At 42.5% G+C, this 72,089-nt stretch overlaps 1 protein-coding gene across 1 annotated transcript; it reads right to left on the bottom strand.

Moving 5' to 3' along the window:
• Window positions 1-22,833: 22,833 nt before the first annotated feature.
• LOC146858040 (ferroportin-like) lies at window positions 22,834-44,497 on the bottom strand. The gene is made up of 8 exons (XM_085648820.1): window positions 44,063-44,497; window positions 41,530-41,597; window positions 37,674-37,833; window positions 37,163-37,278; window positions 36,564-36,690; window positions 32,353-32,598; window positions 30,864-31,514; window positions 22,834-25,984 (listed from the first exon to the last, which is right to left on the bottom strand). Exons 1-8 carry the CDS (start codon window positions 44,088-44,090, stop codon window positions 25,665-25,667), a joined length of 1,716 nt encoding a protein of 571 aa, XP_085504946.1. The 5' UTR covers window positions 44,091-44,497; the 3' UTR covers window positions 22,834-25,664.
• Window positions 44,498-72,089: the final 27,592 nt, after the last annotated feature.

Raw genomic sequence — 72,089 nt, 5'->3', positions numbered from 1 at the left:
GGAGTGCAGTTTTATAATTTTCTTTGTCTGCAAGAGAATAGTTAGATCTCCAAATACGCTCCAGTCTTTTGCAGCGGGACTTTTCCATTTTTAATTGTTCGTTGAACCAGGGGGCAGGGGGGTGCAAAATATTTTGCTTACATTTGCGTGCTGGAAGGCAGAGGTCGAGCGCAGAAGTAAGCCAGGTGCTGATTGTCACAACATCATCCGTGGGGATGTTAAGAAGTTGAGGCATGGTCTTTAAAAGGGAATTATTAAGGTGCTCCAAATTGAGTTTTTGCCAATTCCTACGGATTCTAGGGGGGTGAGTATTGTCGGAAAGGCAAGTAGCACCCGCTATTTTAATACAGAACTCTACGATAAAGTGGTCTGACCAAATAATAGGCCTAGAGGGTAAACAAGTTACAGTGTCCAAATTAGTGAAAATTGGATCAAGAAGATTACCGCCTTTATGAGTTGGGCCAGAATTAAGCAGACTTAAATTAATAGCAGCAAGATCCTGTATAAGGTGTGCGCTAATGGAACATAGGGTATCATTAAAATGGATATTGAGGTCACCTAACAACATAAAATTGGTAGTTTCCAACAGAAAGGGAGCAATGAGCTCAGGAAAGGAGGCTGCCCATGCGGCAGCCGCACCAGGTGGACGATACAAAAGGACGCCGGACAGAGTAAAATTAGGGGATAATAACAATTTAAAACTGCCAGCTTCACAATTGGGGATGTCCAGGTCTTCCCATTTACAGGAATAACACCTCTTGTAAATGATAGCGATGCCACCACCTACCCCAGACGTTCGATTGCGTCCCACAAAAGTGTATTCATCGGGGAGAGCAGTAGCAATATCAGGGCCGGAGCTATCATTAAGCCAGGTCTCAGTTAAAAACAGGGCTGACGGACTAGATAATGTAAGGAGATCAAATATGTCCCTTTTGTGTTTGGGCAAGGATCTACAATTTAGGTTAATAAAACTAAGATCGGGAGCAAGGTCGGAGGGGTATGCTGTCACTGAAGAGGGAGTAGCTTTCCAAAAGGAGGCAGAGGCGATACACAACTCCGAGGGGAGGGAAGTAAGAGCTAGGGCACATGAGGGGCAGACCAAAGGGACATCGTTACAGCATAATCGAGAGCATTGAGGCCCTAAAGGCACTTGGAGGCTATACAGAACAGAACGTGAATACGTGAGTTTAGGGATCAGAGAACCAGAAGAAAGAGGGGTGGCCCTGGATCCCGTCAGGGCGCGGACGGGCGCAGACGGGCTTGCCTTTGGCGCGCCCGCTGCGCGCGTCCGCTGCGCGTTCGCACCATGCCCCACTTTAGTAGCGTCAGGGAAGCAGACACTAGACTGCTCCCTGCGCTACCCCCAAGATGGCGGTCGGGTAGATGGAAAAGGTACCAGGGAGCGGGAACGGGGGAAGAACCTTCCACAGAATGAAATGCGAGCAAGCTCAAAGTAATGTAGCCGCTTGGTGAGTAATTAAAGTAGTTTTTCAAAAGTACAATGAAATCAGACAACACGATTTAAAAATGATTAAAAGCACGTAAACAGTACAGTACAACCACTCTGCACCCCCTCCAATGCTCAAAGATATTCAGCTAGCGCAAAGCGACAGACTCCCAGCTCAAGCCTCAGGAGTTACGCCGCTGCGCGTTCGCACCATGCCCCACTTTAGTAGCGTCAGGGAAGCAGACACTAGACTGCTCCCTGCGCTACCCCCAAGATGGCGGTCGGGTAGATGGAAAAGGTACCGGGGAGCGGGAACGGGGGAAGAACCTTCCACAGAATGAAATGTGAGCAAGCTCAAAGTAATGTAGCCGCTTGGTGAGTAATTAAAGTAGTTTTTCAAAAGTACAATGAAATCAGACAACACGATTTAAAAATGATTAAAAGCACGTAAACAGTACAGTACAACCACTCTGCACCCCCTCCAATGCTCAAAGATATTCAGCTAGCGCAAAGCGACAGACTCCCAGCTCAAGCCTCAGGAGTTACGCCGCTGCGCGTTCGCACCATGCCCCACTTTAGTAGCGTCAGGGAAGCAGACACTAGACTGCTCCCTGCGCTACCCCCAAGATGGCGGTCGGGTAGATGGAAAAGGTACCGGGGAGCGGGAACGGGGGAAGAACCTTCCACAGAATGAAATGTGAGCAAGCTCAAAGTAATGTAGCCGCTTGGTGAGTAATTAAAGTAGTTTTTCAAAAGTACAATGAAATCAGACAACACGATTTTAAAATGATTAAAAGCACGTAAACAGTACAGTACAACCACTCTGCACCCCCTCCAATGCTCAAAGATATTCAGCTAGCGCAAAGCGACAGACTCCCGGCTCAAGCCTCAGGAGTTACGCCGCTGCGCGTTCGCACCATGCCCCACTTTAGTAGCGTCAGGGAAGCAGACACTAGACTGCTCCCTGCGCTACCCCCAAGATGGCGGTCGGGTAGATGGAAAAGGTACCGGGGAGCGGGAACGGGGGAAGAACCTTCCACAGAATGAAATGCGAGCAAGCTCAAAGTAATGTAGCCGCTTGGTGAGTAATTAAAGTAGTTTTTCAAAAGTACAATGAAATCAGACAACACGATTTTAAAATGATTAAAAGCACGTAAACAGTACAGTACAACCACTCTGCACCCCCTCCAATGCTCAAAGATATTCAGCTAGCGCAAAGCGACAGACTCCCGGCTCAAGCCTCAGGAGTTACGCCCAGTATGGTGCAGGAATGGCACCCCCTTCAAGCTTATAGAACACAGGACAGACTCAAATGGGAGATACGTGCTGTAGCATGGCTTGTCAGACAGGGACCACATAGTAGTAGGGAGTATTTACGCCCCGTACATGGAACAGGACAAATTTCTAGCGATACTTAGTACTGCACTGGTGGGTTGGGAAGGATACCCATGGATCCTGGGAGGTGATTTTAATGCAGTGCTGGATTGGAACTGGATAGATCACATCCTCCCCTGCAGGGGGGCAGGGTGTAGGAAGCAAGCAGATGCGCTTCAGGCATGGGCAGGAGGTTGGGGAGTGGGGGACACTTGGAGAGAGAAACACCCTGTAGACAGGGAGTACTCCTTTTTTTCTGCCCCGCATAGCCTACATAACAGAATAGATAGAATATTTTGCTCCCAGAAGTTACTGGACACTGTCACGGACACCACACACCTGGGCAAAACGTACTCAGATCATAACCCGGTAAAGGCCACATTACTTTGGGGAAAGGTCCCGATGTGATTCCGTCATGGAGATTAAACCCATCATTGCTGGAAGACTCAGTGTTCCGCAATTCTCTCTCCATGGCCATAACCCAATATTTTGCTGAGAATGCGAAAACAGCAAGCACACGACAGATTGAGTGGGACGCCTTTAAGACAGTGATAAGGGGGGTTGTGATCAGCAAAAAGGTGGGGGTACGTGTGACACTCCTTGACAAGCTTACGGACGTAGAGGACAGACTTGGCAAACTAAAACAGGAAGTGGTGACGAATGACGCGAGCAAAACAGAATTGCAGGAACTGCACATAACACACGCAGAGCTGTTGGAGGAAATCTGCATCTTAGATTATAGAATGTATACACAGAAACAGCATGTAAATGTGGATAGAGCGGGCCCCTTGTTGCCTAGGATAATTAATGATGCACCTCCAGTGTCTCCCATTCTTGAAGTAGCTCTCCCTGACGGTGGGATACAGAACACCCAAATTGGAATTAACGCTGCTTTCTGGCAGTACTATGGGCAATTATATATGTCCCCGGACAGGGTAGAGGAGGGGGAATATGAGGCATTCTTTGAGGGGTTGCAACTAAGGGTGGGCGGAATTAGCGAAATTTCGCAAAACGGCAAAAAATCTCTGCGAACACGCGAAATTTTGCGTGCTTGCGGAGATTTTGTGCTGATTAATGCGTTACTGAATTTGACCTTCAACTCGGGCACCTGCTTTATTTATATCTGTAAGTGCTTCCTGTTGAGGTTTAATTTTGTTACAGGAGCATCGTGCCAGAAGGAATCCTGCCCTGCATATTTATCCAAGAAGATGCCACCGTTTTGTGCAATACCTCTACTCAACTGGAGTACTTTCTACTGGCTAATCAGTAAGTGCTACTTCGGTGGGTAAATGTATAGTGCTTTTCCTACACTACAGCTGTGTAAAGGGCCAGAAGAGTTGTCTCCAGCGACCATGTGTGTCTGTAACTTTTGCCACCGCGCTGATGGGCGCCGGGGTCCCTCGAGTGAGCTGTCCATCATTTTAGGGAAAGGGCGGGAAGACGTTGCACACCGCTGATGTGTGGGATGGGGCCAAATGGCAGGGCTTCTATGCAGTTCACATACCTCTTGTTTTTGTTTATAAAGGGTCAGAGACCGACCAGAGCAGCAGATGAGGAGACAGAACCTCCTGGTGTCAGGAACTACAAAGGGAATGCGCTTGAGGAACTCATGGATGCACAGACCTCCATCAAGGATTACAGCAAATTGTTGACGGTAGATATGGGGAGAAAGCACACCTGCCTAGCCTCCACCGTGCTCACAAATATTTTGTGCTGATTGATGCGTTACTAAATTTGACCTTCAACTCGGGCACCTGCTTTATTTAAATCTGTAAGTGCTTCCTGTTGAGGTTTAAAATGACAGGAGCATCGTGCCAGAATGAATCCTGCCCTGCATATTTCCGTTCCACTGCAGATCGCAGAGGTTTCGGAATTTTTGCGTTCCGCGTGGAACGTCAAAATGTCGCAATTACCGCGAGCGGAACGGAAATTGTTGCCCACCCTTTGTTGCAACTCCCTACATTAAGTGATGAACAGGCAGAGGAATTAAAGAGACCCATTACACATATAGAACTTAAAACAGCAATAAATGCCCTACTCCCTAACAAATCGCCGGGCAATGACGCTTACCCATCGAATTTTATGCAAGGTACTCTGAATTGTTGGTTCCCCGACTACAGGAACTATATCAGGTAGCACTAGAAGATGGCTCTCTCCCCCTCACCACGGTGCAGGCAATGGTGATCTCCTTGCTGAAACCAGGCAGAGACAGTAGAGCTATGGCGAGTTATAGATCCTTATCGCTCCTTAAAACGGATAATAAGATAACTGTTAGCAACTAGACTATTGCAATATTCCCACAGATTGATACACGCTGATCAATGTGGATTTGTACCAAATAGGAGTACGGCGCTCAATATCCGACGGCTCCATATGGTAATGTCACAGGTGCCTACAAATGCTAACCCACGGGGCTGCATTTTCTTGTATCTGCGGCAATTGTTGACTCACTACACTGGGAATATATGCTGACTGTACTGCCTCGATTTGGGATTCCGCTGGAGTACGTGAAATGGGTGCGACTCTTATATACGAATCCAACAGCAAGGGCTCGCACGGGGTCCCACATTTCAAGCCCATACTGGGTAGCAAGGGGTACTAGACAGGGTTGCCTGCTCTCGCCCTTATTATTCATTCTGGCGCTGGAACCCCTAATGCACAAGTTACGTGTAACGGCAGGCCACAGAGGGATACGTGTAAATGAGAAGGTGCATGTGGTTTCGGCATATGCAGATGGCATCTGCATATGCATATTTTTTAACACCCTAGACGAGATCTACGATCCCCTGCCTGAGCTTTTTTCGACATTCCAGAGACTCTCAGGACTTACAATAAATGAAAGCAAGTCCTATACCTTCTTTTTTAATGACGTAACCAGGGCCAAACCAATTCGATTTGGTTGCTAGCAGTTCCAGACCGCATCGGTTACTTTTAAATATCTAGGTATCCAGATATACCGAGACGTGCAGGATATGTTGGATGGTAATTTGACTCGTTCTATAACATCCATTAGACGGCAAATAGGATTCTGGACTTCCTTACAGCTATCGGTCGCAGGAAGGATGACCATCGCCAAAATGGTAATATTACCAAAACTGTTATATTACTTTGTTAACTTGCCCATCATGATTCTGCTGCAAACGTTCAAATTGCTGGACACTCTGCTAGTTTAACTAATATGGGGTTCGGAACGTCGGCATGTAGGGTTTGCTAAGCTGCAACTAGCCACAAAACAGGGGGGAATGGGAGTCCCTGACATGAGAGCATATTGCTATGCAGGACAGCTACAGTGGTCGGCATACTGGATAGTGGGCCGCAACCTGAGAGACATACCAATGACCCCGCAGGCATGGGAACGCGGGGAACTGCATGTACTACTACTACCAGGCAGCAAAATCCCGATGGTGGCGTCCTCACTTCTGCTGCCAGCCTTGCAATACTGAAAGAGGGCCACGCGTTATACCAAAACAAAGGCACCCTATGCCCCAAACATACCCCTGCTGGCCTTCCACTCCCTTCGGGGAGGGTGTCACTTAGACACATAGAGGCATGGACAGAGGCGGAAGTATCTACAATAGGGGATTTCTTCACCAATGGTACATTGATGAACCATGACACATTCATGCAGGAGATTGGGGTAACAGATAGATTGTTTCTAACTACATGCTCATATTTCTCGCTATATCAAAACGGTCTGGACACTGGAAGGAGAAGAGCCACAGACCCATGCGTTAACACATATGCAATACTTGATTGGCGATGGCGGGCATTTGACAAGATGGCTATATAGGGGTATCCGCGCACATACGTCTGCATCGTTGCAGTCGACTCGAGATAGATGGGACATGGATGTTGGCCGTACACTCACAGACAAGGAATGGGGAATAGTATTAGAACACCCGTGTAAGGTCACTAGAAATCCGAAGTTTAAATTTATACAGCTCATGATTGTACACTGTGCGTATTTAACCCCCCACAAGCTTAGCAAGATGATCCCAGAGGTATCAGATGATTGCCCCCATTGCCATTCCCCAAATGCACGGATTACTGCAGATGTTATGGGACTGCCCAAGACTACTGCACTATTGGTCAACGGTACAGGAACTAGTAAACAGTGTAGCACCAACAAAGAACTTCCGGTCACTGGACTGTTGCATATTAGGTATAAGTCCCAAGAGGAAGAAAGGTGATCCTACAGGAAGATTTGTGAACCTTGCACTGATTTTGGCTAAAAGAAATATAACCATGAGGTGGAAAGCTGCCAGGCCGCCCAAATTGCTAGATTGGTACAATGAAGTGGTGCGTTGGGAGAGGGCAGAGGGGGCCGAGTTACAAAGAGAAGAACAGAAAGGGATGCGAAAGATACCTATCTCGCTTGACTGGAATGCCATGATGGAGAAGTTTGTGGCCAAATACTTACAAGAATAGCGTTAGAATGTATGGACCAGGAATGAAACTATAGTTCAGAAGTTGTAGACGAACGTAACAGGTGGAATAATTTAAACTGTACGTGTATTGCTTACGTAATGAACCATATATGCATAATCATGTATCACTGAGCCCGCATGGGTACTATACACATGCCAAGTATACAAATGTCACTTCGAGTCCTAGGGGGGTGGGGGTTGAGGGGGAAGTGTTTCTTTTTCTCCCAACTATGTTATTCATATCAAGATGCGATATTCATGATGAGACTTGATGGATCAATATTTGTATTATTGGAAAATCAATAATTTATAAGAAAAAAAAAAGATACATTACAATGGCTGCACTAGGTGGAGAAATCAGCCTCTCAATATGAAGAGTATTTTTTTTTTTAAATAACTTTGTTACTATTTGAGAATTATGCACAAACTTTCCCCCCAAAATACTTCACCCATGTTGGTTCCTTCATGGAAAGTTCAATGGCAATCCACCAAGCTGAGGGGGCAAAACGAACCTTTTGATGCTAGTCACTGTAGGAACATGTTAACTTATATTTCTACAAGTCCCACTTTTAAATACCATGTACCCTACCTGTAGACTACAAGGTCAACCCCAGGGCGAAAAAGATCCTGCCAGAGGCCTGCCTCGCATTGCAGGAATTGAAAAACTGAGGGAGACGGCAGAGACCTGTAGGAAGCTGGGGCAGTAGCCTGCAGGACTCCCTGCAGTAGCCTTTCTCAATCTTAGGCGGTGTAAAGTCTGTGAATAGCCCGTTGAACGTGGGACAGAAAAAGACTGTCTCACAGGTTGGAGAAGATTCCCAGCTGCCTGCTTTGAGATTAGTTCTCAAATAATACCAATTGAAGGCAATAATACCAGCGACAGGATCACCATCGAGAGGCCCAGAGCGTCGGCGAACAGCTGATGGCAGATTGATGCCTGGGGACACTGGGGACTGTGAGGAGAGCCCGTGGCGACTGCTGTAGCTCTTCCATTCTCCCTCCTTCCTTGAAGTGGAACATTGAGCTGAGGGGCCAGTTGTGACTGGTCCACAAGGACCCTAACACCACCAGCGTGTAGGAGGAGATAAAGCTGCTCTTTGCATCTCCAGGCTGTAGAAATGTAAATAAATGTACTGACAGATTTGACCCGTTTTTAGGTCTCGCCTGAGACAGCGCTTTAGCGCTGCTCTGGCGAGACTTATAGTAAGCGAGTTTTGGAAGTGCAAACAGTGGCTTTTCAGGCCTCCAAATACAGTGCATGTGCGCCATCCGGGCGCGCGCACCATTTGGAGGCCTGAAAGCACTCGTTTGCTTTCACTTTCGTGGGCCACACGGCCGCTTTGAAGTGTGATCGCGATCACTTACATTTCGCGGGCGCTTTGATGTTCTCAGTGAGCCGCGCGGCCACTGCGAACATCAAAGCGCCCGCAAAATGTACACGCCATTTGCCATTCACAGATAACTCCGAAAATACTTCATGTAAATCAGTTTGGAATGTTCTCACTTCAGCCTCAGAACAACATGCCTCTACTTTCTTTATGCATCCGCCAGTCACACCGCCTACTTCACTGCACTTCACTGTCTATATCTATAGAAGGCACGTGCACGTAACATGCACCCCTCTGTGCCTTTTCAGCCCCCTCTGACACAAGATAAATACTTTTACTCACAAATCGCCGCGAGATCGCTATAAGGGCGCACAGCGTTATGAATATCTCTCGGACAAAAAGGACATCTTAATTCAGTTTAATGTCAAGCTCCACATTTTTTGTTTTTGATTCCTGGCTCGACATCAAAACCGAAACCAGCAGCAGGCTGTTGACACACTGGGCTTGCTATTAAGCAGGACAAAGAGGAATGTGGAAACCCTACGGCCCTTTCTTCCCCAGAGCGCGCCACGCTCCGCCGGGCTTGTTTATTTTAGTAACACAGCTCGTGCCAGTTTCCCGCCGGGCGTCCCTTCCCTATCCTATCTCGTATCTCCAGCCCACCACTGGTCATCCGCACCAAGGACTCCGGTATGTTTTTGAATTCCTTCCCTTTGCTTGTTTATCAGCATGTTGCCCTTCATGGGCATAACTTTAATAGGTCCGTTAATGTGTTATCGATATCGCAGATAAAGGAGTGTGATGCTTTGATAAGTTTCTGGGTTTCTCCTGTGCAGAGCCGGTCGTCTGTTGTGCTAGTTTCAACTGAATCCAAGCTTTCCCACCAAAATACGGATTACTATTAAGCTTCAGTTTGCATCCAGTTTCACAGAACAGTATTCCCATTCCTACCCCTTTGCCCACGAAATTTCACCCCGCTCTGTGAACAAAATCATGGTGGATGCAAGAACAATTTATGCCAAATTCACAAACCCATGTTTTCAAATCAGAAGCAAATACCATTCCCGCCCGCTTTGAATGTAACAGCAGTACTCGTTATCCTGGAAACCTTCTAAAGATTTTTTTTTTATTCTGAGATTTTGTCAATTGCGGATGATGGTTAAATTGAATTTTTCCGCGTCACCTTTCGCCATCATGGGCCTTGTCTGGCTCGCTTGTTGACTTACTTACTGTATTTTGCGCTGGCTTTTTCCAACTATATCTAATGCACAAAAACACATTTGAACCATGGGGGTGGTGGATAGGGCTCTCCCACAGAGTTGTAAAACCGTGGGCGGGTTCACAGTCCAGACAATAAGTCCGTTTTCATTAACTGAGGCATCTAACGTAGATTGCTTTCTCGTGAAGTCATGCGCATGTATTTTAATGGCTGCCTCGTGAGTTTACATGTCAGGATCGCGCTTCCTTGTGGTTGTTTGCTTGGGCTGAACTCTGCAATGATTTGCATCTGTAATGGGCGGATGTGTCCTGTCAGGGGGCTACACTTGTTTTCCTATGCCTGGATATATATTCACGTGCATAAATATGTTTGACGTGAGGTACGTGTTCTGTTTCCAAGCCGCTCTATTTGCTTTCAGTAATTGCTGTGCATTTGTTATTTGTTGTAAACATATTTTTACAGTTGGACGCCTTGTCGAGAAGCTGTCAGTCTTTCGTTGGTTGGGCGAATATATTATTTTAGAAACCAAACACGATCTCTCTGTTTAGAATACAAAATGTCTATTTTGAGTGTACTTTCTGCAGGCTGTCGAAATAATGTGTACTTTGGTGTTTTACACCTGCTTTCTCTTTAAAATTATTTGACCTCCTCTCCCCCTCTCTCCACCTTCCGCCTTCCTTGTCTTTTCCCCTTCTTCATACACCATGCCGCTGTTTTTGTTTCCATGAACACTTTTTCTGCAGTTTAGTTTGTTGTAATTCTCAAGTTCATTTTTCTCTAATAGATGTGATTAAGTATATTTAGCAGTGTGTAGTGAGTTTTCTGCCTGGTTGCATGAAGGCTAATAAGTAATTCCTCCGAGCCTCCTCTGACAGCTGCTGTGAATCCCAAGTCTGCGCCGCCACCGGAGACCGCTGCCATTGATTTCCAACATTAGAGAGATTGACGCTCTTAGACTAACCAGAACATGTGTCACCCTGCCCCACCGCTCTTACCTGCACCAGCCGCGGCTAAAAAAGACTAATGCTTATAGGCAAAAATAAAAACAAGCATTTGCAATGCAATAGGTCTTGCAGTTACACGAGTTAAAGCTATTGGCATTGTAAATGACAATGCCAATAGGCATTGTTATTTGCAATGTCAATAGCTCAAACTCGCGTAAATGCGAGACCTAATGCATTGCAAATGCTTGTTTTACTTTCATTTCTGTGCTGGTGGCAACAGAAGTGTGCAGAGGAGCAGCCCAGGGGAGGAATGCATCGAGCTCCGTTTGCGGTGCAGCTTGCCTAAGAATTGGTGCATGCACAGGCAGTGAGGCAAAATCGCAGAAGCCCTACCAGGAGTCAGGCTGGAGATGGGTGAAAAAGAGTTAACCCTCAGATCTATCTTGATTTCTCGTTTCAAAAGCCAAATGGACCATCCAAGACTTGCAGAAACATGCAGGTAAGTAAACTATGGGAGAATCCTTGAATAGCAAAATTCCACCACAAGAGCACATGGCCTACCGAGATTAAACACTGCCTTTAAATGAAGCCCTACACAATTTCCCAATTTTGCCTGCAGTAATGATTAATTTTGGAACATTTCCTACAAGTTTCCCTCATACATGACAGCCGCGCATCATCTGTGCACTTTTTATGTGGATCTTCTGTAATCATTAACATGACCATTCTGACTTTGTTTGTTTTAATTATCAGTGAGTTGAAGCACAGGAATTGGAAAATAAATATCTCCAAGAAACCATAAATTGGCGGCCAATGTGTGCCAGAGGAAAGTGATGTTAAGTCATGGGGGCTGGATCTTAAAAAGCAGAGTCTAAGAGTCAATTTGCACATTTGTTTTAAAATAAAATCTGCTGCAATGAAATTGACAGCAAACACATATGGTACAGTAAATCTGTACTAAATTACCTGATTGGTCACAAAAAGGCTGCATTTTAAAATATCTTACAGGGTTAAGACACTGATGCAGATATCTCTATCTGCCCTCCAATTTTGACGGGATTTTAATAGTGGTGAGATAACTAGTGTTTGAAACTGCTCTGGGATAGTTCTTTGTTTTGCCCAGTCACAATTTCGACACATAAAGTAGCATTAGGGTGTAATGGTCCTGCCGCAAGGCATACCGTGTAACATACAGATCACAGATTATTTAGCTAGGTAAGTGGACTGATGCTTCTGACACTGAGATTCTTTTACTACTACCAGTTCATAAACTGCCATCCTACTAATATAGTGCAGTGATCTATTTCCTGGCATCAAGGTGCTCCATGCAAAATGTAAGTCATCTGTTTACATTCTTGTTTTTTTTTTTCTCAATCTGGTGTTATTCTACAAGTGCAAAGAAGGGTTCATTTGGGTAGTGAGAAAATCTTGTTAGTACAGACAGCCGCACGTTTTATATCCTGAATGCGTTTCTCCTGACCAGTTTTAACATATAGGTGGCGATTCCGATCCGTTAAAAATATTCCCCATACGAATCGTATCCGGATATTTTTCCGTACGATTCGTACAAGTCCCGTACAAACTGGCAAGTACGATTCGTATGTTAAAAAATCCATACGAATCGCATTGGGAAAATTCCCCGACACGTCCTCGGGTCGGAAAAAGTGTCCGGCACGTCTCCGGACAGTTTTACGTACGAATCGGTAAACTGAAGTCCGAGCGCGCAAGTACGATCCGTCCCGTCCGTCCGAATGCACAACCGTATGGAATAAACACTGTATGGAGCGAACTCCCATAGCAACCATGGAGACGTCCAAACATGTGCCCGCATACGCGCCGAACAACCCCCCAGCCCACCCCCCCAAGTACGCGCCGTACCCCCAGCCCCCATGTACGTGCCGTACCCCCACCCCACCCTCGTACCCCCACCCCGAAGGTACGGAGTGTACCCCCACCCCCGTATGTACGGAGCGTACCCCCACCCCAACCCCCATATGTACGGTGCAGACCCCCAGCGCATAGCGCTGGGGGTCCGCACCGTACATACGGGGGTGGGGGTACGCTCTGTACCTACGGGGTGGGGGTACGCACCGTCCATAGTGGGGGTGGGGGTACGCTCCGTACCTACGGGGGTACGGCGCGTACATACGGGGGGCTGGGGGTACGGCGCGTATATACGGGGGGCTGGGGGTACGGCGCGTACAGGTGCTCCTTCTGCGCGTCGTCCTGATTTCCCGGCAGTTTTTGGCTGCCATAAAATATTATCCGTGCGGAGTGACATGGGGACGGATCGTACTTGCTGGTTCGTGAAACGCTGCCTGACTCCGTCCGGACGTGACGTCCGCGGTGTCCCGGATCGGAATTGTGGGTATGTGTAGTGTCGGTCGGTGGTTTTTGCGATTCGTACGGAAATGGTGTTTCCGTACGATTCGTACTTGCATGTTTGTAAGGTATTTTTCCCGGGTACGAGTCAGACGGAGAAAACGCTCCGTCCAACGATTCGTACCCGGTTTTTCCAGGATCGGAATCGGCCCCATAATGTCTACAAGTATGGATGATCTGTGATTACTACACCCTAGTAAAGGCTGCTGGGTGTGACTATCAAACTTTTGCGCTATACTTTTTAATCACTTTGAAGATCGGAAAACTTTTAAATTGTTTTAAACTCGTTTAACTGCCTTATATCCACTTAAGACTGCATTTCACTATCATAGTTAAATAACCACTAAAGTTTTTACCTGCACACTTGATTATTCTCCGGCTCCCCCGGCCTGTTCCATCGTGGCTGAGTGCCGTTTGCGTGGAGGGCGTGGCAGGTAGCATCTGGGACGTAAGCAAGGCACTTCCGGTTCGGGAGGACGCAGAGGAACTTTCCCACGCTCACTCACCCCTTCATTAGTCCGATGTGCCAGTGTTCGCACAGCGGATGTGCACAGCGGATGCACTGCTGGCGTGGCCAAGGCAAGCCCGTCTGCGCCCGTCCGCGACTGACAGGGACTAGGGGCTAGGACCCCTGCACCTCTTAACCCTACTCCTAATACTACACACCGCTACCCAAGGGAGGCACTGTTAGCGATATCCCAACATTCATTAAGTGACAAAACACAGTGCACGAAAGCTCATCCAGGAGACACGGAAGGTCCATTCTCCTGCCGTAGATGCAAATGGCATAGCCTAGCACAAGCAGATTGACCTCACATAGAGACAGATGATCAGTTTAAATTTAGATGCCTATACGTTAATGCCAGGTCAGTACCCAAAGACTCTCTTGATATTTGGGACATCCTAAATGAGAAGAACCCTGACCTGGTCCTCATAACTGAAACCTGGTTGGATGAAAACAATTCCCCGGACATTGCCAACACCCTACCCACCACATACAAAATACTAAAACAAGATAGGCAGGGACGTAAGGGAGGGGGGCTGGCTGTTCTGTTTAAAGAGCATCTCGCCTGTCTCCATACTGAAGTTGCACCACTAGGAGAGCATGAAGTACTAGCATTCCAGGTGTCTAGAAAGGGTCATGTAATACTCGGTGGAGCAGTGATCTATAACCCACCAGGACATCAAACAGAACTTAGTGCCAAACTACTTACCCAACTATTCTCCTCCTGCCTGAAACATAAGAACTACCTAGTAATAGGAGAGTTCAATGCCCACTTTGAGAAAGCACAGAACCCCGCAGTAACGCACCTCGAAAACGACATGCAGATTCTTCAGCTTAAGCAATGGGTCGAAGGACCCACACATATAGCAGGGCATACCTTAGATCTACTATTATCTAATATAGAGTCTAATAGAATCCAGGAGATGAAACTCCTATCCTGGACAGACCACTCACTTATATCCTTTTCATTCAGCCTACCAGGAAACATAACCAAACCCCCCAAGTCCTTGCGAGTTGCAAATAGAGCCTGGAGGTTGGTCACCACGGACTCATTTCAGTCCCATTTCTCCCCCAATAAAACTATGGCTCACAGCACTCTTCCGGTCAACATGGAAGCAGTAAAACTTGAAACTGAAATCACTAACACTCGGGACGTTTATGCTCCCAAACTAAAACCTAAATTGAGAAACAGATCCCAATCTAAAAAAAGGGGTATTCACCGGAACTTAGGGCACTGAAAAGACAGGGTTAAACAGTAGAACACGACTGGAGACTGTCCAAACAGGACACAGGCAGGATAAAATATAAGATAGAGTTGAGGAGCTACAATAACGTGATCAAGAAGGCTAAGAAATCCTACTTCGCGCAGCGGATAAATGAGAACGGCAAAAGATCTATACAGAATAGTGAGGGAATTTTGCAAACCAGCTAGCATGTCCCAAACACTAGCCCCCTCAGAGGAAGACTGTGAAAAGATCAGCAAATTCTTTGCTGATAAAATTAGTAACATCTATTCCTCATTTGGTACTAATACCCCGTTAGTCGCAACTAACTGGGAACACCTGCTCCCCCACCCAGATGCATCAGCATGCAGGGGTAACCTCAGCTCCTTCGCTTTAGAGCCACTAACAGCACAGAAGCTACTCTACTAGCTGTCCTAATCGACATTAGATCGCTGACCGATCAGGGGAAGGCTGTCGTCCTGATCCTAATGAACCTGCCGGCAGCGTTCGACACGGTCTCACACAACCTTTTACTGGAAACTCTCCATGAAAAGGGAATCCATGCCAAAACTCTTCCGTGGTTTAGCTCCTTTCTGAGCCCCAGAACACAAACGATACAAATGGACCAGTTTTCATCTAAATCAAAAACTGTCAGCTGAGGTGTCCCACGGGGAGCCTCCCTGAGTCCTACGCTTTTTAATGCCTATGCATCATCTTTGGCAATTATCAGCAGGAAATGAGGTTTTGGTATCTGCTCCTATACGGATGACACACAGCTGATGACAGCCATTGAAGAAAGGCATGAGGACACCAGGGTAAAACTAAATAACTACCTATCGGAGATGGCAACCTGGATGTCTGAACACTGCTTGAAGCTAAACGCGGGAAAATCTGAAATCCTGCTCTTCGGAGGAGCCAATTTGATCTGGGATGCCACGTGGTGGCCTCAATACCTAGGAGACGCTCCAGCACCCAAATCATGCACAAAAAACCTGGGTGTATTTATCGACAATACTCTGTCCATGCAGGATCATGTGCGGGCCCTATGTGGCAGAGGATTTGCGACTCTGAAGCTCTTAAGAAGGCTTTTCCCCTGGATCCCCCTACAATGCAGGAAAATAATCAAACAAGCCTTACTCATCAGCAAATTAGATTATGATAATGCAATGTTCGTAGGCATCGCAGAGTACCTTTTCTCACGCCTACAAGTGGTATAAAACGCGGAGGCCAAGCTGGTGTGCAATAAAAGCAAATTTAGCTCGGCATCTGCCTGCATGAAACAGCTACACTGGCTACCCATGCACCAAAGAGCAAGATTTAAGCTGCTTAGTCATGCACACAAGGCCCTGTACCGCCACGACCCTAGAATTCTTCAGAATAAAATTGAATTCTATGTCACCACGAGATATCTAAGGTCATGCCATCAAGCGTTGGCCAGGCCTAAACGCATGAAGAAAGTGAGAGCAGGAGGCCGATCGTTCTCATATCTGGCAGCTAAGCATTGGAACGAACTACCTCAAGCACTGCGTCTTACTGTGGACTATCTAACATTTAGGAAAAGACTTAGGGGCAGATTTACAAGCCCCTTGTGCCTCATTTACGCCTCTGTTGTGTCACTTTTGTGACGCAGGGGCAGCGCAAATCCTGCGCCATGGTACGGGGTACTTACAACGTGACGCATCTGGGAGATGCGTCACGGTGTAAAGCCCTGCGCCACATGTTGGCGTCCTTGTGCAGGGGGGGCGTTCTGGCGCAGGATCGCATCCTAAAAGTGGCTGAGTGAAATCTACAAGATTTCACTCAGTCACTTTTAGGCCCATGCTGCGTCAAAACCCTGCGCCTGCCTGAAGCAGGCGTAAGGATTGACGCAGCATTAACAAGATAGGGCCCCCCAGAGCATTGCTGGAGCTGCGTCGCAACTCCAGCAATTCGCCACTTTTACGGCACAGATGCGTCACGCATCTGTGCCGTTTTTGCCACATGGCGCGCCACATTGTAAATGCGGCGCATCCATGGTGGCGGAGCTGTGGCGCACAATAACTGGAGCATCCCTGCTGATATGCAGGGATGCGCCAGTTATTGTAAATATGCCCCTTTAAACTCAGCTGTTCCCCAAGGTTTAAGTATCGACAGTCTATATGGACCCATTTTTACCTCAACCATGCGTTTCTTGCAACCCAGCGCCGTGATATCCGACAGGATGAATGTTGCGCTCTATAAATAAATAAATAAATAAATGATAACCCTCACTGTCTTCTGTAATATTTCCGGTACATTGATTTTCCCACTTATATGATTTATTGTGCCTCTCTGTGTGATGAAAGCACACTTAAACGAGTAGCGCTATAACATACCTAAATAAAAGAATTTAGTAGATGACAGTGAAATCAATATCTCACTATTTTTATTTTTTATTGTAGCGTAAGAACTCCCTGCAATTGCCATCGGGAGCCAGTCTTGCTCCCTTCACTCACTCCTTTGATAATATACAGGGATTTATTTTTCCACCACAACTTTCAAGTTCACCGTAGCCAGTATGAGGGGCACAAGGTGAAATCGGAGGATTGAATATGGGACATTCTGAAAGTCGGCCATGGATGTGAAACTAAAGCATGGACTTGAAGCAGGAAGGCTCCCCCTTTTGGATTCCCACGTGATACAGTAAACTTCCATAATGAGCTAAAATTTAAAGAGATTGTTCCGAGCTACAATTGCCATGACTCCCTAGGCTGACTCATAACAAGACTCGTAGTTGGATTAATGGTTATTAAAAGAGATGCTCTCTAAAGCAACAAACCCACCAAATAACAGACATCCTTGAAGAAAACAGTGCATGTTGGAGTTATGGGTCCACAATGGGATTATGCCTTATTGTGTTGAATAGCCGACATGAGGAGCATATATTGAGATGGTGTTTATTTGCTGTGGTTATAATCTGAGATTCAGTTGTGACAGTCTAACCTGCTGATGTAAAGTAATGCTAAAATGATAACATTTAATGTAAATAATAAATTTAAAAAAATCCATGCCATGTGTGTAGTTTTTGCAACATGTGCTATACAGCTTACAAGAAAGTTATATATGCCAGTCAGGGATTAGCTTTTTTTGTACAGATTGCAGGGGTCAGAGTACATACACTGGTCACTGTACAGCAACTCCCTAGTCTAACAATCACCAATAAATTGTATCAAAAAATGGGTGTGACCATGCAAATAGGGACTTTTTCTCACAGCATGAGCATCCATTATTTGGCACTTTGGCGATGGGAGTGTAGAAGATTGTCCAAGTGATCTGTGTCAAAACCCTTCAACACTGGGCCAAAGGCAGTGCATAGATTAAGTCGGGTGCACAGGAATTTGGGTATAGGGCCTGCTGAAGGCCATGCCTTGCAATAGTTGGCTGCATAGTAAACTGGGCTTGTGGCCTTCTTCCGATTAGGCCATGCGGACAGCACCGTCTGTGCACACCAAAAGGCCATGCACTGCCGAGGTTTGGTGTATTGGAGGTTTGATGATGGGCCTGGTCTGCGGCAAACTTCTGCTGTGCATAGCTGAAAGCTGCATGCAGTGGTGTTAGACACAATAACATATTATGATTAAAAAAAAAACTGAAAAACTATTTTTAATGTCATTGTTTCTTCTGTTTATAAGACGTCAACGTATGCTTTCATTCTTTTATAACAGAACGGTGATAGAGAAGTTATTGTTGCTAAACAAAACAAAAAGAACCTAAAATTGACGAGGTGTTAAGATGATACCTAATGACACTCGAGCTGTTTTCAATATCATACGTGATGGTCTCTGTCCTACCGGCCAAATCAGGTCACATCATTATTGAGTCCTTCCTTCTTGGTGATGGAGGCCTGGGACAACTTAGAAATGGACGGTGGCCTGTTTGCAAATGCCAAGAGGGTACCAGAACAGCATTGACCTGCTGCAGATTTCCTTAGTCTGCAAAGTGGTTTAGATTCAGGGGGTCCAGGGTACTTGACAGCTTTGCCTGCTGCACGTTCGCTATTCCGAACAAGGTACAAGGACACCTAACATGTGTCCCAATTCTTCATCATTCTCATTTTTTGTAGCATGAAGGGTGCCTGGCACAGGTGAGAGCTGCCCTTGTACACTGTTTGTAATTGTGAACTGCGTGTTTTGCCAGCTGACGGCTGTCCCATGCTTCATTGGGTGTAAATTATTATGAGTGTTAGTGATGAGCAACCTGTCTACTTCACCTACCCAATTAAGGACAGTGAGTGCCATGTTGGCCAGTGAACCCGTCTATTCAAGAGACGCCTATTTTTGCCCAATGACTACCAGCACATGTTCATGACAGCACAGCACCCTCCAGTGAATGCATCCTCAACAAAATGAACTTCCTATTCTCTTGCTCCAGTATTTCCCTTCTCACCTTAGTTACTTTTAGTATGGCCATGTGACCTCTCACCCACCCTGTCCAGTCTAGAGATTCCCAATCCAGCTCTGTCATTCACAATATTCTTACACAAATACAAGTCCAGTTACCCTAAGTCCTGCTCACTGACTCGCTCTTTAGTGTAATGATAATTTTGGAATGGTGACATCCCCTGCCCCAGTCCAGGCTTCCGACTGTTGTGGGCAATTCATGTAATCCAGATATACCTTTTTGAAGACAGTCATTGTTTCTACATCTCTGAGTATCACAAGTGATCCAGGGTTGTATCATGAATGATTCTGGTGTTGTGCTGAAAAGTGAATGCATTTAGAATGCGTGCTGTTCTGTTGAAAGTGTTTATAACAGTCACCTGCCCTTGAAATGTTTCAGTAGTATACAGAAAGAAAAGACATAGGAAACCTCTCTGTATGGACGCTGACATGACTTATGCCTAGTCCTACGTACTCTTAATTCTACTACTCCTGGATCTGGTGTAAGCCTTTACTGCTCGACTCTGCTACCCTGAGAAAGTCAATTGCTGACAGGGAGTTATTGGTAATTTATTTGCGACTGTATGGTACTGTAGCACCCTACCAGTTTTTGCCCACTTATGCCTTAATTTAGTGGGATCCGATGAAAAGGCCTCTTTGCGCGTTATTACATTTTGATATCACTGATGAATGAATGAAAAGGCATTTGTAGAGAGCATGGCTACCCAGGAGTGTCCCAGCGCTATAGACTGATCAGGACAGGGAGCGGACTAAGGAAATAAGAGAGTCTTTAGTTGTTTGCGAAAGGTTATGTGATTGGAGTTTGTGCGTAGTTGAAGTGGAAGGGAGTTCCAGAGCTTGGGGGCATTATAGGAAAAGAGCCGCCCGCCGCTTCTGGACATTTTTATTCTGGGTACCTTAGCGAGATGCAATTCGTCAGATCTAAGTTCCCTGTTGGATTTGTAGGGGCTGATCAGGGATGAGTTAATGGGAGGGCCTGTCCCCAGCAGAGTTTTATGCGCAATACACAGAGTCTTGAACTTGATGCGTTCCAGCACGGGGAGCCAGTGGAGGGAGCGGATTGAGGGTTTAGCCGATTGTCTGTTAGAGAACCCTGTTAGTAATCTGGCTGCGCAGTTCTGGACAAATTGAAGTTTGGAGATAACAGATGCGGGGGGGCCTAGATAAAGAGCGTTCCCGTAGTCCAGCCTTGAAAGTATGAGGGATTGTATCATAACCTTTTTTGCTGGGGCGGGAAGAAGGGGAAGAATTTTACGAGCCATTCTAAGCAAACCAAAATAAGTGGCTGCTGTCTTCCTGGCCTGGGTCCTAAAGCTCAGGTCCTGGTCCAGCCAGATACCCAGACTCTTGATCTCGGTTTTGGGGGAGGGAGGAGGGCCCATGCTGGGTGGCCACATAAGGTGGGACTGGAAGCATCGTGGGTTACCTAGTACCATAATCTCAGTTTTTCCACCGTTTAGTTTGAGCTGGGATAAGTCCATCCATTTAGAAATTTCTTCTAAGCAAGAACGGAGCCTTCTAGAGTTGGGATCCAAGTGATTGAGAGCGACCACTAGTTGTGTTTCTTCCGCATAGGTCACTATGCGGATTCCCGAGGGGGCTACGATGGCAGCCAGGGGGGACATATATACATTGAAAAGAGTCGGGCTAAGCGAGGAGCCCTGTGGGACCCCGCTGGCTAAGGTAGCCGGTTTGGATAGAATATTCTCCTCAAAGACCTGGAAGGTTCTTCCTTCTAAGAAGGAGCGAAGCCATTGAAGAACGGTGCCCGTGACACCGACATTTGTCAAGCGCTGGATTAGGGTCGAGTGGTTCACGGTGTCGAATGCTGCGCTTAGGTCGAGGAGAATGATGGCTGTGGAGCCTCCTGAGTCGAGGATTTTTTTACATTCCTCTGTGACTGCTAACAAGGCAGTTTCCGTGCTCTGGTGGGGGCGGAATCCTGTTTGAGAGGGGTGGACAAGATTATGTGATTCGAGAAAGTCAGATAGAATATGATTAACACATTTTTCTGTCACTTTGCTAATTCCAGGGAGGAGGGATATTGGGCGGTAGTTACCCAGTTCGGTAGGATCTAGGCTTGGTTTTTTAAGTAGGGCCTTGACCACGCCCTATAGGATTCTTCACATGGTCTTCCACAAAGTTCTTGGTCCTTTTTTTTTTATATGGGAAGTTTTATATAGCTCGAACTAGACCCGATAAATCGGGTATCAGAGCGCTTTACATAGCACCAGTTTCCTTACACAAAGACACATCCATTTTTTCTTAGGCACGGGGAGATTAGGTGATTTACCCAGAATTACAGGATGTTGAGCATTGTAGCCGAGACTCAAACCCGGATCTCCAGCTTCGACGTCAACCGCTCTAGCCACAAGGCTACATCCTCTCCCCTAAACCTATCCTCTCCTTAACCTATGAACATGAATTTAGAATAAAGGAATCCATTAATAGAAATCCATTTGCTGAAATCTGCATTTTGCAACTACACAATTTGATATTCTCCTTTCTAACGAGGATATGATTTACTTTTTATTGACATTGTGCAAACAAGGGTCTGAGGAATGTCTTCCAGCCAGGCCCTGAGCATGGATTGAACCCGTGATTGATCTTTAGGCCAGAAAAATCACTATAAAAGCTTTCATGGTCTGTCCTGCATTTAATAGCCCCGAGAGCACCTACACTAACTCGCATACAGGCCATTTAAATCAAGCAAATAAAAGCAAACACACAATCCAGTGATATACTGAGAATTTTCACTGAAAGTCGGCTAGGGGAGCATAAATAATGATCTCTTCAATTACGTCAACATGGGATCATAATGGATATTAGGAGGTGGTTCCTGAAGAGTTATCAGCATTTAACATGGAGAGCCAAGTAAGAACAAACATGTGTGTGTAAAAAGTGTTATCTATGGTCCCGATAGAATATGGCACATACGACTGATTTTGAGCAAAAGTAAAACATCTTACTGAATTATTCAAACATGCATTTCCAGATAATTCCCTGATACTCTTAAGTGTAGATATCTGTCACAGTATACTATGTATACACTGCTGGAGAACAAACAACATACATTTGGGATCTGCTTTAGATTTGAGTAGTAGGAGGAAATCCTTCAATTTCTGGAGGAGGTGCTCATCCTTAAAGAAGAATCGACCAGTTAGATATCCTTCACCATGGGGAGAGCACACTGGAGACATTTCTACCACTGAATTCTCTTTTGGATTCGGGCTCTTTCTCCAAAATACTGGCATAGCTCCATTACTAAACTATCCAACTCTAAACCAGGCCTAGAAGTCAAGCCCTCATATTATCTTTAAAATGTGCTTTGTGTGCCCCCTTCTATAGGCCTCTCGTTGTCATATTGATTATGGAATGTCATTGTACTTGAATCATGACTTATTAATACATTTCTATTTTCCACACTGGCCAGCTTTTCACTGCTATACTCAAACCAATGGCACCAATAACTGCTCTCATGCAGCATGGTTTCACCTCTTTGCCGGCTTGCCTTCCCCAAAAATAAACTTAAACAAAGAGCATTAAGAATGACACAAAACAAGAAATATATAACCATGAATTTATTTTATATAAATCAAAGTCAGATACACAGTATTTCTGGGGAGATAAATTTGGCATTTGGAAGCATTTCTTACATGTTAGTTTAGGCTATGAGAAGCAGAGGGTATTCCGCAAAATAAAAAATTCTGCTGCAATGAGCACCCTTGGCGTTGTAGACATTTTATTCACAAGGCAAAGAAGTCTTGGCTGCTCACGTTAAAGTCCACAAACCATCCCAAATAGCGTGTCTCGCCGAGTTGTGTACAACAAGGATCCAGTGACTACCAGCAGTCCATTCTGGATTATCATTGCTGTCACTACATTCTGAGGCTTTTTGGCACTCTTTCCTCTGACAAGGCTTGCTTTGAATGAATCTCCAAGTCACTTTTGTGTGAGCAAATAGCGTCAGCAACAATGGTTATCACGTATAGGTACACTTGGCCGAGGAGTAAACGTCTGCTGGTGTTTTTCACTGAGTTCTGCATAGTAGTTTCCCATAGCCGAGGTAGACATCTGTAAGGAACCACTAGGTCATTTGTGAGTGCAATAGTTTTCTTCCATTTGGACCAGTAACAGGGGCAGCCTTTCAGGGCTGTCACTGTAAGTTAGGAAGCCCTCAAAGTTCCCGAGGGCCCAAACCCTTATAAAGACCTAAAGCAGGCTAGGCACCACAGGATTTATTACATCATTAGCTGGTTGTTAATTATGTGCTACTGATGTTTTATACTTGAACACTTGCAACAGTTATGTTTTTCTGTACTACATTTCCCCCATCCAATGTCCTCGTATAAAACACTAGTGTAAAAATATGAGACAAGTATCTAAAATCTGTTAATATGACTGTGCACTGCAGAAGCGATTACAGCTCCCCAGGAAATATGTTTAGTAGCTAAGAGATCTGTTAAAAGTTCTGCATTGTAAGAAATCACATATTTATACATATATATACATATACACACATACATTTTGCACACTAACAATTCTGACAGAGGTTTCTTAACAACACGGCGATCATAAAGAAATATGTACTGTGAGGAGGAAAGAGACACTGTGAACCAACGTACTGTAACTTTAACAGGATCCATAGTGTTACAGTCTCTGAAGATTGCATTAGAAACATACTGTTTTCCCATGCTTGTTTATATAAATGCTAATTTTACTGTAGACATTGAAATCGATCATTGATCATAAAAAGGTCTCCTAGAACATTGGCAATATCAGTAAAAAAAGCAGGTAGCTAATTCTTTATGTCAAAATCCCAGAAGAAAAGTGCTTATCCAGCATTGGTGCAGTTATGTTCTGAAAGTGCATATACGTCTATTGCAAAAGTGTAGATGATGTGTTTGTGTACTGGAAATGCATAACAATGAAGGCATTAAAATGCACAACTCTTTGTCCGGTGCTCTTGCAAGACACCTTTCACAAGTATCTATAACAAAAAAGCGTCAGAAGTTTAAGTTCTGTATAAACATTGTAAAAAATAAAGTGTGTTGAACTGAACATTTATAAAAGCATCTTAACTGATCACCTTATTCATTAAATGTGTTCAAAGCTAGCTTAAAACTCCATGTCTGCGCCTGTATTGTATGCAGACCGGCCATATAAGTACTGATTGACTGCTAACATTACTGAGTGGTCAATATAGGCGAGGACTTTGTGCAGTCCTCGACCTGTGCCCCCAAGTAACATACCCCTAGGCCTTTGCATTTGAATTTGACTTTAGCTTACATTTCTTTGTGTCTGAATAGGAAGACTATCACCTAAAACTTTGGACATCTTTACAGTCAGTCTGCCTAGTAAGCTGTTGGTGCAATGCTACAATCTGCATGTGATGTCCTGTTATTCGCACAAGGATATATACATATATAATATACTAGGAAGTGCTACTAACATATAATGCAATACTTTCACCACAACACATTACACAGACATAATAACAAAACAGAGGTGTGTCTTGATTTTAATTACGGAGCTGATGAGGGTGGCAATTATTTCCTTATGTAAATGGTCGAACACGAGAAAACCTATCCTGTGTTGCGACGATGGGTAAGCGTCAGTTCATTCAGAGCTTCTACAGCAATTTGTGCCACCCTGAGCTCTACTAAATGTCGCTATTCATCAGAACCTTACTCAGTTGCACAAAACTGGAATACTTTAAAAGCCACTTTGTATTTCTGAAGGTGGAGTTCCTGACTAATAGGAGTGTGTTGGAAATTCCAAAAGTGACATCATTCTTGAAAACAATGGCCTCTTTCGGTTGAAAGTCAGGACTTTGGGTAAGTTGAAAGCTGAAGACAGACGATGGAAATCTGTTTAGAAATCCGCTCTGTCCACCAAGCCACTTTTGTTTTAGAGGGAAATTAAAGCAAGTACATGATAGTTCCCTGAATTTGGTTAATTTCAGTGTTGCCCATCACCTTTCTTTGGTTAACCCAAGCACCCAACATTTGCTATTTTGGTGATGCAACCCTGTGTAGAACATTAGTTCTGGCATCAAAAATAACGTGCTGACCTTAGGATTTGCGCATCCTCCTGTCAGAGGGATGCTTTTCACCATTTAGAATGCAACTGGATTCTGGATCTGCGACCCAAAAGCAATAATTTCAACATAAGAACTCCGGATCTTGTCACTAAAGACATTTCTTCTGTGTATAGACTGGGTCTTATCTAGCGACACTTGATCTCTAGTCTTCCCGACCCCAGATTAATACTTTAAAGATGAGACACTCTCGTAATTAAAGACAACCTTAGAGAAACACCTCTGTTTGCACAGTCATATGTCAAACAATGCAATACTAGCTGGTTGTATTTCAGTAACACAAATAAATACTCCTTGTTACACACAAGATGATTCAGCTTTTTGTGGCTCAACTGACATTGTTTTGGGATCTGGGGAACAGCATGCAAGAAGCTGTTTACCTAAGTTTTTGTGGGCATAGCGAAAGTACATTAAATGACCCATGGCGACAAATGTGACAGAAATGAGCACGAGTAAGCCAAAGGCTTCAGGGTTGGGTGCTAAGATGACCATGATGAAATGCATAAGGTCGAGGAGGTAATTCATGGAGTTCTGGACACCGTTTATAACACCTCGCTCAGACTCAATCACATTTTCTTGGATTAGCTGTGTCACAGTCAAGTCAAAAGACCAAAGACCTGTAAAATAAAAACATCATATTAGCCAGTGATGCATTCACTCACAATGGGAATATTGTAGCTGCACTTAACTCAAAGACATACACTGTGAAAAAAATGGGAGCTGAAGAAACAACACAGATGACTTTTAAAGTAAGGGCTCCGCCCACAGGGGAAAAACAATGCTTAGGTATATCATTATATAATAGGGAAAAGGCACACAAACATGAGAGGTAAGGCAATAAGGATGTATAGCGAGTGCGCATGTCACACATTCCCACGCCACAACTCAGCTTCCTCTCTTACCTGACTAAGCTTGCCTTTGACCATGTACAGTGTTCCGCTGCCTTTTGGCTAGGTGCGCTACAGAAATACCATATACACACATAGATTCCCAAACAGGCAAAGCCTGAAAGAAATGTGGTCCTGAGAAACCTTTAGGATTTCACTGACATGTTCTTCTTAAGGCTACATATGAAGAGATGATATTAGCAACCGGTGAAGAATGTCGAGACAGACTGCTCCTTGCTTACAGGAGGAATAAAAATCTTTAAAATCTCTGGGTGAGGGCAGATATAAGTAGTAGCATTTTTCTAAATAAGAAAGAGTGGTGACCAAATTATGTGGGCATAAACATCTTTTTAGAAATAGCATTACTTTCTCCTCGCTAAAAAATTCATTAGTGGGGACCTTTTTTGTTGACTATTCTGCTTTAAGGTCTCTGGTTCTTGAGAATCTCAAAGACGTGTGGTCTCCAGGCTGACAATGTTGATAATTCATGAAACACCAGAGTAATCAGGGGTTATTTTCTAGTATGCATCAGAATGTGCCCCATTAATCAGTACAAACTGTGTGCCATCAACTACTTCTGCTAAAACTGTTGGAAACCTATGCTTCATGCACACTTCACCAACTTGAATGAAGAAGCTGATGGGGACAATTTCTGAATACATCTTATAATACTTCCCCAATGGCAAGTAGGAAATAATTGTGTTGTTTATGAGTAAAACTTTTCCACACAGATAATATTTGAATAATAATTATAAAGTGCAAAATACTTTATTGTTCTGCTATATTGAGCTACAGGCCTGGTCCTGTGTTATGACGAACATCAAACTACAACTGAAGAATGATTTTACCTCCTATATTGTTCACAAGTAGACATTTTTGTTTGGGTTTACATGTAATATAAATCGACTCACACCCTGCGCCAATGGGCTGCATTTAATCATCAAAAATAGGTGGCTGCAGATATGTGAGGGCCAACTCTGAAATAAAAGTATAAACACAAAATATCACACCCAACTTATCAGATCATAGCAGTGTTTGCGTGAAGAGTATACCTCGAAAGACTCATGAGATTCCAATGAGGTGCCATTTATTCGTGGAAGGAGCAGTTTCCATGCTGAAATTACAGTACATATATCCGTGCAGGTCTATTAAATATTGCCTATTTTTCATGAAACTCCCTTCATCTGCCATATTTTGGATGGAGGAAACACTAACCATCTGCTTATACTTAAAATGGTGATATTTTGCATAGTGGGGCAACCATATTTATTATTTGTTTGTGGAAAACATTAGGGAATAACATAAAATCTGGTGAAAAGTAGTGGCTCCGTTGGCTTCAACAGAGTGACACTGCAGGCATAATGGCCCCCATACGATTCGGGATTATATTTTATTTATGAGAGAGTTCCGGCATATTAGAAACAAAGTGACAAGACTTACTGGCATCAGGAGTAATCCGTATAACACTGAATTGCATGAAACACATCATTGATATGGAGTAGATAATGTGGAATATACACAAAAAGAGGAAATATTTGATTCAAAATACTAGCTTCAAGTGAAGGTGGGCTGGTGGAGGGTATGTAGAAACATGTGGTCCCTCGTACAGCTCTTGTGGCATTGCCACAAACTTAAAAGATTTTGGAGGTAAGTCATAGATGACATAGATTTAAAGTTTGACACAGAATTACTCAGATTCCTAGCATATTTTAGGAGTATCTGACTGCCTCTTACACCACTTGAGATCTACAAGAAGCAGGTTGATCACCCTACTCTTGTGTGCAGCCAAACAGATGATTCTGGGTTTGTGGGGAAAAAAGGCCACTCATACTCATAGGTCATGGCTATACAGAGTTTTGGAATTATTAGGCGTGGAGAAGATTTCAATGTCAATCATGGGAAGAAGCAAACAATTTGCTTCAATATGTAAATCGTGTCTCACTCTATTGTCTTCAGAGTTCATGGTTACGTGCCTCAGGTACTTGAGGGTGTTATGTCTCAGGGAACCTCCTTGAGACTGATCCTAATGCTGGGAAAGCATGCTTGGTAATAGATGTGTCTAGTTCGATACAAAATAAAGACAAAGGAGATATAACATGAGGGAGGGGTATAGACAAGCCCAATTAAAGTTAACTAAGGAGAATGGACACAGGTTGTGGGGATAGTGTTATAATTATAGGATACAGTTGTACAATTGATGTCACATGGTGAGCTAAGTTGTCTTTATCTCCTACAGGAGTTATGTGCATTTATGGCGCGTTTTAAGACATATGTCCTTTCTTACGGCACTGACCCCCACCTGCCACAGGATGTTGGCGGGTGTATGCATATTTGTCTATAACCAATAAACAAAGTTGATCTATAAATACAAGCTTCTGGAAACTTAGTAAGCACAGAATGTAGAGTGTGCTCCCAGCATAGGGAGAAAGAGTTTCTGCTGTGCCAAGCCAGATACTGGCACAGTTACAATGCCACTTCTGGTAGGGAGGAGATTTGTAGGCCACTGTCCTTCCCCATCCCCCCTGGGGTTTCTTTGTAAACTGCTTGAGTAGTAACAGTTAGTTTATGTTCTTCAAGAAACAAACTTGGCATTTAGTCCTTTCAAAGCACTGCCAAATTTGAGAGATTAGGCAAATAAGGCACAATGTGATAAAATCATTTATCTGCCCTTAATCACACAGTTCTCTTCAAATAGCTAAACTGAATTATAAACTATGTGGTTTGTTCTGCATTCCACATTAGTCCAAAACTGAATAAATGAGATTCTTCGAACCACTCTGAGGATGCAACTTAAAGAAATACGGGTCCGGGTCTGTGACTCCACGTGTGTACTTAAGAGGAAATGGTATGTGATGGCGCAACACTTGTCATCAAGAGAGCAATAATCAAGACTGGACTCTGAAACCGACTTTACCTAACAGGGTGTTGTCTGAACACAACTTACACTGTGTGGAAATATGTAATTGTATTTGCCATCTGTATCTTAACCCTGAAATTATAAATAAATCTGCCTCCCTTGAGTGATATATTTCTATTTTAAAGCTTAATTAGCAGTATGCATTTGTAACTTCTCAAACTAATTACAATAATGGGCCTAAAACAAGCATGCATTGTTAATAGCTACCCATTACAATCTGCCTATTAAGCACATCTGTGGAGAACTTGATATATTATTAAGACGTTCACAAAGTTCAGTCTGATCAAGTGGTCTCAGCAAACAGGTAATGTCTGCCTGCCTGACAGTGCTTCCAGGAACAGGGTTTGCTGGATATTTAGGTGCCAAAGTAAAAATAAAAGTCAAAATAAGTATTCTAAGTCTGACACATAAGTGGATGGATCTTGATGTCACTTGTATGTTTAACATTTGCAACCTTGCCATGCACTAAAGGTCACTAATTTTTAGTCAATGAACACCACATTGATTTCGTGCGGTTCGTACAGACGAATCAGTATTATTGTTTTTTTTTATTAAATATTTACAACTTTAGGATTCGTTTTCCAATGAAAAACAGGAAGACTGTCCTTTTGCAGACCAGTAGCCTTCCGTGAGCCACTGTAATATTTAACTCGTGACAAAAACTTAACTTGACAATACTGTTGCCCTAAACCTTTACCTGACTCTTCCTGACACTAGACTAAGTCGTTGAATCAATGCACAACACCTGTGTGTTTTACGCCCCACCTGACTGACTGACTTGGGTAACTGCATTTCTTCAGTACACACTACCTGACAGTGCCTTTTGCCTCTGATCTTACCCAGCAGTCTAACCAGATAGTCTTCAACTTTTTTCTGAAGCAACAGAAAGAGGCTGCCAGGCTTGCACCATTTGACAGAGCATCCCTGAACTAACATGAGTCACAAAGGTAGAATGACAGGCCACCAACCTGTCCAAAGAGAACAGTATTAAAGGCATCGCACCCAGGGTGCACAGAGCCCTACACGGGTGAAATCTGTAGATCTTGTGTGTAATGTGTATTTAGGCAATCCTTGAAACAGCAGCAGTACGTTTCAAAATAGATCTTTCAAGTGGGGAAAACAGTGCACTTGTTATATCCTGTTTCTGCTGTGCTACAGGTAGGGCAGAACCCACCCATCTGTCTCCCAGGAGATACTTCAGTATGTGACCCAGTAGGTAGGCTACCTAGTACAATAGTGTTCGAACCTGATTGGTACTCACCCCTTTATGGTTTCGGGAAATACTTCACCTGGTTTGTGGGCTGTCTGGCACACCATTTTAACCAAGTGAACTCAAAAGCATCTACTGTTTTGAAGTTTTTGTGAGAAGGATTTTCACCATGGGCACAAAATAACCTCTATGCACCACCAGCCTTTTGATATTTACACGGCCCTACCTTTTATGTGAGGTCAATGAGATTATTTTGAAAGCCAATAAAGAGCTCTAGGAAGACATCCCTCAAGCAGGCTTCCAAGAGAGTTCTACTCCATCCCAAGTGAAAATACCCGCAAATGCATCAACAATATGGTTTCACAAAGCAATACACTTCACCTTGGTACACGTTCTGTCAGCCTTTAGTTGGTGGGTGATACAACATGAGAAAGAATGCAAATCATGTTATGTGAACAATAGCTGGCAGACAGTTTACTTACCAACTCTAGCAGCAATGACGCCTGCAAAAAGCAGACTGACGGAGATCAAAGGCACGGAGTTTTCTGGTTCACCATTCAGTATTGTGGAACCATTCACAGTGATGGGCATTCCAGTCGACAGGAGAATTTCATTCACATCTGGGGCGAAAGTAGGAAGTGGCTCTGATGAAAACAATCTTGAGCTGATGTCGTCAAAAGGGGAAACAGCCAAATCTAGAGGGCTTCCAGGCATGAACACAGAGACCACACACAGGATGAGGCAAGCAAACTGGGCAATTCCAGAGATGAAGCCTGTGCGGATGAGACCACACTTGCGCCGTAGCCAAGTGAAGGCCACAGTGCCCAGGATACCAGTAATGGCTGAGGCTCCCATAAGAAGGCTAAGAACAGAACCGCTAAGACCTTGCGTATAGGCGTAACCAGTGGTGATGCAGTCGAAGCCCAGAACGGTCATGTAGAGGAATGCCAGACCCATGCCTGCCATGAACACGGACTGGTTGTAGTAGGCCACCCATCCATCTCTGAACGTGCGGAAGGGCTCAGCTATCCGGTCCGCACAGCTGGGCTCCTTTAGTGGCTCAACAACTGCTACAGTTTTCTCTCCCATCAACTGTGAATCTTCTTTGAGTTTATCTGGATTGTTTTCTAAATCTAAAGACAAAAAACGTAAAGTATTCAGAACACCTCAAATTTCCCATGAAACGTACACTACTTTGTTAACCAAGTCAGTTAAACTTTAAACTTATAGAGAAAATGCTAGGAACAAAACACTAAATTCCAACGAACATAATTGAGCCGTTTTTTAAGGTTAACCTACTTGATGATATATACATATTTAAAGAAGATTGAAATGTATACATTAGGGTGCCTTTGTTGTCAAATTAACAATGTTGGATTTAAAGGAGTGAAGTGAAAGGTGAGGGACTAAACCTCTAGAGAGTAAAGGCGAGTCAGCCTCCAGTAGTGAATAATGACAGTTGCTGTTACATAAAACACTTAAAAAGTAAATTGTCTTTAGATGCTGCCAACAGGTTTCACTGTTATCAACTCAATTATAGATATCTTTTTGACCATGAATGAAAGAGCAGCTGGGAGGACCTTAGCACAGAATGCCTGCAGCTTTTGAATGCTACCGTGGTACATGTAGTAGCATACTGAGCTATGTTACTGACAATGGTACTTTTGTGAGTCGGTGAATGGATTTGTACAGTTCAGAAGGCACATAGTACATGCTTTAGACTTCATGGTCATATAGCCTCTTATTTTGCATTCAACCATTTTAGAGAGAACATTAGTGCACTGCATATTATTGACAGATTCTTGTGAATTAACTTCTGACTATGTCTATAAGAAACCTATTGTGTTACTAGTTTGTAAGACCGTTGAATAATGCTACCAAAATCAAATCAGAATTGAGTAAATAATAATGAATGTGTACCATTGTAAAACAAATGTAGCCCCAATATGTTTCTTTAATGTGTAATTGTACCTCTCAGAATGTTGATTTGTTTTAATTCCTTCTCTTCTACTTTCTGCCCAGCCTTCATCGCTAAGGCAGGAGTCTTCTGGTAAACCTTCCAGAGCAGAAGATATTCAACACACATAGACAGCAGGTTCCAACCAGCAATAAATCCACAGCCGATCACCGGAGAGCCGAAGGTCATGATTTGTCCGACTGCCATTGGCGCCAAAATATTGGTAAGCTGGTCAATTCTCCGCACGTTGGCATTCATATCTGTGGGAAAGTTTGTAACTTAAAATTTCAATATTGGTAATTGATAGTTTGCAAATACAACTTGTTGAAAGAAGAGTTATTTCATAATGAATTACTATTCCATTATCATTTAGGATATTCAGGTTACTGGCATTTGACGTACTGTTTGTGAAAGAAATACATCACTGTTGATCCTGTCCTTTTGTACAAAGCCTGCACACTTTGCCATGTGAGTTTGACTTACGGCAAGAGGGAATTTAGTTCCATAATATGCATGTGCATCTTCCTGCCCTGGGGCAGTATGTGATCCTGTTGTTCCCAGAAATGGGATTTTAAACAGGTAAGTACTGTGTCATGCTCTGAGGCACCAGCACTTCTGGATTTTAGAACCTGAGAAGTGCTATTTAGTGAGTTAGTACAGACACATATCAGAAGCACTATGAGTCCTCCCACTTCCTGGTAACCTAGTCAGGTGTTTCACACAAACAGTGTGCCAAAAGATTTTAAGATGTGCACCTGGGACAGTATGACTAAACTTCCACTGCTAGCCCTGTGCAATGTGGGTCCCGACACACTGGTTTATTTAGCGAAAACTGCTGAACACGTCTGGAAATTATTTTATTATACCTGTCTCAGCATTTCTTATTTATTCTTCCTACTGCCTCCAATTTCCTCTTTCAAATGAGCTCCATTTGAAATATAAATAGAACTTAGGAATGTTCTCAATTTTCCACACTCAAGCCTTGCCAATGCAACGCACGTTTGTACAGATTTTCCTGTACAAAGTTCATCTGTTCACCTCTTACCCACTGCTTAGAGTGACAAGAGTTCAAAGAGCTTGCAGATTAGCTGGCATTCCTTGCATATTCACTAAATATGGTCGCTCTTGGTAGTTCTACGTGTTGGACGTGCAGTTAGTCACACAATACGATGGAACATGCACAAACCTCCAACACAGTCTACAATCAAGTAGGATGCCTGCTTCGAATATGAAGGAAATTGAAGATTTGCAAGTTCTCGTGGAACACAGCTACAACACTGACTCTTCCTATTCCATGCATTGCCAAATAGCAGGCGTTTCACCTTTGTATGAAAGCATTTTACCTGCAAATGTACATAATGATAGAAGATGATACACCATCACAAGTGATAAAGCTATCAGCTTTGATGAGGTTTTTAAAACATGAATGATAGTGGCACTGAAATTTTGTATGTTGTTTTTAATGATCTGTCTTTTAAGATGTTATCCATAAAAAAGATTATGACTATCAACTTTATTGATAATAGTCTGCAGGAGGTGCCTCACCTATCAGTTTGTGAATGAATATGTATTTAGAGATGCAGGACATAACAAATGTATCTCAGTTTGACATAGGGTGCAAACTACGGCAATCTTACATACCCATACATTCCTGAAGGGGTATCTTGTATCTGCCCATTCAATACACTACAAAATTCATATTAAAAGACATTTCTACCATAAGGAGTGCATAAAAGGATAAGGGAAACTGAAATATCTGGGCCAATAATTTGATGATCCATAAATAATCCTAGGACAGTAGACAAGCAACTTCAGAAACAGATCCGATTTTTCAGGCATTTCCGGCTCTACACCCAATTTAGTATGTTATTAAATTAGACAATCACTCAAATATTCATTGGTTGGAACCCATCATCTCTGCCAGGGATTTAACTGAAAACAGATTAATTAACTTTGTGAAGCTTTGTCTACTTTTTGCTAAACGGAAATATATCCAAATTGCAGAGCAATAAAAAGGTACTGAAATCACTTAAATTGATAACTAGCTGCCTAGGAAGTAAAAACCATTATCAAAAACAAAATATAGAAGCAGCTTTATTTTGAGGGGTAATGTAGTCTAGTGACTACGTTTCTCAAGCACAGAATCTGCTGCAATTAAATGGTCTGTGTGCACTCCTATAACCTGAACTTGGATCATTCTAATTCACAAACCTAGAATTAATAATTCACTTTCCCCTTTCTACACTAAACTCGCTGCAGATCTTGTCCACTCGGTGATAAGGAAGTTTCCAATGTGCAAGTTTAAGATAGAAAGTTCACGTAACATAAATGTTTACAACTTGCCAAAACGTTTTCCAATTTTGGAAGCACTTGCCTTATGAAATATAAAAAGTCACCTAAGATCAAGGTTAACGGACACGCTAAATCATACTGTGATCTGATTCAGCAAAATAGACCTCGTGCATAAGAGTTCCAAGTGAATTATTTAAAATGAAAACTAATGCATATGTAAACTTTGCAAGATATGGGGGTGAACTTGCAAGACCACATATAACAAGTCAAAGAGGGCCATAGGGTCCAGATGTTAACAAGTTTGCAGAGCCGCTGAATAAGCTATACTTTATTTTCAGAAATACCGGAGCTCCTGTACAATTTTCTTATCTTCTCCCTTACTTACGCAGCCCATGGGTCACCCAAATCTACTTTACTTTTCTCTTGTTTTTAGAACAGGGAACCATCATGAAATACACCGTCCACCCTAGGGGGTGAATTATTTGAAATTGTTGCATGACACTGATTATTGAGCTGGATTGCGTACATGGTCCAATGTTAAAGACATCAGAGTGTTTCTCAAGATATGTTGATTATTTCGACATATCTAATGCAGTGTTGTTATTGAAATATATAGCAATATGGCAATAAAGGCTGTACACTTCAGTAAAAAAATAGCACTGCTTGATTTTCCCATGGAGCACTGCTATAGATCTGCATGCCTTATTTCACCAATATCTACGCCTGCCTCCCACCTTTTAATTTTTACTATTGCCCGTTTTAACTCTGCTTTATGAACAGTGACATAATGTATGGTTATTTATAAGAATGCCCTTGTTGTTCAAACTTGAACAGCACGCTAGATTTCATAATACAGTAGATGAAATGGCATGTTCCAAGCAATTAAAAAATCTTGGACTACACAGCCGTCATCATGGCCCACATACAGGCACTGCAGATGACTGATACAAAAAGCATCTGGTACTTGACCTATAAAGTAAATGCCAATAAAAACAAATGTGATCATACAAAACAACTTAGAGAAACCTTAGCCATGAATGTTACAGTGCCATCATGTTGGTCCATTTGCAACTCACGAGCACAAAGAAAATTCTCAAGCACAGAGCAAAGACTATTTAAACCAGGAAAAATATGTACAGGTTAGATATAAACAAAACGAAAAAATATACAGCACATGGGTATGGATAAGATATGCATTGTATATAGCAATGTGCAGCTTCTATTTTCAAAGTCTGAAAACGTGGCCTTGCACCGGTACGACAAGGCACTAATCTTCCCATTTACAGCACTGCTAGACATTTCAAAGACTGCAGGAAATTGTGGTGGCCCTGGTATACACTTGTTTATTCTATTCGTTCCTGTCAAAATTTCAGCTAAATCTCTGTCAAGTTTCCAATTTGCCAAAATGTTAGCTAAGAATTGGCAGCTCTCAACAGCAAATGGAAAAGAGTCTGAACTTCGCTTTTTTCAGCTATATAGCGCATATTAAAAATGTAGAATAACTGCAATACACAAAAAATGGACAAATATACTTTACATCTAGGAGTCCAAAATCTTACTTCTTGTATATTCTATATATGAATTGCTAATCATAATCATATAATATCAAACTGTCAACTGCAGAATGCCAAGTATTCTCACTTCCACGCGCTACCACGCCTATCATGGCGCTTCAACTTTGATCTAATTGTTACTAACATGGGAAAAATATCCCTGGATTGTAATTTGTAGCAAGAATGGTCAAAATAAAATATTTGTACCAAGAATATGCAAAATTAAAAAACTAAAAGTACAACAGTGTAAGAAAACTTCTTGGTAAATAAAGAGAAAAACTGTCAATCCTTAGGCTTTGCCAGTAATATGTCAAACTTAAAGAATGCTGAGAAAATGCCCTAGTTTTCTACAAATATTTTGCATGAGAACCATAGTTTACCTGCCAGTCTGCCCCTATCTTCGTTTGCAACCACTACAATCCAGTCTCTCTGAATGGTGATCGACATTGCGGTGCTGGCAAGGTTTGCGATGTTAGCGACACTGATGACAAAGATGTAGCAAGCAGTCTGCAAATAAACAAGTAACAGGAAAGCATTATCAACTGCTGGCTTCCACATGGGGAGTTTCAGTGCAAGTATTCATGGAAAATCCAATCCAAACAACTATCAAAATGAAACTTTAAACAGTCTATCTTTTAATGAAGAGCTGAACTATTAACTAAGATTTTAAGATACTATTTTTGCTTGGGATTGAAAGAAGAACATTCACATCGGTTCTTGGTGTGCAGCTGATTTCTTTCCTTTAAATCTGCTATGGCACTTTTTCAAAATAATAAATATGGAGTACTGTGCCACCAACTGGGCTTCTCTGTGCTCATATTAGAAGGGCAGGGGCAAGTCTGTATTCATACTGTAGTTGCAATGTTCAACAATAGCTGGCTTTGATGTTGACTGATGAAAGAAACTTCATACAAGACAAAATGCTTTACATGATAATTTTATAGAACTAAAACTAGGTGGAGATGAGTGCAGGACTTACAAGAAGCCAGCCGTGGTACATGGATGTCATCTGTGTTTTGAAGAGAAAGACGACCATTAGGACCATGCCACAAATGATGACCGAGGCATTCTGAACAATCAGAGAAGTTTGTGCCACTGTTCAGGAAGAAAAGAAGCACAGGTAAGAATTTGTGGCACGGTGAAAACAAAAGTATGCTTATATAGAGGACAAGGCATGATAGAACAGAATGTATGCTCCTATGGAATGCAGGGTAGAATGCTTGATGTGGATGGAAAGAGGGTATGCTAACAGAATAACAGCATGCATAGTAAAGGAGAAAGTGCAGTGTAACAGACTGCTTCAATTTGGAAAATAATGCATAGCATTATGGAATGCATGGTAGGAAGGAAAGAACACCCATTAGATTAAAAAGCTGACGTTTCTAAAAGGAATACATACATTGATATAATTAAAAGGCAAGAAGTAAAAAAGAATGGTGCTTTAGTGTTCAATAAGCACAAGTAACATATTTATATCAATGTTTCATTACCTTTAAGTCTTGCATTCTTGTCCACCCAGTCTCCGATGATGGCTCCCAGAAGCAGCACGGATCCGGCAACAACTAGACCGTAGACAGCTGTTAGGAGAAGACTGTTGCCATAAAGTTCAACCAAAAAGAGAGCGACTGCAAAATGCCACATGCGATCTCCCTACAAAGAAAAAGAACACACATATAAGATTCACAAGCTGTTGCAGGCCTTTCTAAAGCTCAGTGACCTCCAAATGAATTGCTTCTATTGAGATCAAATCTACTATTGACATCAATTCTCAAGCCATTTCATCTGTAGGGGGTATTGGCTAACATCAGTTGTTGTTTTATTATTTCTGTGTTGATTACTTGTAGCCTTCCCTAAAACAATAACAAGAGGACAGCAAGATATAAAGTGGCAAACCTAGCAAAATTCCTGAATGTTTTATATTCCCCTTGGACTTTATTCCCATGCAGTGAATCTGATAAGCATAACAGGTCACAGAGATGCAGACATCGGTTGTACTTTAGAAAACACAATGTGTACAAAGAATGTTCACGCCATTTACAGAAGAATAGATATCTGGCCCACATCTTGTTTCAAAGGACTGACAGACAACAAGTATATCGGGAGGCTGTCTCTATCTTTACTTCATGAATCTCCGGATAAAGTGGAAGTGTAGCTATTTGCTACAGACAGCGGTATATTACTGTACTTTCTAAGAATCTCTTCTCATTTTTACGTGTAAGTGGCTTCTGTTGATACCGTTTCATTATCCAGTTAATGTCTATCTTTTGCTAATACTGCTTATTTTACTGTAACAGCATTTGTGGCACCTGAACCCCACGCCACCCTATCTACAAACACGTCATGCCCCAACTGCATGTAAGCGCCTACTTTATCAACATGCACATCCGTTGTGCATCAGCAATTCCGCGTATGAAACCTGCAAACGTGTTTAGGACCAGTGGAATTATAACCACGCGGTGTCGGCCAAGTACTAGCCTAACGCACATGTAGTTACCCACTGTGTGTGCTGGCTAGTAAAATTAAGACAGACATTACATAACAGACCCCATATGTTTAGATGTTGCTTTTGAAAATGGAATATGTTGTCAGCAGGATGCTAAGTTTGTCAACAGGTGCCTGCTTAAAGTAAAATGGGTGCTGATAACTATAAGAACACAATAAGATGAACAGTTCAACGTTAGTTCACTCAGTTGGAAAAGTTTTGCATGCACCTTGGTGCAATGTATGAGACTGCCCTTGAATTGGATGGCACCTCCGGTCCCTCCCAGGTATCCGTAGATACTCCCTTCTGTATGCCTACTAATGATACTACTGATGGACAATGAGATGTACATAGTCCAACCAGATCTGTGGGATTCTTCAGATACTGCCTCTGTTGACCAGTCCCACGTCACCACTTTGCAGCCGCAGATCCTAATAAATATGCACCTTTTATAAGAACTCAAGGTTCATATTTTATTAGACTAGTTTTTCTGTACTTGGCAATGTCTGCCTGTTTGCACTTGACAATGCTATCCACGTTAGCACTTTGAGAAATAAAGTGGAACTGCCCTAAGTAAGATTTCTGTAAGAATTCCTGGAATACATGGTAACTGGCTATCCTCTGAGCCTTTTCTTATTTTTGTTATCAAAAGGACATTTTCAACCTGGAAATATGTCTCTCGAATCCTGTTAGATTTTAACCACACTCTTACTGAATGAGTGCTACAATTAGTCACAATGGCCACACAAAGTATACATTTTGAGGTGGCCTGCACAATTTCTCTTTCTGTAGCTTTGCTCCAGGCCTATTTCCCAACTCCCAAAAATGTAAATTTTGCTACAAACTTGAATCCTAGAACACAAGTATGCCACCTTAACTAGCCATTGCAGCCCTCTGATGCCTCTCAGAGGAGTCTGTCATTCTCTTTCAATCTCTGTGCTCACTTCATTGATGTCTTTTTGGCAAACTCCCTCTTTTGCTTTACCTCCAACTTTTAGATTTTTTCACCATCTCCCAAACAACGACCCAAGGTACAGATAGCTTAGTACACTACCTCATTGACATACAGTAAATGACCGGCATGCGTGGGGCCAGGAACACACTTCCACATATACTCCTAAAAATGAAGACACTGCCAAGTTTCAGGGAGGGCTAGGGCTTTCTTCTCTGACTTATTGCGTCTTCTCCACGTTCCTGTTTAGCCAGCTCACTTTTCCATTTTATTAAGACTTTGCAGCCTTGTAAAAACCCTAATAATCGGAAATGCGCGCTTATTAAAGGTTTCACCCATATAAATATACAATTGCATCTGGAATAATTTATTTTCCAGACTGAATTACATAACTACAAATGTAAGTGGGCTAAAAGCACCACTAGCTTCGTGTCAGTGTCTGTTCATTAGTTTCCACCAAGCGTTCTTATCGACCCATCTAATGTCATCACAAGCCCAGATTCTAAACAGTACTTAACAATATATATTTGAATACACATCATTGCATTTCTACTATAAATGTCCCTGCTTTTGGCTAAATTTTTCTAAACAGGAACTAGTCTTTTGGTAAATTGTTTAAACGCTAAAAAGTTGCACATTTGGGAAGGGAACGGATGTAGATGCCAAGAGACACCACAGAGGTGCACTACATAATGTGAAGCTCTACGCAGGAAGTAGGAAGATAAAAGAACCCAGCTTGGCGGGGTGCTGTTGTCAGATTACCACTGTTCCACATGTAAAGGCTGTGGCTACACCCCTCTCCAAGTTAAAAACTCTGAAAATTTACTCTTGCTTTATTAAGAACCCACAGCTCATTACTGGAGCAAATGACAATGAATTCATGTAAATTGGAAGAAGTAGTCTGAAGAATTGGCTAGAGAAAATAAAAAAGATTTCTTAAATTAACAGGAAGTCCACACGGAAGATATGTGTCTGGCTTGCTGTCTGCCTGTGGGGGCAGTGGCATATCCACCAATCTGCTTTTTCTGTGTAAGCCCTCAGGTTCATAAATAGTCAAGTGAGGAGCCTACACAACCTCTAATATGTACAGAGGACAAGTGCCATTTCCTGAAGTCGAAGCATATATGTTTTAACTTGACCAGTGATCCTGTGCTGGGACTGCCAACATCAACGGAACACGCAATGACGACCACAGTCAACAGGAAAAGGTTTCATTGTTGTAATGTGTTAATCGCTTCATCATTTCACAATATAAACAATCTCCACCTGGAATTACTTTGTCCTGCACTATCCCAAATATTTTAACACCATTGATACTATGGGTGGTGTCCCTCTGATGAGCAAGCAGTAACATTACAAACCAGGTCAGAGGCTTCTCTGTTTGGCAGCAACATTCTCAGTATCTCTTCCAAGGCCATGACAAAGCAAAACTCACACAGTCCACTCTGGGAACGATTACCGCAGCTTTTGGTAACCTAAATGTAGTCTCGTGTTTGGTAAACGTATTTTGGCAAACAAAACTCCTTCCACTTTAATAGCTCCAATCAAAACAAAATGTTCTTTGTTTGTTTAAATGAAATAACATCTCTTTTCCAATCAATAGAAGCAGTGAGCATCTTAAAAACCAGTGAGAGTCTGGCAATACTACAACTATAAATCACTGAAAGGGAGCAACTCAAAGGCACGTTGGCTTATGGGGAAATGTTGTGAATTTGTGAAATGCTAAATTGTGTCTTTAAGTGGCGAGCTGTCCGGTATGCTGTGTCACATGTGCCTTCTATGGGATCTACTGCCTGTACGCCCAAAAAATCAAAGGTTCATACATGCTAGTCGGCCTTTGACCCATTACTGCTGAGGGGGACATATGCAACTGTAAAAAACAAACAGAGCAGATACAACCCTTTCAACTTACCCATGTGGACAATGCATGTCCGACGTAAAGGAGAAACTTTGCAGAAGTTAAGTAATTGGCAACGGAGCCTGCAATGCAAAGGCACAAACAGTATTTAGGTAGGGGCACGTGTTTAATGTTTATTGCACAATTACACTCTTCACTTCTGCAACAGTGTGAATGTATAGACAGCACAAACTCACCCCAACAAGTGCTCTCAAATCATTCCCCCATCATGTCCAAAAGTAAAACTAAGCTAGGATATAAGCTGCGTGTGTAGGTAAATCCACTGCCTTCCAGAGGAGAAACATACAGTCAACACCACACCCTAAAATTGTTTGAAAAAAACTCTATTTAACAAATTAAACAGTTATAGTGTTTTTTTAATAAAATTACTAAAAAGTACCTCCTTGGCTGTGGAAATGAGCCTTACCTGAAAGCACCACAAATGTATGAAAAAGTCCCTGGAAATGTAATCATACAGGAGTAGCATGAAGGAAAATAGAAGAGGACTCTTATTTTACCCATCAAAATCTTTAAGCGCAGAAAACTTCACTGGGATATAAAAATGGCAATGCCGTGCTGCTGTTATAAGGATTCTATATCTGTTAATATATTTGCAGCTAGATAGCCTTATAACTGCCTTTAAAAACATACAATCAGGCCACTCAATCGAAAATACAGTTTTAAACATTTTATTACAAATTATATATGTGTGATTGCTTAATTTAGATAGATGCTAAGTGCAGAAATGCTTGTTATGAATCCAGATATATATTTTCTTTGCACGTTCTTCAACTACACGTTCAACCTTTTCAGAAACCTATGGCACTCAAACTGCATTAACAGAAATATGATATACATTATTCTTTGACAGAGATTATAAATGATATTCTGACTACCTTGCCAATTAAGCAACTCTAACTCTTGAGAGGACTAACTATACTATTTCGTCGAGATTCAGGGAATAGTATAAGGAGAATAATTTGGAGTGATAAGAATTGGAACATGGTAATGAGCTAATTCTGGAAGGAAACCTAATTTTTTCTTGAGAGGTCTGCAAATATAACCTCTACAAATATTTCTCCAGAAAAAGAAACTGACTAAGACATGTCCCTGTCACTTACATGACCATATTTCTCAATCAGAACCACACCTCCGAAAAGAAACCATGAAGATTGCTCTAAAAATGTAAAATGTAAAAAAAGCTCAAACAACAGAAAATCAGAATAGTTTCCCGTGAGAGTCAACATAGCAAATACAAATCAAATGAAAGGCAGGTCAGTTTCACAACTGACAGCTGACACAGACATTTTGTATTTAATCAAGGATTTGTAGCCAAGCTCCTGTAAGAGAGACCTGAGGCTACCAACTTATTACCGGCCTAGTGCATTCTCATGAGATTTCCTAGTATTTGGAAAAGAACATTTCATGGATTATTACTTATGCAAGGATGTAAGGCTCTATACATTTTTCCTGCTCTCAAGTTAATGCTTATCAGTTTTTTACCATTGTTTGGTCTTCTTCGGATCTAACGGCATTATGAATGCCCAAAATCCTCTATTGAATAGTCTTCTTATCCCACTAAATCCATCTTATTCAATAAATAAAATAATCCTTGGAAAAATTAAATTAAACAATGGTAGATCTGCTGTTCTTCTCATGAATGAATCATATATTCCCTGAAGGCACACTTTTTGCCTCCTGCTTCCATACCAACCTGGATTTTTCCTGATAAATTAAAACTGCAGCCATCATGGGAGAACACCCATGAGTTATGTAGACAAAGAATCCATAACATCTGAAGGATGTTTTGGGGGACAGACTCTAAATTGGGTAAGTGGACACAAAATAGTTGGTTTTGTATCCTCCGCAGTTTATAACTTTAGTATAAGCATTAGAGAGTCCATGCGAGCAAATCTATATTAAACCAAGCAGGCTCTATGTTCGCCAAAAGACCTTATGGGAATTCCCGTTATATAGTACTCGCTACATATATATACACACATGTACCCTAACAGAAATTATATTAATATTAAGAAAAATATGAGTGCTGTTAATACCAGCATAATCACTCTTTATAGTGACTGCGCATATACACATTAATAAAATAATGTGGACATTATGATAACTGTTATATAAACATCCGTGTAGTATGACTCTCAAAGGAAGATGAATATGATTGTATACCTGGTAATAATATTGACTGCAGGGAACCATTTCTTGGTATTACTAAGCGGCTCAATAATTTGTGTTAGCATTACCCAATGCAATGACACTCAGTTGCATCCATCCTAGATGGCGGAAAAACTGAGCCAGTCCTGATTAAACTTCCAGCCTAGAACCCTTGGGTGATGCACATGGCCCAGTGAGCTACACTGTCATATCAATAATGCGAATCTTATGCATATTTATGGCAGTCTTTTACTTGTGAAAATAACTGACATTAACATATTGAAGTGCATGTTGTTTAACGTTGAAGTGAATGGCATGCCCATTAAATTGATCGCTCTGCACGCCAAGCCCCCTGGTGGCTGCAGTCCCCAGAACTCACCGCAGCAGCTCTGCTCGTCCCTGCTCATGGTGACAGCTGTCGCCCGTCTCTGGACACCTCTTCTGTGCAGTATTTTAGGAGTGCAGGCAGGAGCAGTTCTCTTTTGCAGTATTCGGCAGGAGTGCAGCACAACAGCCCTGGTGTTTACGGTCGTCTGTAGCGGAGAGTGACAACCCCAGAGTCACAGCGGGTCCCCTTTTCCTCCCTTCCAAACTTAGCTAACACTGTAGCTGAAGTCGGAAAGCTTAGTCCTTATTGCTCGGTTCGGAGGGAGTCTTTGGGAGCGGAGACGGTGTCTCTGCCCTGCTGCTCAACCAGGCGCTCTTCTGCTAGCCCTCACATCCCCTCCATTTATATCCCTTTCCTTGGTACTTCGCTCAGCTGCCTCTGCGCACGGCTCGAGGCCGGGATTCCACTACCGGCCAATAATCAAGCAGAGATTTGAATAGACACGCCTCGTTTCTTTCCCTTCGTTGCTTTGTTTTGCACTGGACGCTGCACACGGTGACTGCGCATGCGTGCGCTGCTGCGGTTTTCGCAAACCACAGGGTTTAGTGTCAAAAGCACTGTCAGTCTTATTTTTATGGGGTTAACAAAAGCTGCCAGAGAGGGTATTGTTACCACACGTATAATAAAGCAAAGTTAAGGACCAAACAAACCTTACCAAAATACCCACACGGAAAAGAGTGAAAATAAGATGACAGGTACGCGCATGGAATGAAATAAGGACCACAGTGGTCTTTCACTAAACTGAACATGAGACCGCATTCGCACTGCATACATTACAACACAATAATCACACTCATAGCTTTTAGTAACAGTTCTATAGCTTTCCTGACATGTTACTTTGGGAACAACAGTATGTATACTGTGGCCTGCGTAACATCTAAAGGCATCGCAAGACCCTTTCATCCAGTCATAAAACTCACGTTATCGAACGCATAAATCATACGTTGCAAGTTAATGAAATAGAAAATAAAAGGAAATTTAAAGGGAGCTGAAGCGTGGTGGTACACTGTGTGCTGCCACCTACTATCATGCAAAAACAACAGTTGATGGACAGAATGCAGAACAATGTCATATATTCACCCCAGTACAGAGATCTGGGCCTAAATCCATCGTTTTTTTGCTCAACATGCCATTCCTGTTTGAAACCAGCCATATGCAAATCAGTCTTGACCCTGTGCCTCATGAGAACAGTCCAGCCCGAACTGCCAAGCCAAGTCCTCCCTGGACTGTAAACAAGTAGTATCCTAGGACTGGTTTCGGGGTTTCACCCCTCTTCAGCCAGGATAGTGTGATTCCAGTGGCATGGAGAGAGATTGGTATCGCTTTGGCCACCTACTATCATGCCACACAGCGCCAGCATACTGACACAAGAATATGAACAAAAGGACCATACGGCTGACCAATGTTAAGCACACCAAATCCAAATTCAATATACAATTTCTTAGTTGGTGCAAAGACACGTCCAGAGCAAGCCGTACTTGTGCTCTACTGGAAAACCAGATATACAAACTTTTTTTACAAAGGGACGGTGCACTCAAGGAAAAGTCTTTTCAAATATCCCAAAAGTTGTTCTTTTATTCTTATTCAAATCCCAGAAAAGTCAAACTCAGCCAACGCGTTTCGTTCTTTACGAACTTCGTCAGGGCTGTAAAACAATACAAATAAAAACATACATATATATAAAACACATCTTATACCACATGAAACACAACAACCTACATTACTAATAATACATATAAAACATGACAATACCGTATTTTTTATACAAATATTTGTGAACCACAGAGCACCAACACAAAAAATTCCACATATAAATACATTACATACAATTTTTTAAAAGAGGGACATATTAGTCACATATACGTATAGAACAAGAGTTAAAACTTTCACAAAAAACATATACATCCTGCCTAAACATGTATGTTGTTTAATGTTCTTGAAAGGGAATTCTATTTAATGTTTATATATATGGGAACCCAACACATAATTGAGTTTATAGGTATATGATAGGGAAATGGGTCTATATGACTGATAAATAGCGGTTGTTTGTATGGCCACTACCCTAATAATGGAAAGTTCTATTGTTTATATGCTAATTCTTACCATGGATTTTTTAGGAAACGAACTCCACGAACGTCAAAGAGGTCGGCTTCCAAAAGATACATACGTTCATTCGAAAAGGTGTGTAACCTAGTGAAAATGAATATTTTTGTAAAAAAATTAATACAGCCCCTTGTGGGCATGGAAGACCGAGATCAGATGGAAAAGTGTACGTTATAAAGCTTTCCATAGGAAAGCGAAAACTGCCTTACCTCTCCAAGTAGCTGAAAGATATGCGTATAAATACGATCGTATGTACGTCACCGGATAATACAAATAACAGTCGGATTCTTTGTTCAGTCAATACGTGTCATAGACAAAATTCAGTCAACCCTGTTGTTGTATATTTATGCCCAATGTGTAGGCTCCATATTTCTAAAGGAAACAACACGAGAAGGAAAATTATATAAATATCCATTCCTAGTTTTATTTTAAATCACAGACTCCCATTTCTAATCATATCTCCTAATATTGACCTTATGTGCATAGATGCGACAGCCTATATCTCCCATTATGACTTAAATCCATAGACTTTAAAAAATTATATATAACTCCTATACCTGTTGGGCACCGCAAAGATCGAGATCAGGTTTCCAAAACACATCATCCAACGTTAGTATACAGCAAATTATAAGCCACAAATCTCTCTATTGTTCATTAAACATATTTTCAAATTTCCTACGTAATTATACTTGTGGTGACCGAGCCGTCACCTAATTTACGCCATAGAAACACACACGAAAGACAAACAAAATGTCTTCATAAACCGAAAGATAGCGGTTCATGGTCGCCTGAGATTATTTGTACTTCGAATGTTATATTGAGGCAAAGCCTACCAAAATATTGTTACCAGCAATGCCACATCCAAACATTCGACGTGGAAATGTCACCTCAAATTGATATCCAAAGCCTCGAGGTTGTCAGACCAAATCATCACTTTTTGAAACCACTACACACATCTCGTCTCACCTTTGAAAAGGGCGCTTCCTCTGGTTACCGGCGAAACCTAGTCCCATAGGTCGGGCGTCTTAAATAGGCTCAACCCTCATATTCCGTAATGAAACCCGGAAGTGAAAAAATGGCTATTGGGATATTAGAACAACTATTCACCCTATGGGCGCCATATTGGAGTGGTCTACGAATATGATGTTCTTCAAGAAATTTAGAAGAACCAGACATGTACAAAGTATGATCCAAAATAACCGCGAGGTCCGTTCGTATATATTGCTTACAAAAATATGAGTCTACCGGCAAAAGTATGTAATAGTATCGGTATATTCAAACGGCATTTCCACCCTATGGGCGCCATATTAGAATGATACACGAGTGTGGTGATCATAAGGAAATTTCGGAGAACCCGATATGTCTAGAGCCTAATTTAAACTGAGCACGCGCTCCATTCGTATATATTATTGACAAAAGGAAGATTTTATCGGCAGAAGTATATGATCGTATCAGTATGGTAGGAAAAAACATAAAAATAAATCAAAACGGGGGAATCCCCGAATAGAAAAAACGACATATAAAAATTGCTGCACGGTTTGTAAAACCAAAAGGAATGTTAATAAGATGGTTGTAACCAAGTGAGCATGGTGTGCGAACAAAGGTGGTGAAAAATGGCCTTAGTATTTCCACGATCTCTACAAGGGAACACCATATGACAGTCAATGGTGTTTGTATAACTAAGTACCCAGTGTGTTTCTGTATTCAATTACACCGTTAGATCTATAGGAAGTAATTGTATATGTGATACGCTAGTTGTCCACTATGGATTCAAATTCAAATGGGATAGGGGATGTCGCCTGCCCAGTTGGACACATAATATCTATAAACATTAATACCATGCCCAGCAGGGCTCGGTATATTGAAAATTATACTTCCATCAAATTCAAACAGTGAATGAACGCCAATCCAACCGGCAAGGGAAAAGTCAAAACAAACAAAGCAGACAAAAACAGGCCAAATATCAGCCAGAAAATGTATATAGAAGCCCGAAGTAAATATAAGAAAACAAGGTCATTCATTCACAGTCACCATTGGAAAGGCCTTATGAACAGAAAAAAGCGAGTTGATATACCCAACGGGACTTGCATTATGTAAGTATTTAGAAACAATTCAAATTTGAAAGAGGGGAAAAAAAGGAAAATATAAGTAAAAAGGGGCAGATCGATCTGATGGTATCAGCGGATATAAGGGAACTCGTATTTACCAACCTATATTGTAGTATGGTATCAAAAAACATAAGTCATATGGATCACAAAGCCCTAACAATGTAGGTAATTGTAAGTAAGGATGTTAAACAATCCAGAGGTAAGTGGAAAAACTAACTAGCTTTTGAAAAGAACTTAATATATTGAATGTTATAACACCTCAATAACTTCACCTATAGGAAATAGTGCATTTCCCCATCCGTGTTATGCCCCAGGCTGGTTGCTCTCAAGCGGCAAATCCATTTGGATTCTTTTTGTCTCAGCAACAGATCCCTGTTGCCGCCTCTCTTGGGTTTAGGAACATGTTCTATGGCATGAAACCAAAAATTCAGGTCCTCAGGATGTTCCCTGGCATAATGGTTAGTAATCGGGTATCTAATATCATTGGTTTTTATAGCCCTTCTATGTTCCTGAATCCTGAGTTTTAAACTCCGGATAGTACTCCCGACATAGATTGTACCGCATCTACATCCCAAAACATACACCACATAAGTTGTGTTACAGTTTATGAAATTTTCAATCACAAACTGTCTCGAGCTGTTGTAGCAGAAAACCGAGGTTTTGTTCTTACCCAACGGACAGATATTACACGTTCCGCAGGTAAAGAATCCTTTAGGTTTATCTGGTAACCAAGTTAGCGTTCTTTGGGGAGTGGTTATATAGCTAGGACAAAGTGTTCTTTTTAAAGATGTACCCTTTCTGTATGTAATAGATGGTTTGTTATTAATCACATCTCTTAAACCGGGAACTCCCATCAGAAGGTGCCAATGTCTTCTGAAGATGTTAAAAATGGTGTTACTGTGGGAGGTATACTGAGTTATAAATCTGGCCTTGGTGTTGATAACAGGCCTTTTTGGTTTATCCTGTAATGTCATGTTCCTACTCATCTTGTTGACCCTGAATTCAGCTTTATTTAAGGTAGTCTGATCATATCCCCTCTTAAGGAATCTATTCTTAGTGTCACTGATATGTGTATGGAACATATCTTCCTCGCTGCAATTCCGTCTGACCCTTACCATTTCACCGAAGGGGATGTTTTTCTTTACAGAGTGGGGATGTGCACTGGTCGCGTGCAACACAGCGTTACACACAGTCTCCTTCCTGTACAAATTACTATGCATTTGTCCTTGTCTAATATAAAATTGGATATCAAGGAAATTGATGTGTTCTTTATGATGCATCATAGTAAACCTGACATTGTACATGTTGGTATTAAAAAAAGATACATATTGATCAAGTTGGTCGACAGATCCAGACCAAAGGCAGATCACGTCATCGATATACCTCCCCCAGTACACGATGTAATTAGTCCAAGGGGAGGCACCTCTGCTCCAGGCGTGCTCCCTCTCAAACCAACCCATAAATAGGCAGGCGTAAGAGGGAGCAAACCTGGAACCCATTGCAGTACCGTGTATCTGCTGGAACCATTCACCATCAAACAAGAAAAAATTATTATCTAGGATGATGTTAATCATAGCGATAATCATCTCATTATAGTCATAGAAGCTCGCATCCTCTCTATCCAGAAAGGATTGGACTGCCTTGATACCAAAGGTCTTGTTGATACAAGTATAAAGGCTCTCTACATCTAGAGTTACAAACATCAGGTCTTCAGACCAGTCAAAATCTTTGAATTTCATTAGGATATCTTTGCTGTCCCTTACATATGAAGGTAGATTAGGGACATATTTCTGGAGCTTCAGGTCAACAAATTCTGACATTTTCTCCGTCGGTGAGCCCACCCCGGAGATGATTGGTCTACCTGGAGGAAAACTCCCACCCTTATGCACCTTTGGCAATATATAGATGCAAGGAAAGTTTGGACAATTCACCCACATGAATCGGCACTCATCTTCACTGAGAAGGCCAGATTCCCTCCATTCCAATAATTTAGCATTAATCTTCATTGTACTATTAGGAATAGGGTTTTCATTGATCCTTCGATAGTGTGCCTCATTGTTAAGTTGTCTGGATACCTCCTGCATGTAGTCTTCACGATTCATTACAACGATGTTCCCGCCTTTGTCGGCTTCCCTTATAACAATATTTGTATCCTTATTCAACCTCATCAAAGCTGATCTCTCAGCCACTGTGATATTGTTAACTGACTTGGGAGTAAATCTTTGGGGAGTTTCGATGTTATAAAACTCCTCTGTGACCCTGTCATGGAAATCATCGATGTTGTGATGAAAGGAGTGTGTAGGTATAAATTTCGACTTGGGGCGTAATCCACTATCAATACTCGCACTGTGGTTGATGTCAAGATCTTCAAGAACCGTGGTGATATTTACCTCATCATCCGGGTTTAGGGAAAGGAGACAGTGTATGTCACGAACTTCTCGTATGGTGTGTGTACCACTACTTTGAAAACCCTTCTCACCCCCAGGTTCATGAGGTCTGGTTGCAAAAAAATCTTTTAGTTTTAATGTCCTAGTGAATTTAAAAAGATCAATGTGTAGGTTTGCAAAATCACCACCTTGTGTGGGGCAGAAATTAAGACCCTTACTCAATAGATTTATTTCATCAATATCCAAAGTTTTATTTGAAAGATTTATGATTTTCAAATCAGTATTCACGTTCTGACTGGTCATTGGGTACCCCATTATTCCAAGTCCACCCATAGCTACTTCTTCACTTTGGGCACTGCACCTGATTTGTTCGACAAGCCTCCCTTTTTGATTATTATTTGTTCGCCTCCCTCCCCGCCTCTTTTTGTTTGGTCTCTTTTCTGTTGGAGGCGGTTGCTTATCCTGAGGTTGGCTAGTTCTTTTTGAAAGGACGAGGCCCCCTCTTCTAAAGGGACATCGGGTAATACATTGCTTGATGTGGAACTACCCAAGGAGGAAAGAGATAGGTTGCTGTTGGAACCTGTTTCCTCACTTATGTCTCTATCATCTCTTGTTCTTTTCTTGGTAACATCCTCAGTTCCCTGTAAACCATCAAACTTCTTGGCAAAGGTGTATATTCTGCCATTTTGGTAGCCCCTATCATCCCTTCTTATTTTACTTAATTTTTTGTTCTTCAGATACAGTTGATGATCATCCATCACCTGTTTTAATATCAAATAATTCTTCTCAATCAAATCTTTTTCATTTATACTATTGATTTCCTTTTCCAAGGTCTCAATCTCTGTCTGTAGCTTCTCCCCCTTCTCTGCAGCGTGTCTAACCAATATTTTCATCATCGTTGTAGATGCACCCTCCAGATTACTTTCCCATTCCTTAAGTAGGTCCCCGCTCAGATCTTCAAAAGTCGGGAAGATTAGGATACGGAGTCCCCTTGGAATTTTGCCATTCTTCATGTACTGTTCCAAGGTGACTCCGTCCCACCACCTGCTTAACTCCTGTTTCCGCAATTTTTCCAATTTAATAAACAATGCTTTAAGACTCGTAGTAGCTGTATTAGTTTCAGTTGTTGTGTTTTTAGAGACACTAGTCCCAAAAAGATCCATAGCCAATTCCTCACGTCCATCCTGAAATCTAGGCATGGTGTCTGAGGGTATAAAGCCCTCAACTTTGAATAATATTTATAAGATAACAAATGGAAAAGGGTGCAGAACAGTCAAACAAATACAATATGAACAAAAGGACCATACGGCTGACCAATGTTAAGCACACCAAATCCAAATTCAATATACAATTTCTTAGTTGGTGCAAAGACACGTCCAGAGCAAGACGTACTTGTGCTCTACTGGAAAACCAGATATACAAACTTTTTTTACAAAGGGACGGTGCACTCAAGGAAAAGTCTTTTCAAATATCCCAAAAGTTGTTCTTTTATTCTTATTCAAATCCCAGAAAAGTCAAACTCAGCCAACGCGTTTCGTTCTTTACGAACTTCGTCAGGGCTGTAAAACAATACAAATAAAAACATACATATATATAAAACACATCTTATACCACATGAAACACAACAACCTACATTACTAATAATACATATAAAACATGACAATACCGTATTTTTTATACAAATATTTGTGAACCACAGAGCACCAACACAAAAAATTCCACATATAAATACATTACATACAATTTTTTAAAAGAGGGACATATTAGTCACATATACGTATAGAACAAGAGTTAAAACTTTCACAAAAAACATATACATCCTGCCTAAACATGTATGTTGTTTAATGTTCTTGAAAGGGAATTCTATTTAATGTTTATATATATGGGAACCCAACACATAATTGAGTTTATAGGTATATGATAGGGAAATGGGTCTATATGACTGATAAATAGCGGTTGTTTGTATGGCCACTACCCTAATAATGGAAAGTTCTATTGTTTATATGCTAATTCTTACCATGGATTTTTTAGGAAACGAACTCCACGAACGTCAAAGAGGTCGGCTTCCAAAAGATACATACGTTCATTCGAAAAGGTGTGTAACCTAGTGAAAATGAATATTTTTGTAAAAAAATTAATACAGCCCCTTGTGGGCATGGAAGACCGAGATCAGATGGAAAAGTGTACGTTATAAAGCTTTCCATAGGAAAGCGAAAACTGCCTTACCTCTCCAAGTAGCTGAAAGATATGCGTATAAATACGATCGTATGTACGTCACCGGATAATACAAATAACAGTCGGATTCTTTGTTCAGTCAATACGTGTCATAGACAAAATTCAGTCAACCCTGTTGTTGTATATTTATGCCCAATGTGTAGGCTCCATATTTCTAAAGGAAACAACACGAGAAGGAAAATTATATAAATATCCATTCCTAGTTTTATTTTAAATCACAGACTCCCATTTCTAATCATATCTCCTAATATTGACCTTATGTGCATAGATGCGACAGCCTATATCTCCCATTATGTCTTAAATCCATAGACTTTAAAAAAATATATATAACTCCTATACCTGTTGGGCACCGCAAAGATCGAGATCAGGTTTCCAAAACACATCATCCAACGTTAGTATACAGCAAATTATAAGCCACAAATCTCTCTATTGTTCATTAAACATATTTTCAAATTTCCTACGTAATTATACTTGTGGTGACCGAGCCGTCACCTAAATTACGCCATAGAAACACACACGAAAGACAAACAAAATGTCTTCATAAACCGAAAGATAGCGGTTCATGGTCGCCTGAGATTATTTGTACTTCGAATGTTATATTGAGGCAAAGCCTACCAAAATATTGTTACCAGCAATGCCACATCCAAACATTCGACGTGGAAATGTCACCTCAAATTGATATCCAAAGCCTCGAGGTTGTCAGACCAAATCATCACTTTTTGAAACCACTACACACATCTCGTCTCACCTTTGAAAAGGGCGCTTCCTCTGGTTACCGGCGAAACCTAGTCCCATAGGTCGGGCGTCTTAAATAGGCTCAACCCTCATATTCCGTAATGAAACCCGGAAGTGAAAAAATGGCTATTGGGATATTAGAACAACTATTCACCCTATGGGCGCCATATTGGAGTGGTCTACGAATATGATGTTCTTCAAGAAATTTAGAAGAACCAGACATGTACAAAGTATGATCCAAAATAACCGCGAGGTCCGTTCGTATATATTGCTTACAAAAATATGAGTCTACCGGCAAAAGTATGTAATAGTATCGGTATATTCAAACGGCATTTCCACCCTATGGGCGCCATATTAGAATGATACACGAGTGTGGTGATCATAAGGAAATTTCGGAGAACCCGATATGTCTAGAGCCTAATTTAAACTGAGCACGCGCTCCATTCGTATATATTATTGACAAAAGGAAGATTTTATCGGCAGAAGTATATGATCGTATCAGTATGGTAGGAAAAAAAACGTAAAAATAAATCAAAACGGGGGAATCCCCGAATAGAAAAAACGACATATAAAAATTGCTGCACGGTTTGTAAAACCAAAAGGAATGTTAATAAGATGGTAGTAACCAAGTGAGCATGGTGTGCGAACAAAGGTGGTGAAAAATGGCCTTAGTATTTCCACGATCTCTACAAGGGAACACCATATGACAGTCAATGGTGTTTGTATAACTAAGTAACCAGTGTGTTTCTGTATTCAATTACACCGTTAGATCTATAGGAAGTAATTGTATATGTGATACGCTAGTTGTCCACTATGGATTCAAATTCAAATGGGATAGGGGATGTCGCCTGCCCAGTTGGACACATAATATCTATAAACATTAATACCATGCCCAGCAGGGCTCGGTATATTGAAAATTATACTTCCATCAAATTCAAACAGTGAATGAACGCCAATCAAACCGGCAAGGGAAAAGTCAAAACAAACAAAGCAGACAAAAACAGGCCAAATATCAGCCAGAAAATGTATATAGAAGCCCGAAGTAAATATAAGAAAACAAGGTCATTCATTCACAGTCACCATTGGAAAGGCCTTATGAACAGAAAAAAGCGAGTTGATATACCCAACGGGACTTGCATTATGATGACCACCAGTAAGTATTTAGAAACAATTCAAATTTGAAAGTGGGGAAAAAAAGGAAAATATAAGTAAAAAGGGGCAGATCGATCTGATGGTATCAGCGGATATAAGGGAACTCGTATTTACCAACCTATATTGTAGTATGGTATCAAAAAACATAAGTCATATGGATCACAAAGCCCTAACAATGTAGGTAATTGTAAGTAAGGATGTTAGACAATCCAGAGGTAAGTGGAAAAACTAACTAGCTTTTGAAAAGAACTTAATATATTGAATGTTATAACACCTCAATAACTTCACCTATAGGAAATAGTGCATTTCCCCATCCGTGTTATGCCCCAGGCTGGTTGCTCTCAAGCGGCAAATCCATTTGGATTCTTTTTGTCTCAGCAACAGTTGTTGTGTTTCATGTGGTATAAGATGTGTTTTATATATATGTATGTTTTTATTTGTATTGTTTTACAGCCCTGACGAAGTTCGTAAAGAACGAAACGCGTTGGCTGAGTTTGACTTTTCTGGGATTTGAATAAGAATAAAAGAACAACTTTTGGGATATTTGAAAAGACTTTTCCTTGAGTGCACCGTCCCTTTGTAAAAAAAATACTGACACAAGAACAAGTTTGCTTTCCTCAAGGAAAAAGTCGAGGAGTTGAGCCTCTAACCTTATGAGAAGTAACATTTATGGCCAATCGCATACTATTTCGGTGCAAAAGATACGTGAGAGTTGCTATCACATCTTTTGTGTCATCATTTCATTGCCATCCCTTTTCATTTTCAATTATCTATGGCCCTGCTTCATTGTAATTATAATTGTAAATTTATTTATATAGCGCTTACAACCCCTTCCAAGGTATTGAAAAGCTTTTTAGGCAGGTAGCACGCTACTCCGGCACCCAAGATTAATTGTTAGTCAGTTAGTGCAATTTTTCTGTTCGTCTTTATCTTGCACATTAGTTGTGTTAGATTTGTGCTATTGATTTCATGCGTGTTTAATCGAGTTTGGAGAAGGGATAGAATACAGAAATTGATTTGAAAAGCGGGAGTTTGGAGTAGAGATAGAATCAGGACCCGCCTTGGGCATGGGCAAGCTGGGCCCAGGCCAAGGGCGCCAATATTGTGACGGCCGCAGCTTAACTTAATGTCATGCAGACAGCAGCCCGTCCATCCCTCGATGGGTCCCGTTAAAGGATTTGTAATCAGTAATTGTAAGCACCCCATCACCACCCTGCCCTCCTTCCATCTTCCATCTTCCTCATACCTCTTGCCGTCACACCGCAATGACCCACCGCCACCAAAACAAACGCCAAATTTGCGTTCCACCCAGGGTGCTGTCTCGGTCAATCTGATTTAGGGCCGGCCTGGAAAGAATGATAAGAATGGAATTGAAATAGGGAAGTAGTAGGCTTTTCCTAAGTAGTGGTGGTGTGTGCTTGATAGTTGAGTGGCATGGTTAAAAAGGACAGGTGAACGTTTGAGATTGATATTGGAGTTTCAATCAAGGTGTGGCAAAGTTTGCTGCTTTAAATTGTGAATTTTGTATTAATGAAGTTGTTAACCGAGTGTGCACAGTTACAACAATTGTAATAATAGACCGACAGGAAATGAAAATGTTCAATAGCCCCCCCTAAGAGCCTTTCACGCAGAGATCATTCAAAATGTACATATCCATCCCACCACATTCTTTCTATCCACCTATTTGCCCATTCTTCCTTTCCTCCGTCCCTCCATCCATCCATCTATCCATCCATCCATGTTTTTAGTAGCTATCTCCATCCTTCCCTATATTACAAAGCTCTGTACTACTTTCTACCAATTTGTGTGCCTCAAAAGGACTATACAAAATGTGGTTGCATTGATATCCGGCGTTAACAAACCAAACATGCTTTGAGTGTACTTTGTGGCATTTGGCTAGAAACAGAAATAATTCATGTTTTTCTAAAGTGCACTAAGAAAGTATGCTAGAAAGAAAAGAGTGTCAATTATTAAAAATTTGAGGTGAATCATAGTTTGCGTAAACGCTGCAGCAGCCCTTTAAGTCACAGTTCCTCGTTCACAGAGTAAGAATCTGTGTTTCTGTAGGGCGTTGATGGCACGTACTACTATGCAAAAGCCGCCATCTTAAAAGATCTGCTTTAGCTGCAAGTGTGGGGTAGGGATGGAAAGGGGGTGGAATGGGTGCATCTTTACGAATGTTACTAGAGGGGCACCTCCTTTGTGGTGAACACTTACAGGTCATGCCTCTGTAGGTAGGCACAAACATTGATAATGGCTTTTATTTTACCCCACAGCACATCCAGACTAACACTGGAAGTAGGCATGTGTGAAAAAGAGAGGTGGGAGAGCTTGGAAATGCCAGTCCATAACTCTTCACCTGTAAATGTTTCACATGAACATCCTGACAGCTGATATTCATATGCAAGAGCGACTAGGAAAATCGTAGTTTTCCCTCCAGTAGGCATGAGCTGAATCTTGAGAAATGCCGGAATATTTTCAATTCGGAGGCATATCACCACATTTTCTGAGAATGAGCTTCATGTTTTGTTTGAAAAGCCCTATACTGTCTCTTTATTAAATTCTGAGATGCATAGGAAAAATATTTCTGTACTGCTGTTGAAAATAATTTTATCTGTGTAGACACACATTTAATTTGTTGCCTTTCAGTCCAAGTTTAGAAAGGCAATCTATCAATATTTTTCGAGTTTCCCTCAAGCACATTATATTTGTAGTCGAAATTAACAGTTTATCATACTTGCTTCCCCTTACTACTGTGTGACTAATTTTCATTTATCTTTTATATAAAACTTGGCCACTCGGCTAAATTCTTGCCTTAAACTTTACAATTTATGTCAATAAAGTTGTTCATAAAACTGATGTTTACAAAATTGAATGTCCAGCGTAATGTAAGAATAAAATGCTAATAATCCATATGTAGCACAGACCTGGATCGAATTGTTTTGTTTTCGGTATAGCTGGATAGGGAAAGCTTAGCATTCATTTTGTTTACCGGGATGAGCTGCGCTTTTAAGCTCAGAGCTTTTGGGACTTGTTTGCAGCGAGCAGCACACAAAGGATATTTTTAGCCAGATAAAGTGGTTACATGGCATCTGCATGAATCACACTTTTTTTGTTTTTGCTGCTTAAGAAAGGGCTTTTACCTAAAACCTGCTCCTTTAAGTGATCGCACAAATGATGAGTTGACCAATGACAAAAAATAGAAGGATTATTTTTCAGGATATATGAAGTGCCACTGAAAATATATGTTGGAGGTCTCTTGCCTTTTCACCCACATCTCCCTCATTACCAAAGCACCAGTAAGCCTCCTCACTTTCCCTCCTCCTCCATTTCTTCACTCGCACTAACTTGATCCTTTCACTTGCTGAAGGCAGAATGCTGCAGGTCACGGTGGAGGTCACCGCCACAGAAGCGGCACTGAAAACCTCTCATGTTACATCTGCGCCCCTCCTGTACCGCCCCTCCTCCCAAGGAAACAAACACAGCCTTCCTTTTCAGACACTGATGTTCAGACCTTCAGCATCTGCAGATGTGGCACAGGACAACAGTAGGTTAACCGGGCTATTAACAACACAAATTCAGGTCCCATCTTGTGTCCCTAATCTATTTACAAAACGCCTTGTCCAGAAATATGTGCAAACAATTGCGCATGCGCCTTTGACAAGGTGTTGTTCAGACAGCAGCCAGTAGTGACTGAGCCTGTTTTTTCACATCTTGTCTGTATTTTGTTAGCGAATATTGGCACGTATTCACACAAAGGAGGACCGGCCGTGCATCAGAAAAGTAAATGTTTGTTTTACAGTGTGTCTCTTAATGTTCTTACCAAATATGGTGGTCAGGCCTTTGTGAAGAGGGCTAGCAATGCAGCAGAACACACACTGGAAGAGAACGTGATAGGTGGAGATGTCCAAGAGTTATCAAAGCTGATGTTTAAGGGTATGCTGAAAGAACAACACAAATTAAAAGGGTTCTGAGCGTGGGTTCCCTTAAGAATATCTAAACGAGGAAACCTACTGGAAGAAGAAAATATACAATCATTTTTACATCTACAAGGTGTATACAATGTGGCCAGGCTTACACATTCACACGGCTTAGACATGCTGTAGTGGCCAAAGCGCTGGACTGGTCTGAGGTCCCAGAGACGTCCCACTAAAGAGCCGAATGCTGTGAGGGCAATGTAAGAAATTGGCAATTTCGTTCGAGTATAAGACCCTCATAAACAACGTGCCAGACTGGCTGTGGAAAGTGAGCTGCAGATGTGAGACGATTTAGGTACAAGGGAGGAAATAGATTGGGAAGCCACGCTGATGCTCTCTAGAGAGATAGCTATTAAGACAAGGTTGGACACCCAATTCAATTAAAAATCCTGCACTGGACCGGAATCAAGCATCCTAGGACCGGTTTCTGGCTATCAGCCGTCATCAGCCAGGATAGCTTGAATCCAGTGGCGTAGTGAGCACGGGTCCCACGTCTGGGAATACCCATCCCACTTAGGGTGAAAAGCGTTACAACAAACAAATGATGGACGGAATGATTCAATTAAAAATCCTGCACTGGGTTTTCTTGTCTTCTTTCTCTCTTCTGGGCTTCCATTTTGAATGCCATGAATAATAGTGAAGAGACATTGCTAGGAAGTAGGGCTCAAAGCACGTGGCTGCGAATGCAAGAATGGCAGTGTGGAATAGATTTGTACATGGGGGCCGAAAGTGTGACTTAAAAGGAACGGGGTTGCCCCCAAATGTTTACAAAGATTTGGGGGAGGTGGAGAAATTTCTATGGACTATGAGAGGATGAACCATCTCTCAAAGGAGAGAGAAGGAGTGCGAGACTCGCAGGAGGGCCTGGATGTATGGGAGAGGGGGGCTGGTACCCCCACACCCACCTTGGGTTATCAGTAAAACAGAGGTTAATGGTGGAATGTTCTGCTCCCCTGGGATTGGCCATTGGCTATGTATCCTTAGCTGTTAAGTGAAAATAGGTTGGTAGTGATGTGTATCCTGGTTCTTATGATCTGGAAATAAACACAAAGTAAAAAAAAAGTGATGTTAATTCATACAACTTTATTCGATCTTTTGTAAAACAGATCATAAAAGCACAAGTTCATCCCAAATATTACAAGACAGATTATATAACCATATTTACAAAGGTTAAAAAGACCGAAACATCAAATTTGCCATGCTCATAATAAACAGTTCACATAAAAACCATTTAAAATTAAGTTAAAAATACTATAAATCTCATAATAACAGGTTAGGCCCAAATTGCATATGTAAAACTAAATCTATCTTAATTATTACTATTACTGACGTTATTTTGCTTTGGCAGAAGCCATTTTCATGCTGCACTGACCTCTGCTTTGGGAATTCGTACCCTGACTTTGACTTTGACTTGAGACTGGAAGACAAGGACTGGGAAACAAGTGATAATCCCTGAACATCCAAGAGAAAGTCCAAAGATCTACAGGAGACACTTTATTTCAGCTAAACAAAACCAAATGAGCTGCTATGCCCCTCTGACACAGTTGATAAGAACAGATTTTATTAAATAACCAGTTTCAGTTCCAAGGCTCTTTGAGAAGAGCATTACCATGCTGGGAATTATCACAGACCCGCTGCAGCACTACTGACTCTGGCCTCCATCCTGCTAAGGAAGATAACCTGTGCACTGCAACCAACTTCCTGACACCTACGACCAGGGGCTGCTGCTGCTGACTTCCACGGTTGCTGTGTGCTTTGCCCGCGGACGTTGTGCTGTTTGGGAGGCGATAATAGTTTGGACTACTCTTCACCGGGACTGCGAGGACCAGGCTGCTCGGCGGTGTTCGCAGCTGTCTCCTCTTCCCGGCCCCTCCCCTCACAGACTCTTAACGCCTCGCGGCCCCCGCTTCGCCGGGGCCGCCCGTAGGCTCACTGTTGCTTTCATCTTACCAGGGCTGCTGCTGCTGACTTCCACGGTTGCTGTGTGCTTTGCCTGCGGACGTTGTGCTGTTTGGGAGGCGATAATAGTTTGGACTACTCTTCACCGGGACTGCGAGGACCAGGCTGCTCGGCGGTGTTCGCAGCTGTCTCCTCTTCCCGGCCCCTCCCCACCCACACCCTAGCCTCATCACGGTGCCGTGTCCCCGCGCGCAAGCGGGACACGCGCGGGACGTTGCCCGGGGCGAAGACCGGGCAAAGAGCGGGCCGTCTGAGGCCGTCAGAGGACGACTAAGGACGGGACGGGCCACAACTCTAACGTTTATTGTGTGGTAAACGTTACACCCTTCTATAAGTTCCCCCTATCATTGCACTGTATATATATTTCAAATTGACTTTGGCTTTGGGGTCTGTTCCACAGCATTATTGTTGGTTGGGCTACTAGTATGTCACTAGAAGCAGGGAAATCACGCACCCTAACTGTCAACACATCTAAGGGACCTGTCTCCGGCACAATAGATCAATTTTTCAAACGAGTGACTACTGTTCTGGAGAAGGAAATTGCGGATACTGAAAAGCGCCTCTCACTTGATTTGTTAACTGGTAAACGCTCTTCACTGGGAACAATCGGGAAGGCACTTTCTCCAGAAGTGATAATTGAGAGAACTGGCCCCACCTCGGAAAATGAGGAAGTAATAACCCTCTTAACAAATTCCCCAGTAGTGCCTATCCCGTCGGATCATTTAAGTATCCTAACTACATCTGGGCTATCAGATTCACCGAATCTGGATATCTCTCCACCATCGATTAGAGAGATCCACGAAAACAGACACGTTTTAAAAAAGAGACGAGGCCCTCCCGCTAAAACACATGTAGCCAAAAATAAGAAGACTAGATCCTCTGTGCAAAATCCTATTCCCACTGGCCCAGCAGCGCCAAACAACTCCTCCTCTAGTAATAACACAAGAGGAATTTCTATTGATCAAGATTTGATGGGTGATTTATTGACTAAAATGGAGACTATGATCAAGTCTCTTCTACTTCCTCTCTTGGAGAGGACAAGATTAATAAGTCTGCATTTGGATGACTTGGGCAAACAGATCGAAGGGAATAATCTGACCTATTCTGAATACCTAAAAAATCAGAATAAAATCAACACTACTGCTGTCACTCTTGCTACTTGACTTACTTGGTTGAAGTCGAGGACGATAGCCAGCATCCACGGGAGCGAAGAATAGGGTTACCCCTCTCCCCTAAGGTATCACTACCCTCAGTAATATCACAACAACTGAGAAATAAGCGACACCTCCGGGAAGAGCTGGGAACATAAAAGGAGCGCCGGGTAGCTCGGCAGAGGTTGCTAGTTCTCGATGGGTATTGGCCAGGTACAACTTTAGAAGAACTGCAGCAGTCGCAAAACTAATAACAGGGAGACAGAAAAAAGAAAGAAGGAGAAATTAATATCGAGAAGGAACTAAGCAGGAGCACTCTTCTTGTTCCCCCCCTTATAGGTATGATAAAGGGTATGAGGCTAAGTGGCTGTGTACCTTCTTCTGTGTGGTTGTAACAATACGAGGAGTCAATGAATCCAGAGCAGTTCGTCTACTAAGAAACCAATGCAGGGCAGCGTCTATTGGCCGGTCTGGATTGTCAATAAAGTTTTTTGTGGAAAGCAAAAATCAACGTGAAATCCACACCGTCTTCAACGGTCAGGGGCTGCTGAATAAGTCTTTACCCAAAACGGCCTTGGATATTGTTGAGTAGATCTATACAGTTGGTGAACTGGGCCGTAGTTACAGTACTCTGTTATGCAAGTACGCGCGCAGCGCGTGCAATGTACCAGTAACGCTGATGTCCGGAGGTGGATGATGTCTTTCAGAGACAAGCGCTGACTGCTGACTCCACTGACCCTCCATGAAGACGTAGTAGAATCCCCTGGGTCAAACGGGGAAGTAACAGGAGACCGGCTATGTTCCCAGCGGGTGTGGATAGAAAAAAAGGAAGCTGACAGAGTCCCAGCAGACGTCACGGCTTGAGGACCCTGAGTCCGAGAAACAGAAAGAGGACTCCAAGTTGCGGGAGCAATCCTAAGAGCCCAGTGTACAGGAGTGACTACACCGATCACAAACAAAGCAAGGTAGAACAACCGCCAGGGTAGACAGAGGGTTGCTTCAGAGCGGCAGAGTTCCGAGGTAGGCGGAAATCCAAGAAATCCAATTACAGGAGAGGCGAGGTTTCAACGAGGTTCCCAAGAGCTTCGAAAGCCAAGCACTGAACGCAAGGAGGGGCTTGGATTTAAACACATGTTCAACCAATAAGCTTGTTCGCTTGCAGAAAGGGGACGGTACACAACCTAGAGCCAGCCAGATGCATTAGGGGTATTGTAGTGGGAAGGTAGTGTGTGTGAAAACAGTGCAAGTGGAGGAGCGCGTAACAGTTCTCCTCCCCAAAGGCCTATTCACAGGTCGTGGCTTGTCTGGGAACAAAGCATGAAAGCGTCTTACGAGACGGGGGGCATGAATATGTTCAGCAGGTTCCCATGACCTATCTTCTGGTGCATATCCCACCCAGTCTACCAAGTACTGGAGCCGACCTCGTTTCCTTCGGGAATCGAGTATTCGTTTAACTTCGTACTCCAGTCGTCCTTCAATCGAAATGGGAGGAGGAGGGGGTTCCGGACAAGAAGGGGGTTCATATTTCTTTAGTAAAGAAACATGAAACACAGGGTGTATTTGGAAATCAGGGGGTAAATCAAGTTTGAGGGCTACAGGGTTGATGATACGTGAGACAGTGAAAGGTCCTACATATCGTGGTTGAAGTTTCCTCGGCCCAGCTAATCTAAGATTTTTTGTAGCCAACCATACTTGATCCCCCACGACATAACTGGGGGCAGGGCGTCTATGTTTGTCAGCTTGTTCTTTCATATGATGTTTGGCTTCTTGTAGTCGTTGTTTAGCTGTGTCCCAAATAGACGACAACTGAGCATGATGTTCATCGACAGCAGGGATGTCTGTCAATGAGGGCGGGAGGTGTATAGGTAAACAAAGGGAATGATGACCTGTTACAAAATAGAAAGGAGAAACCCTAGTGGCTGCGTGACACGTGTTGTTGTAAGCAAACTCTGCTAGTGGTAAAGCTTGTACCCAATCACTGGTAACTGTCCCTAGCAAACACCGTAAATACTGTTCTAGGGTTTGATTCGTCCTTTCTGTCTGTCCATCTGTTTGAGGATGGTATGCTGAGGACAGCCGTTGATCTATATGTAGAGTGTTACACAAGCCCTGCCAAAACCTGGAAATGAACTGGGGGCCTCTGTCTGAAACTATGATAGATGGCAAACCATGTAATCTCACAATCTGTTGTATGAAGATGTGAATAAGCTCTTTCGCTGATGGTATCTTCTTAAGAGGAACGAAATGAGCCATCTTGGATAACATATCCACTACAATGAAGATGGTCTGATATCCTCGACTCAAAGGTAAGTCAGTAATGAAATCCATGCTAATGGATGACCAGGGAGTGTGTGGGATAGGCAAGGGTTGTAACAACCCAGCTGGAGCGCAATGAAGAGCTTTTTGTCTTGCACATGTGGGACAAGCCTTTACATACTCTAGTATCTCTTGTGTCATTCCCTTCCACCAAAACCAACGTTGACAGGTGTGTATAGTCTTATCCCCTCCAGGATGCCCTGCCAAAGGAGACGAATGACACCAGTCCAGAATTAATCTTTTGAGTTCTTGAGAAGGAACGAATAAACGTCCCTTGTGATAAAACAACCCATTGTCGATGGTATTAAGGGGATTACGCAACCATTCTTCCTTAGTCAGGTTGGAATACTCAGAGGCGAGTCGTGTCATAAAGAGGCCTTCCCTTTCTGCATCTCCTAATGCCCCAATCTTATGTTCTGGTATAATTAGAGGGGGACTGTCGTCAGTGAGTTTGTTTTCTTTCTCAATTCTTGATAGAGCATCGGCTTTACCGTGCTTAGACCCAGGTTGGAAATGTATAACAAAGTCGTATTCACTGAAAAAGGACACCCACCTCATCTGCCTTGGAGTTAGGGCTTTGGCTGATTTGAAAAACTGTAAGTTACGATGATCTGAGTATATGATAATGACATGTGGGGATCCTAAAAGATAATGTCTCCATTCTTGAAATGCCAGTTTTATAGCTAATAACTCTCTCTCCCCTATGGTGTAATTTTGTTCAGCGTTAGAGAGAGTTTTGGAGAAATAGGCCACTGGATGCAATGTACCGTGTTGAGGGTGTCTCTGTGAGAGAACTCCCCCCACCGCATATTGGGAAGCGTCCGCTACTAAATAGAACGGTTGTGAGGTGTCAGGATGTCTGATAACTGGGGCTGTCATGAACTTTAGCTTGAGAGCTTGAAAGGCTTGTTCAGCCTTGTCATCCCATTGAAATACTACTCCTTTCTTAAGAAGTCTGGTGATTGGAGCAATGAGGTCTGAGAAATGTTCAATAAATCGCCTATAGAAATTGGCGAATCCTAAAAACGACTGGATCTCTTTTACTGAACTAGGACTGGACCATTTGATTATGGCATCCACCTTAGACGAATCCATGTGAATGCCTTCAGGCGAGATAACGAATCCCAGAAAATCCACCTTGGTGGTATGAAACAGGCATTTGTCGAGTTTGGCAAAGAGATGGTTTTCTTGTAACTTTTGCAAGATCAAGCGTACATGTTTTATATGATCTTCTTTGGTTTGCGAGAATACCAGGATGTCATCAATATAGACGATCACAAAGACGTCCAAGTATTCTCGCAAAATTTCATTAATGAAAAACTGGAAGGCAGCAGGAGCATTGCATAAGCCAAACGGCATTACGCAATATTCGAAAAGTCCAAACTTTGTTCGAAAAGCCGTTTTCCATTCATCTCCTTGCCTAACACGAATTAAATGATAGGCACCCCTTAGGTCTAACTTGGTGAAGATTTTGGCGTTCCGAACCTGGTCAAGAAGAGTGGAAATGAGTGGAAGAGGGTATTTGTTTTTGACTGTGACTTTATTGAGGGCTCTATAATCCAGACATGCTCTTAATCCACCTTCCCGCTTAGGAATAAAAAAAATGGGAGAGGAGACCGGTGAGGTAGAATGCCGGATAAAGCCCTTTTTCAGCATATCTTGTAAATAGTCATATAGATATTTGTTTTCCGGCTCTGTGAGAGCGTATATTCTGCTTACTGGCAAGATAGCCCCCGGGATCAAATCAATACGGCAATCATAAGCCCTATGAGGGGGCAGCGCAACAGCCTTAACATCATCAAAGACATCTTTAAATGATGTATATTCCAAAGGTAATTCCGTGGTCCCAGAGGATTCCATAGCACAACATAACGATGTGTGCCACGTGGGGGACTCTTGATAACAGTGCAGTAGACAATAATGAGACCGCAGCGTGACCGTGCGGGCTACCCAGTCTATCTGAGGGTTGTGGACTTGTAGCCAAGGCACCCCTAGGATTGCCCCAAAGTTGGGTGTATCAATTAAATCAAACCGGATAGTTTCTGAGTGTCCGTTGTCACAGACCATAGTCATTTCCGGTGTTTGAAAGGCTAACAGCCCAGAAGACAAGGCAGTCCCATCCACTGCACTAATTTTCTCAGGGTGAGTCTTGGGCACGAATTCTATCCCTAGAGACTTGGCCAGGGTGATGTCAAAAAAGTTTCCTGTAGCTCCACAGTCAAGAAGTATAGGCATGTTTTGTTTATATTGAGAAGGAAGTATTAACACTACCATTAAGTTGAAATGCTTGGGTACCAAGGGAACTGAATTTGCCAATACATGAGAGGTCTGCATTACCGAAAGACTTGAAGGGTCGACCCCTGAATCCCCCAAGTCCATCAGTTTTCCGAGGCATTAGCCTTCCCACTGAGAACAGTTGGAGGTTTCACAGGATTCTTTGATTTTATAGGACATTCCCTCGCATAGTGACCTCCTTTTCCACAATATAAACATAAGTTGAGTTTTCTTCTCTTATCTTTCTCAGCACTAGATAGTGGACCCCTTATGCTTCCTATTTGCATTGGCTCACCTAGATCTTTCTTCTCGGTTTTCCCTAAAAAGATACGTGGCGCCTCTGGTTTAATCTTTTCACCTCTTCTCTCGTTTAAGCGATGATCCAATTTCACTACTAGATCAATGAATGAGGAACAATCCTCAGGGGGATCCACAATTTGAGAAAGGATGTCCTTCAGTTCGTCCTTAAGCCCTCTGTAGAACAAGGAAGTTCTCTTATCCTCAGGCCAATGAGTTTCACTGACTAATCTATTGAAAGTAGTGATGTATGTTAAGAGATCTTTAGAACCCTGTTTTAATCCAAGTAATTCATTATCGCTAGCTTGCATGTATGAGTGCCGAGCGAAAAGGTTTTTCATTTTCTCTGTGAAAAGGTTTAAGTTGTATAAGATGGGGTCGTTATTTTCCACTAGGGGCACAGCCCATTGCGCGGCATTACCAGATAAATAGGAGATAATAAAAGACACTTTGGATGCGTCATTAGGGAAGGAGGAGGCTCGACAGGGAAACTGGAGGTGGCATTGATTTATGAATACTTCATACTTGCTACTGTCTCCACTAAACCTCTCAGGCATGGCTAAGGGGGTAGGTGATGGGGTTAGCACAGTGACATTAACAGGTGCATTTTCCCTGTCCCTACCTGTTGGTTCAGTAACCCCAGGGGTATGCGAAGGACCAGGGAAGGTAGCAGGTCGGATATACGTCTTCTTGGGTTTGGTAACCACTTCCTCTACACTAGCCCCCCTTCTCCCTTGGTTTCTACACAGCTCCAACTCTGTAACTAATCTATGATTCTCTGAACGTAACAGACTGAGTTCTGTCTGGAGATTAACTACCGCGGAGGCCAATTCATGCATAGTGGTTTCAGGATTTGCACTGGCCTGGGTAGTGTCCATCTTCGCTCGGGGGATGTATAAATCGTGGGCTTGGCTTTTCTGTCACTCTTGCTACTTGACTTACTTGGTTGAAGTCGAGGACGATAGCCAGCATCCACGGGAGCGAAGAATAGGGTTACCCCTCTCCCCTAAGGTATCACTACCCTCAGTAATATCACAACAACTGAGAAATAAGCGACACCTCCGGGAAGAGCTGGGAACATAAAAGGAGCGCCGGGTAGCTCGGCAGAGGTTGCTAGTTCTCGATGGGTATTGGCCAGGTACAACTTTAGAAGAACTGCAGCAGTCGCAAAACTAATAACAGGGAGACAGAAAAAAGAAAGAAGGAGAAATTAATATCGAGAAGGAACTAAGCAGGAGCACTCTTCTTGTTCCCCCCCTTATAGGTATGATAAAGGGTATGCGGCTAAGTGGCTGTGTACCTTCTTCTGTGTGGTTGTAACAATACGAGGAGTCAATGAATCCAGAGCAGTTCGTCTACTAAGAAACCAATGCAGGGCAGTGTCTATTGGCCGGTCTGGATTGTCAATAACGTTTTTTGTGGAAAGCAAAAATCAACGTGAAATCCACACCGTCTTCAACGGTCAGGGGCTGCTGAATAAGTCTTTACCCAAAACGGCCTTGGATATTGTTGAGTAGATCTATACAGTTGGTGAACTGGGCCGTAGTTACAGTACTCTGTTATGCAAGTACGCGCGCAGCGCGTGCAACGTATCAGTAACGCTGATGTCCGGAGGTGGATGACGTCTTTCAGAGACAAGCGCTGACTGCTGACTCCACTGACCCTCCGTGAAGACGTAGTAGAATCCCCTGGGTCAAACGGGGAAGTAACAGGAGACCGGCTATGTTCCCAGCGGGTGTGGATAGAAAAAAAGGAAGCTGACAGAGTCCCAGCAGACGTCACGGCTTGAGGACCCTGAGTCCGAGAAACAGAAAGAGGACTCCAAGTTGCGGGAGCAATCCTAAGAGCCCAGTGTACAGGAGTGACTACACCGGTCACAAACAAAGCAAGGTAGAACAACCGCCAGGGTAGACAGAGGGTTGCTTCAGAGCGGCAGAGTTCCGAGGTAGGCGGAAATCCAAGAAATCCAATTACAGGAGAGGCGAGGTTTCAACGAGGTTCCCAAGAGCTTCGAAAGCCAAGCACTGAACGCAAGGAGGGGCTTGGATTTAAACACATGTTCAACCAATAAGCTTGTTCGCTTGCAGAAAGGGGACGGTACACAACCTAGAGCCAGCCAGATGCATTAGGGGTATTGTAGTGGGAAGGTAGTGTGTGTGAAAACAGTGCAAGTGGAGGAGCGCGTAACAACTGCTTTAGCGATTCCCCCCTCCACTGTGTTAGAACAACCATCAACTAGTGGCACTCATAGGGAAACAAGCACTGCACTGGGTGGGAAATTAGTGGAAAAACCCCCCAATAAAACAATTGATAAAAGTGGAACCATCTTCCCACCCAAAGATAAAGAAATAAGCAGGGAAGTAAAAGACACCTCGGTCAAAAGAATTGATGAAAGGCCAACCCACTTTGAGAATATTGTATCAAGTAGAAGGGTAGACCTACCCCCAGAATCAGCCCCGTATACCATCGTTATGATAGGGGTACCTGAACTGTCAGAGGGAACCAGAGAAAACTTCTACGCTTTAAAAAATAAAATCATTTATTGGCTAAATGAAAATCGACCACTTCCCGCTGATATAAACGGGGAAATTTTAATGGTGAGACGCACCAGTTGGGTGGGAACTAGACCTAAAGAAAAGAAGGGGGATGCAATAATAATACATTTTAGGGATCACAGAGCTGTGAGATGTATTGGAGACTGGTATCAAGCTAGAGGGGGGGATGCTATCACGACGCATTATGTTAACTATTTCTATCCACGAGAATTAGTTTCTTATTCTAAATCTCATTCTGCAAAAAACCTCTTCTCAGCTTGGAGAGAAGTAGATCAGCAAACTCCCTACCAAAACTTTTCCAACTACCCGTTCAATCCGCATCCTAGGGGGAGGCGGTTGACTAATGACCAACACCTATTCCAGCGTCCAAATCATCCATCTTATCACCCACCCCAGAACTACCACGCTGAACAATTCCCTAGGTTTAATTTACCTACTCAAAATCGTTATTCAGTTTTCGCTGATTTGGAAAACGTAGACTGACTCTCTGTAGAACAGGCTCGATTACAAAAACCTATTATGGCAAATCAAAAATCACCCAAGGACATTGTTTTTCGAAGCAATAGCCTAGAAATGCAAGTAATAGAAAATAGCAATCCCGACTTATTAGCCACTCCAATATTACTTAGAGGACCTGATATTATTACTCAGGGGAATACCTCCGCCCATCAAACCCTGGTGAAGGGAGATGTAGAGCATCAACCAGTTGTAGAGGCAGCCTCTATAAATAAATGCACAAATAACGACCTAAAAATACAAATCATGTCATGGAACATTGCTGGCCTATATACAAAAATAACGAACGGGAGTCTGCTCGAATTTGCTGAGGATTATCATATAATCTGCCTACACGAGACATGGTCTATCAATGAACAGCATTTGTTAGGCTATAAAACGTATTTTACATCGGCAGTGCCAAGTGCTCACGGAAGGGCTAAGGGGGGTTTGACGGTATTTATAAAAAATACTATAGTGGGACTAAAAATGACACCTCTTGGCCTATATTCCAACTACCAGACACTGAAACTATTACTCCCCAAGAACGGAACAATAATTCTGGTAAATATGTATGATAATCTGCCAGAAAGTGAGAGAGCAGATTTACTGGGGTCCATTCGTAATAAACTCTCAATTTTGACTAAAAAGATGCAAGGATTAGATGTCCCAAGCATCGTGTGGTGTGGCGACTTTAATCATCACCCCTGCGATAAAAAAAATACCAAAATCTGTGGTATGGCAGAACAAACAGAAAATAACATGATTCATTTCTGTCACACCAAGGTAGGAGACCTACTAAATGAAACAATGTCAGAACTCGGTCTAGTGATTTTAAACGAAATTAACATCGCTACCGGGCAACCACAGGCTACATATTTGGGTAGGGGTTGGGAGTCGACGATAGACTACATACTGATTTCAGCAACTCTTGAGAATGAGGCCCAGGGCTTTAGACTATTGACCAACACTCTAAGCGACCATGTGGCATTGGTATTTGAATTGGGCATTGGCCAGGTGCAATTTACACCCCAATTGATGATGACTGCTCTCGCTCAGAACAATATATATCTCGCAAAAATAAACGGTTACGCGTTAGGTTGGGGAAAGATCGACCCAGCAGCCATAACAAATAATGTAGTTCATGCGGTATATCCCGCAATTGTGAAGTGCTTGGAAACTGATACTAGTGAAGAAGACCTTCTTCACAATTTCGGTCTAATAATGGAGAAAGCAAGGGATTTTTTAATAGGCAACAAGAAAGGGAATAGGGGCGGGAAAAAAAAGGGTGGTTCGACCATAAATGCACTTCAGCGCACAAAGCCCTAAAAAAAGCATTAACAAAATCCGCAAGAGAGCAAGAGGAGATTCGTACCTTGAGGAGGTCCTATCGACTAGCTTGCAAAACTAGGAAACAAGAACTGAAGAAAGCGCTCTGGGACCAACTGTACGAGAGCTCGCAGAATAGAAATAGCGAGCAGTTCTGGAAAGTCGTAAAGACCCCCTTTTTGAACGATCTCTGTGACCAACCTACACTAGAATTGATGGCCCAACATGGGTAAATCACTTTTCTAAAGTTTTTGGGAAATCAATAGGAACCGAATCATTAGAAGAAAGCGAACAGACCCCACAAATTAGTATATTTCCGATCTTTTTAAACTTTTACATGAATGAAATTATAAATGCCATTAAAAAAAGCAAATGCGGAAAAGCCCCCGGCCCAGACGGCGTACCGGTTGATTTTTTTAAGTTTCAACTAGATTTATGGGCTCCGATTTTAAAACGAGTGTTTGACGCAGTAATGAAGTGCGGGCTAATTAAGTCCTGGACCCAATCGATTATGGTCCCTATATTCAAGAAGGGAGATAGGGACGATGTGACCTGTTACAGGCCAATCTCATTACTGGACTCGCTCGGGAAAGTCCTGGGCAGAGTGGTCCTCCAGCGCCTCCAGGAATGGGTAAACGATCACAATATATTATCTGATATCCAATATGGATTTAGAGAGGGGTTCGGAACTATTGAACAGGCACTGAATTTATCACTACTGGTGGGAAAATATGTATCAGTAAAGCAAGGAAGGCTATACATGGTCTATGTCGATCTTTCTGCGGCATTTGACTGCGTCTCTCATTCGAGACTTTGGTCAGTGCTCGCAGATATGGGCATAGATTCTGATTTACTATATCTCCTCCGTGCACTTTATTCCAATGCCTCGTCCAGGGTACGCTTTGGAACACAGGGCGAATTATCTGACTCCTTCAAGGTAGAGCG

The sequence above is a fragment of the Triturus cristatus genome, chromosome 3_2, assembly GCF_964204655.1.
Source record: "Triturus cristatus chromosome 3_2, aTriCri1.1, whole genome shotgun sequence".
Classification (NCBI taxonomy): domain Eukaryota; kingdom Metazoa; phylum Chordata; class Amphibia; order Caudata; family Salamandridae; genus Triturus; species Triturus cristatus.
Note: the sequence above shows the minus strand (reverse complement) of the source record. Positions and strands in the feature narration are given on the sequence as shown.

Bases quoted from the DNA above. Each gene is read 5' to 3' on its own strand.
- LOC146858040 (XM_085648820.1), bottom strand. From the start codon at position 44,090: ATGAGCAGGGACGAGCAGAGCTGCTGCG. The intron at 36,691-37,162 runs GTAAGTCCTGCA...GTTTATTTGCAG, and splicing joins TGTACCACGGCTGGCTTCTT to ACTGCTTGCTACATCTTTGT. The intron at 32,599-36,563 runs GTAAACTATGGT...ACTTTCCCACAG, and splicing joins AGATAGGGGCAGACTGGCAG to ATATGAATGCCAACGTGCGG.